The following is a 58,402-nucleotide window of genomic DNA, read 5'->3' as shown; positions in this document are numbered from 1 at the left end:
CCTGTATTTGTTCAAACTCAACAAAGTACGCAACAGATGAAAGAAAAGTAACAACTGTTTACTGGCGTTGTTTTCCAAGGCCTGGTCTTGACCTTATCTCCTGACAGGAACATTTCATATAAAAATAGATTGTTCCCTTTACGCTGCATTCAAAATACTGGGCGGGGACGGAGGGTGGAGAACATCAGGGGTTGAATGTTTCTTGGGTAGTAAAGAGGGGATATGAATGGTTCGCACTTGGTGTGGGAGGATCCGAAAATATTTTGGTTCCTTGTTTTATACATTTCCAATGTTAATAGTTTTGTAGGTAATTCAATTAAAACCATTATGTCATCCGATGGCTCCAATGTTAAAAATAATAAAACAAATTTTGGACTCATTTTAGAGAATCCTTCAATAACATTTTTTTTGGAAAAATCTATGCCACTAAATTTAAATTGGAAAAACAACCACAAATAGACCGAGCAACAGAGGACAGAAACTGCAACTGTTGATATTTTTTCTACCTCATCATGTACATTTTCTTGTTCCACTACTTATTATAGTATGTATTGAAACACCAATTATTCAATTGCAATATCAATACAAGCTGTATATTTTAATTTAAATCACTGAATTACAGTCAAGGCTGAAGCTAACTATATATAATACAAATACGGATAGTTTTCAATCGGATTCGAACCCACAACATACGGCATCAGTCGCCTAGCTGAGAGGCCTGAGACAGAACCAGTCGGCTAAATCTCCACTCCCAAAAAAGAGTGGTTCAATAGCCGGCTAAGTTGTTACATTTTCTGACTGAGACCTTTCAACACGTTGTAGAGTTCGTGAAGCACTCACGCACGCATGCTCACTATCATACATCGCACATACACACTTTATCGAAGCGAAGAAAACGAATTTCATCGCTTAAACGGGCGAACGATAACCTCGGGGACAAACTGTTAACAAGCAAAATACTTGTTTTTTGGGAAGAAAATAAGATCCTGGTGACACACACAATAGATATATAGTGCCCCTTCCACATGTCACCAATGAAATATACAGTGGTTATCAGGTCTCGGTCTCAGAACTCAGAGTATGAGGCTGACACTTTGCATGTACAAAACAAACGATTAGTTTGGGTCTCACAACGTGGTTTAAAGTCACCGACTCAATGATTAATTACCGTAGCTCTGTCTAGACTGAGAAATGAACAGTTGATTACATGTGATCTACAATGTAAATATTTTATAATTTAAGCTGAGACTTGAAGAGCTGTAGAGGTTTTCTCAGCTGAAATTAAATAAAAAACACTTTTTCTTGTTTTAGCTTTAAACTGAAATGGTAAAAACAGCTACGTTGCAGATAAAGTGAACTGCCCCATGCTGGGTTTACTATAATTCATCAATGTGTGATGCCCAAGCTAACCGTTTGTTTTGTACATGCAATATGTCCGTCTCACTCTCAATTAAACCAATCGTAAACATCTTGCACAGGCTGTGTTCGTAAGAGTGAATACATAGGCATTTTAGCACGATTTGTGAGTAAAATAATCGCAATCATACCAATCCATAATCTAATAACACTAGGTTAAAATTTGTAAGACAATAGTTGTAAACATAGACACAAAACATAGACACAAAACAGCACAGAACTGACAGTAAATAGAAAGAAAGATATATGGACCTCTGGCCAAAAGACCAAGAAGTGATGTCAGGTGTTTCGAAAATAGTAAGCGTATCCTGCCCCACATGTGGCACCCGCCATATATCAATCTGTAAGTCAGATAGGTAGTGGTTACTAACTAAGGCCCCATGTCACCGATGCCATCAGTGATCATTTGTCGAAGAGAGATATTGTATTTATCTACTAGCTTGCGATACCTGCCAAAAAGCGTTTGAATGTAGAGACAAGTCTTGCTCTGGTGTAACCTTGATTTAAAAGTTTGTAAGAGAGATGGCCATGTCTCTCTACAAAATCACCATATGAACTGCATGCTCTTGCATATCGAATAAGCTGGGAAATGTATACCCCATAAGCAGGTGAGATTGGAATATTACTGATGAGGTGTGGAAAATTGATTATACTAAAGTTGAAATCATCTCTCTTGTCATATAGCCTAGTAGAAAGGTGACCATCAGAGTCAAATTCAAGTAAAATGTCCAGATATGAAGCAGAAGAGGCCGTTTCTGTAGTTTCTTTAATCTCCAATTCTGGAGGATAAATCATAGCGAGATATTTACTGAATTCAGAGTTATTCAATGAAATAACATCGTCTGTGTATCTAAATGTAAGGTTGAAAGTACGAGCTACAGAGACTTTTTCTGCTTGATAATGCTCTGGATAAATTCTGCCTCGTATGAGAACAGAAATAAGTCGGCAAGTAAGGGAGCACAGTTTGTGCCCATGGGAATTCCTATACACTGTTGGAAAATGTGTCCTCCAAATTCAACAAATATGTTGTCAATGAGGAAATCAAGCATACTGATAATGTCTTTCTCGGTATAAATATTCTTGAGAGAACATGTGACTGTCAATAAGGAGTATACATTTTTTGAATGACCATTTCTATTGAACCTGGTGGCTTTTCTCGGCATCTTTATTGTGTGTATCAACTTACCTTGTAATGGTGTTATTGCAATACTTGTACTGACACTCCAATTTATGGTTGACCGAAATGCAGCTGCCAACAACTGTCTATATAACCTGTATGGCGGCTGCCGACTACTGAATATTACAACATATGAAAGAACAAACGTTGCAGTTGACACGATTAGCCTAAATACTGAAATCAAGGATAAAAAAGGTCAATTAGTTGGCCTTGTAAATATTCGGCAATATAATATTGTAGGATTTAAATGATTTTGATAATATAGAGGGCTATTTTAGGATAATGGGATTATAATAAGGGTAATGAGTGGGGATCTAAAATGAGTTAAGCGTTCAATTGTGATTTCTGCACACACCTCTAGTATTTGCTTGATGTGTGTATGCAGTCTTCGACAAGTTTTAGGGTATTTCCCGCACAGCAGATTACGCACAGTTACTTGCGAGGTAGAAGGACAACCAATTACGGTAAGCATTCCAGCAACGCCAGCTTAGAATGAAGCAAATGTGCTGAAATTAACGCTACGTCGTAAGATATTGTCTGCTACAGTAATTACCACCGTTTCCCAGCATCAATTAACACGGCCATTACTCTGATTTACCGCACTATTCATTCTGTTAATACAAATAAGCTTACTTACGTTTTACCACCGATAAAGACACCTCATTCGCATGTACAGCTGACAGGATAGTGAAGCAAGTTGTCTCGGTACAACTGGCTGTACAGCTATATGAATACGTAGGTCTGACGCTGTGACCTACTTGGTGACCCAGGTCAGCCTATGTACCTTTGTTCTGCTTGTCACATGAATACGAATAGTATGTTGTGGAAACGCAGCTATCTGTGGCTTGGTGGGCTGCTCTATGCAGGTCATCAAAAGGTCAACTCTGACGCGGATGTACGGGTTGACCTTATGATGGTCGGCAATTAACGCAGCGTACCCCGCCACTAGAGCTCCGTTTCCACAGCTAACAAATAGCAAGCTATTGACTTACGTTTCATTTCGCTCCGTTCAATTTTTATGGTAAAAATACCTTTACAGCTCATGATCCCTAGACTCACGTGTTCGCCAGGACATTTTTTCCACAGATTTTACAATTAGGTGTACGAATTATGCAAAATTGAACTTTTTCACCTAATATTAAAGATGAGCAGTTAACGTTTTGCAAATAAAGGGTAGAGCAAAGTGAAACCCGACTCGACAGCAAAACATCATTCACATGTTAGTTCTTTTAAGGGGAATGCAAAGTTTCCTATTTACGTATGGAAGTATGCTTCTAACATCTCCGATGAAAGACACTGAGCAGGAGGTAAATTTGAAGTAAAATCTTTGCTCAAGTTATTTGTTTATCGTCTGTATGTTAGGATTGTTCCCTTTAACATTACAAATTTAATGATGAAGAAATGTAGCTTATTTGGTGACGCGGTCGAATTAAGATATATTAGACAAACACGCGGTCCCCAAGGACGGTAATATAAAGCAATCTCATTCGTCGTTGTTAATGATATTTTGAAATGTCGTTTACACGAAGGTATGATATTAAACATAGGATGATGATCTTGACCCTTTTGCCTCATTAGAAACGCTTTTTATCATACCAAAGTAAACAAATGAGTTGTCGAAGAGTACAGGGAACAAAGCATGATGCATTTTAGCTCACGTGTTCACAAATGTGAGCTAATGTCGTAGCGATGTCTGTCAGCGTGTGTGTCCACCACAATTGCACAGTAAGTGACCTTACCAACAATTCTCTTTGATCTGCACATACAGAGATCGCTCATTGAACTGAAGCAAATGTCTTCTGTACACGGAACAGCTTGGTCCATACTTCAAAATTCTGATATCATTTTTTGATAATCATAATTTTCTTAATTCCCTCTGTGAATAATGAGAAGATCAATCCCTTTTTCTTGGAGGAGACGGAACGTTTGTAATTTTGCCAACAGATATTTTTTAAAGCCTTACACAATATTTTCAAGCAAATTAAGGAAATAGGTTGTATCTTTGTTGGAAAAAAGTTATTGATATTCTTGAATGCTCATAACAAAGGAAATTTGCGTGTCTAACAGGTGGGATGATGAGACCATCTCAGTTACTGATAATTGGTGGTGTTGTTGAAATATTTCCAAGCAATATGTGATTTGGAGATTTCCTTTCAACCAACTAGCGTCTAATCACAGGCGGCCTAGACACTGTTAATAAGCTTTTCTAACCGTTTTCTCTATCAGTTGCTCATCACAGTCCCTCTATGGATAAAGGGACTGTGTCTTCATGCTTTGACTGATTGGAGTAAATAAAATAAATGGTTATATAACCTAACTTAGCTTCTTGACTCTTTATTTATTTTACATCCCATTACAAGGACGTTTACCTCTCATACACACATTAATTAGTCGACACAACTAATTATGGTAATCCGTGGATTTATCAGGGATTTTATGGACTGGTCAACATCGCGAAAGATAGGAAAGGTTACTAAAACGGGAAGGTAAGAAGCTCTCCTGAAATGTGTCCAGAAATTACAAAATTGCGGCCAGTCATGACTATTTAGGTTATATAGTTAGGCTAAACAGTCATTTATTTTATTTACTACGATCAGTCAGAGCATAAAGAAAAGGAGAGGAACTGATACAGAAAACTGAGACAAACTCAATAATAAGCTTATTAATAGTGTCTGGGCCGCCTGTGGTCTAATATCTAATTGTGGATCCCATAATTCCAAGGGTAATGTAAAAACGTCTAGTGTGAAACTAGAATAGGTGATTTGCGTCAGACATTCACGACTTGCATATTTTAATTAGAAAATCTGAAGTAATAATACATTCTGTGAAAACTCAATACTGAAAACTACCTTTTCTCTAGTCCTTCACAAGCTTGACTCCATGTCTCTTGTTGTATATTTTGTGTTTGATGATTTTTGTTTGTTAGCTTGATTATGTGTTTCTGTGTTGACACGTTATTAAACTCTTATAAATGGCTGTTTTGTCGTAACTTTACGATATAATGACGGTTAAAATACTGCATTGAGCTACACAAATTGGTTGCACTCAGCCTGGTTTCAGAAAATCAAGCATGTAAATGGTAATAATTTATCATCGTTCGATCCACACTGCTAAGCTATGCTCCTAAGCATGGTACAGTCACTCTAACTGAGCATGTGTTAACAAGTAACACAAAGACAAACAGATAAACGAAGGGACAAACGACATACGGGCGAAAGATACGTCAGAAGAGACAATAAGACGACCAACGAGTAGGCAAGCAAAGAAACACAAACAAACAAATTGACTGCAAAATCTATAATGTGACAAATATTTGTAGCAGAGCAATTGTAAGACTTCCAATCAAGGTAGACAATCACCCTACTCCAGAATGGCCCCTTTCTTTTATTTCTGTATTTGGAAAGCAGGACAATGCTATAGAAGAGTGATTACGTGTGTTGTTGCTAAAGATGAGCTGTTTTGTCATTTTCGCGGTATTGAATATTTCTGTAAGCTACCGGTGATTCAAAGTGAGTAAGATAATTTGGGGTTTCACTATACCGCAAGTGTTGCCTTTGTCGTGATGGCATAGAATCTCCTTTCTATTAGATCAAGCTGACTTTTGAAGGTGAATGCATGAGCCAGACTTGTTAATGATATACAGGATATAATATTTACATTACGGATACGTGCTGGACCCAATAGTGTGGTTGCTAGTCAGATTAGAGGAACGAACCCGAATCTGCGAAATCACTTTTACTATCTATGTTCAAGTCAGCATCGGATTTTGTGGGCAATGTCATTGCCCATGTCAATCACCAAATTGAAACTGTTGTCGGCTGGTTTATCATAGCGCATTGAATATTAGAAACATGGTTTGAAACGAATTTGGGAGAAATAGCGCTTTGCGAGAAAAAATCACACTGGTCTTGTAGGGTACTAATACCTGCTACCGCTAATTAAATGAACTAGGAAGGGTTACAGTTCTATATATTTTGCAAATAAAAATAATTGTGACATTATATCAGGAAAACATTGCGTTGTTTCATGAGTTATATTTACTGATTCAGAATGCACGCATTTATCATTTCCGATTTCATTCGGCGATGGATGATGTTGTTGACTCTCATCTAACGAATCAAGTTGTCTCAGAATACGCCAATTCAAGCCTGCGAGTCAGTCTGCCCAGAAATGCGCTCTTTGGCGACAACTTCATAAGGGATACATCTGGTGACAAGATTTGTAAATATCGGGTCCAGGCTTGGCTTCCCTTTTCCTCTGACCGGTGATAAAGTAAACTGCTGAAACAAACAGGTGAGTATCAGAAACATATTATTCCTCGCCAAAACCTCTCCTATGCACACACGGCGCCCAGCGGAAAAAGGGAGGTAACTCTCTTGTCTTTTCTGAACATTGCCTTCATAGTCTAAGAATCGTTCTGTAGGGAGAAAAATAAAAATGTCTGTACATTCTTTACGCAGTTCTCATGATGTTGGTGTCAAGGTATAGTCTGCCCTAAACAAATGAACTAAAGAGTACGATATTATTGGTTTGCCATGGAATGTCATTGGAAAGTGATCAAGTTGTAAGTGAATGCTGTCTTAACCATATTAGCATATGCAAATGACCATGACTTTAGCTACGGTATACTTTGACGTTTAACTTACGTTATCAGTAATTTTGTGTCATATCCAGTCAAACTTTATAAAACAGTTTATATTTCTAAAAGGTACAAAACGTTCATTTAAGTGCTACATTACTTATGTTGTTGTTTTTTATTTGGTAGGCAGAAAGACACATTAATTATCGATCCATATTTGCTACGCAATTACCTTGTCAAAAACACTGCTATTTAGAAATTTTTGATTCTCAGATTCAACATACCTGGGCAAAATTTCTCAGGCTCCTTCCAGTACTCCTTATCCATGTGCAGATTCCATAAGTTTGTCCATATTTGGGTCCCTTTCGGTATGTTATAGCCACCTATTGGATTGGATATAGAAATATTCAGGCATCCAGAAAATCAAATATTCTGCGAAACTATGCAGACAAATTGTTAAAATAATTTTTATCCCCTCTCATCAAATATTAAGTGCCTGAAATAATGGTAATTCTTGTATTAAATGAAAATGACTGTAATTTTCAAAGTTAAAGAAACTACTCCTGTTAAAAGGAAAGCAAGGGCTCATTAGTATGTACAACCTCCGATAGGCGAAACGTCAATAGAAACAGTTCTATTTACTCTTCCAAATTATCATACAATATATGTACTTGCTTCGAATGTTTACAAGAAGATGAAAAGAAGACCTACCAATAACAGTGTTCTCCGTAGTTTCATGTGGTAGGTTAAGCGCTGAAATAGTTCTGATTCTCATTACTTCGAGGATGACAGCTTCGCAGTATGGTAATTTAGTCTTGTCGGATAACAGTGGTAATCGATCTTTTCCGATGACATCATCAATTTCTTTGTGTACTTTTGCCTGAACATCGGGATAGTTTATCAAGTACGCCAAACACCAAATCATGGTTTGAGTTGTTGTATCGATCCCGGCTGGTATGAAATTATAATTATATTGAAATGTCTGAGTAAAGACAACTACAGACGACAATATACAACATTTACTGTTGCTAACAGGTGTTTGTTTGTCAGTAGACTGCACAACAGTTCAAGTTCAAATTATTTCTTTGTTCATCATGACCAGTAAATATAAAATAACAATGTCTTTCCCATTTCACTACTAATGCTAAATACGGTAAGTTTCGATCGATGTTAAAACTCGCAACATACGTCAGCCAGTGACCAAGCGGAGAAGCCACAGACAGAACCTCTCGGCCAAATACCCACTGTCAAAACAGAGTTGTTCAATAATCGAGCCAAGTTATTACAATTTTGTCTGACTGTGACCCTCCACACGCTATAGAGTTAGCACTTATACTGCATCAAAAACGCAATAAAACAGATAAATTCACACTAACAAGTTTTCTGTATTATAGAATACTACACGTGAATTCACATGAATGAATACAGGCTTGCTGAATACAAGCAACGGATTTTTGACTGTATTCATCTGTAGATGCACACTTCAGCTTAAATACAGGCAATAATCCATGCAAATACAGTAAGTATTTTTGGGTTTTCATGCAGTGTTACGCTCGTACACTCACTATCACACATAGCACAAAACTTTATCAAAGCACTGAATACACTATACGAATTCATACGATTTAGCACGAATAACAAAATGTGTATCGATGCAGCATGCTAGAAATCTTTACTACATTTCAAATATCACAATTAAAATAATTTGGTACAAGACCACTTTTTAATTTCCTCTAAGCCAAGGTAGTATCAATAGCTTTAAGCAAATTTTTCTTATTTTAAAACATTCAGCGGCACGAAGCCTTTTGGCAGGTGTAAGATCAATATCTTCTTAACTACTGATAAATGTTTTTTGTGGCTGGCAACAGATATTTGATTTAGTATGAAAATAGCGCCACAGTGGCACTTTTGAGGAAATTCATGCTCACTTGCTATGATCTCCATTACTATAACTTCCTATATTATCCATAATACTACAACCATCTTTCACAAAAGGCGACATTTTGAATCAAGCAGACAATTCCTTACAAAAATACTTTAAATAAAAATGCAAACCAAGCAAGCACCAATGCAGATATCAAAACTCAGAGGTCCACACTATTTTGCACCTTAACTATCTTCATGACAAGTGATCAAGAAGTTACTCGAAGTGTTTTGAAACGAGAAGGAAAATCAACTCCATGAGTTTGAATCTTTAGCCAAAACAAAAGTATGAAAGGTCTATTTTATTAAGTACTGGATGATTCAACTAATCTAACGATCGTACATCGTAGGAATAATTTTGAACAAAAACGACAATACGTACCCTAAAACACAATTAAAACATTAAAACACAAAACACTACTACAACTCGGAAAAAATATGATCCCCCAAAAAATCAAATGTGTAACCACATCCAGTTTCACTGTGAAAAAAGAAATCAGAATTGAGTCGACCGTGATGGAGCTAGATAAAAGTGGGCATCATCTACGCAAAAATGCTCGGAAAAAAGAAAAGGCACGTTGGAAAAAACAAATAAAAGGGGATATCCCATAGAAAAAAACAACTTGCAAAATTACTTAATTGAATACGTCATTGTTCACGTACGTATTGTTCTTTAATAATGAATCCCTTACGGCATGCTTCAATGGAACGCGATCATGTTACTCAGGTTTTGGACAAGAAATTTGGAATGTTTGAGCGATAACTTTCTTTTTTAGTCTTCATGGAAGTCTAGGTTAACAAGAAGTGCCATTCTTCAACTTACAAGTCAGCAAGCACCCATGGTGGTGCGCTGGTAGTCGGTGGTTCTTTCACTGTAAAGGGCCGCCTCGCCCAAGCTGCACAATGATGCTAACGGGCATAGGTTTTGCCCAACACAACCATGCCTAGCCGGCGTTTCTCATGCATAGTCCGGCGTGAGCCCTATGCTAGCGTTTTCTGGGGCACATAATTAATTTAGCTATAGAATAAACACACATCCCACAATTGCATGGAGAATTTCCTCAAATATCCTCTAAAACAATCTATCATGATAAAACAAGTCATAGTTGATGACGCAGTCCCCACGTCTTATGCATACTTTGATACCAGGTTCTCAGAGAGAATAGAGTCCTGTCCAAAAGTGGGTCTCTGATTAAAAGTTCTGCGTTATAGATGGGGCTTAATGGCCGAGAATGAATTCCGTGGCGGTGAAAACGTTAAACCAATCTGGACTCTCACTTTAACTGAAAAGGTCATTCAATGAGTCAGTCAGTATTTAATCGATAGGACGTTGTCAAACGTTTTTGCATCCTATTATAACACTGACAGATATCACATATACCACATTTCAGAAAATATGATGGAATACTTCTAGAAATTTACCCTAAAAATTCACTATATATGCAAATGAGCGATTATTTTAAAGGATACCGCAAAGTGCCATTGAATTGTCTTACAGCACTGTTAGGTCTTTACCAAGTTTCATCAACTTTGATGTAGTATTTCTGGACATATCACATCTAACTATGAAAGTTCATTAAATATGCAAAGTAAAATTTAATTAATTTGACACTGATTAACCTCTTTATTCACGGTTGAAGCAATGTGAATTCAACATTTGTATCACGTTACGTGAAATTTGATGAAATATTTTGACACATAGGCCAAATTACAAAAAAAAAATCATTAAATATGCAAATCAGCAGTTAATTGACATGATACTGCTACATATCTTTGCACGCCATCACAGTACTGAAAAATCAAAATCTGGAACAAGTCTCATCAAATTTGCAGGATATCAAGACATATCACAATATCACCATAATTATAAAAATTCACCATATTTGTAAATTAGTAATTAATTGACTCAATACTGACATATGTCACTCTGTGCTTTTAGAACTCTGTGTGACCGACATCTATACAAAGTTTAATCAAATTCAACGCAGTTGCTCAAGAAAGCGAACTCTTTTTCCAAAAACTAATTGTCGATGACATAGTCCCCATTTGGTTAATGAATTTAGAACCAAAATGGCTGTCACGCGGCCATATTGGCTCGTATCACAAAACAAATTGACATGCATATGTATGAAATAGGATACTATTCTTATTCCACGTTTTAATGAAAACTCTCCGGGCATATCTTAGAATTTCGCTTGAACGGACGGACGCACTCACGCACAAACGCACGCACGCACAGACATGACCAAACCTATAAGTCCCCCTGGAAGTTGTCCGAGGAGACTAATAAATAATAGTATCAAGCTTTCAAAATGGAGGTACAAGCAGGAACTTCTTATAGTTTTGAAGATGTCACTGGTAGGTGAGGACTTTCATCATTAACACTCATTAAAACGCATCAGACAAATTAAACACTAATATCATAACCATGAACAAGCAGCTGCGATAGTCTGGATGCCCTTTGGCAAGCACATTACTTTTCGACAATGGACATCACGATATTGGCATATTGAAGTCGCGTTGGAAGATAGGGATAAGACCGCCTTTGTTTCATACAACGGACTCAGCGAAGAAAATGTTACGCCCATTTGTTTGTGTAACATGCCAAGCATCTTTCAATACTTGTTGGCATTGTTACTTATACCTGATTTATCTGGATGACTCGCCCCCTGGTCGTTGACCTTCAAGAATATTACTTTTAAATTCAGCACTGCCCATCCAGTAAATGCTGATGGACTTTCAAGACGACTTGATAATGGTGATGAAGACAGGAGATACTTTATTATTGCAGCGAAAGACACCTCTTTACTTCCATTAGACCAGGTTAGAGGATTGCAACAATGTGATTTGACTTTACAAGCGCTAATATCGTATTTGACTGGGGATGAACTTCTCGTCGAAACAAAGATAGCTACGAAAGTTGTTTTAAACGGTTATCAATATGTTATTGAAGATGGTGTACTGTATCGTCTTTGAATGCACGCCTAAGAATGACAGTTGGGAGACGTGCATAAACAGCTTGTCAATCTTCATACCCTACAGGACAAAGTCATGACGTTGTGCCATAATGAAATTGCTTAAGGTCATCTAGGGTTCCACAAGATGTACAGTAAAATACAGAACACGTCTATTGTTCTATTTATGGTTTGGAATGTAAAGAGATATCGAAGTCATAAGTCATGTGTTGACTGTCTTCATAGAAAAATCCACAGAATCTTCCAGTTGCCCAGTTGCGGCTTATACCCGTAGACGGTCCCTTTGATTGTGTGGCTGTTGACGTATTAGGACCGCTTCCGAATCCAGAACAAGGTAACCACTTTATGTGTATTTGGACTATTTTACACCTTGGCCCGAAGTTTTTGCCATTGAAAGACAACTGCGGATGTTGTCGCTCGACTGACAGTCTATGAGAATATTGCTCATCATTCTGCACCTCGAACATTCTTATCTAATCGTGGTAGAAACTTTCTGTCAACTTTGGTGAAAAAGCCACATAAAATAATCAAATGTAGGAAAGTAAATGTGACTTCCTATTATAACAAATCGATGGACTTGTTGAAATTTTCAGCGGAACACTCTTTACGATATTATTAATGTAAGTCAGTCACAATCAGACTGACTGTAATCTATGTTTTCCGATTGCATCGTTTTCGTTTCCGTCATATACACAAGACTTGACTGAGGAGTCGCCTTTCTATACATTGAACGAACAAGAACCAAGATTTCTGACTAATGTGATCCTTACTAAACTGGCGACAACGTTCACCGACCATAAGGAATATAGTTAAATAGTGGTTCAATGACTGAATGAGATTCAGCCACTTGTCCACGATAGTATTCAGTTAGCACAACAAAAGGAGAAAACCAGTAAGACGAGCGTGCTAAGGACATTGAGTATGACATTGGAGATAACAAGGATTATCAACCAAGTTGCTACAGCCATGGCATTGATGCTACCATGTCATTGAGAAAGTGACACCTGTGAACTCTTAGAAAACTCGGCCTAAACAACAAGTTGTACACGTTAATCGAATTAAAACATACACGGATTTCAACGATCTTCCCATGGATTACCCGATGATGGCGATGGAAATACCAATACTGATTGAAATTGACCCAACAGATATGATTAGCACTTAAATGGACACAAATGAGATGGTTGACCATGATAATGTTAACGAGAATCCCATACTGGATACTATCGGAAGTAATGGTGATGGCAACATGCAATGATAATAATTACCAGGCCTTGAGAATGGTCGACCACCAAACTATTACTAGTTCTGATGGTCAGCATGAAAACCGCTATTGTGTCCAATGGAAAGGTAGCAGCGCTGAAGGTGACACGTTTGAACTGCCTTAAAATATTGGACAAAGGACTGATTACTGATTATTAATCTCGGAAATGAACGAAATCTAGACTAGTGAACCTAGCATTTGCATTATTTTGCATAGACCATTTACATTGATATTTATTTTAGTTCTTTTATTTTCATTGATTATTGATTTGCACATTGAGTCAGGACGCCTTTCAATCTCGATTTAGAGGTATGATATAGCCCATGGGTTGCTTAGAATTTTAGCTTTTGAATTTACTCAGAAAGACTGAAAATTACTCTGGCCAACAATAACCCTATACGTGATGCATCATGAGAATGATCCCCAATTGTTACTTTCCACACCTTAGAAGTAATCGTTCATCCTCATTTAGAGAACGTATTGATTTAACCACGGCTTAATTCATTGGCATTGAGCAGACCTTAATGCTCAATGGTTCACATTGTAATTTTTTGTTATGGTTTTTCCCTGACTGTTAGTAGTGCTTTTTGAAACATTTTCTTATTGGTTTTTGTGTAAGTAACATAGCTTTTTAATATATTTATTTATTTGTTGTAATATTAACACTCATTGCACTTTTACGGGAACAATTATACGCGTATGTAGGTCAATAATATGGGTGTGCCACTTTTCCAAATCATTTGTTGCAAACTGTTTGTTCCCTTATTACAATTTGAAGAATGTTTTCCATTTAAGTATGGAATGTCATTTCTGTCTTTTTTTTGGAATTATACTTTTCTTATTATTTCCTTGATTGAACCAAATTTTTATTATTGTTTAGAGAGTTTATTTTTACACTGTAAAGATAAATATTTTGAAACACTTGGCACGCCGAAGTCAAACTAACAAGCAGATTACTATTGATGCGATGTATCATTGTTTCAAATATATCATTTGCGTTACCAGTTTAAGACAAAGACCATACGATATAAAGCCAAATGCAGTATGTTTAAAAGGGTTATCTGTATAAAATTGGAGAGATTAAAAATTATACTACAGATACGAGTACAGTGACCGGAAAACAATAATGTATACGGATCCCATATAATTATGAATTCTATATGACGTAACTGTTAGCAAGCAAGATAGGACATGAGTTTTGTATTATTTTAGAGTATGTAAGACAATCACTATACATCTACAAGAGTTTCGTTTATCATCAAACGATAATAGGAATTAATTACCTCCAAAAATATCAGCTACTATTTGTCGTACATGAACGTCTGTCAACGCATCCGCTTGGTCTCTACCTTTCATTTCTGCATGGAACTTCAAAACATCATGAATAGCATCCGAAACGCTACCTGTCAAAGAAGAAAGTTGAAGTGACCATAAATCACGAGCTACGAACGACTACGAACGTTATCATTCTTAGTTCTGATAGTGTTTGTTGGAGTAAAAGATTGTCCAACTAAGCAATTCTAAAAAAGGTGTTCATCCTGAGAAAATCATGAGGAGGAAGAGCATAATGGCAGTGACATTGTTGATGATGCTTGTTTTTGTATTTGTTGCTAAAATTACTAAAACCTTTTTATCAATGCAATGTTAAAATTAGATATTATTTTTCTATGATGAAACGAAGACTTCAGTGTGAATCATTACGGATATAAAATTATGTCAAGAGGAGGCTTAGAAAGAGAGGATCCTATTGACTACATTGACGAGAGTTCAGAATCTCCATGATATTTAAACATGATGGCTACTCACTTTGTGCGAACGAGAGCATATTAGTGGAAATACTTGTCACATATGATTCTTGACTATGCAATCATTTCAAACATTTCAACGTATAGTTATTTATACAATACCTTCTTGTATATTCATCCTATGATCATCGACCTTTGACTGGATAAATGTTAACCAAGTATTGGTAACTTTCTTCATCTGACGAATGGCATTGGTTGGTATATACTTAAATACTGGCTCAAAGTCAGCCAGCGTGCCATTTCCAAAGACATCATCCATATCTTTAGTGATCTGCATGATGTTTTTGAATTCAGTGTCATCAAAGTCATAGCTGAAACAAGACGTGATAAATGTCTAGATGACGCAGACGTGAGACATGCCACAGTTATCCAATGATAAATGTCAAAAGAATGTCACGGGACTTAAAAGAGGATGAGTCCCTATCAATTTTAAGTGATAATGGTGCTACGATACTAATCACCAGGATTTCTATAAGACCATTAGAGAATATTCTTTAGTAAGCTTTCAAATTAACTTATAAATAAGGTATCCTAGGGGTAAAATAGGTTTCAATTCTCCAATAGTATCTAATAGTCTGAAACGTTCGTGTTGCAATACGTACATGAATAGCAGACACTTGTGCCTTCACGAAACATCATAATAATATAGTGTCTCTATGGTCTTAATGACACAAAGAAAGACTTTCAAACATAGGTATTTGATTCCACGTCATCAGCAGAGCAAATCAGCTCTAACCTTGCTCTCAAGATTACATGTACATTAACACTGTACAGCAAAAAAGAAGCTCTCAACGGTGAATATAGGTAATATCATTCGATGTCATTCTATGCTGTTTTGGCCAGAAAAATGCATTTATCTCAGAATCAGCATTATTACCGACTGCTGAGTTGAGAAAAGACAGATTTCAAAAAAAATCATTGGCTTCAAAACTCCCCTGACAGAACTCGAGCCCTCGCGAGGTTGTAGTCTGTTTTCAACGAAATCATATAAACTATTTTTAGAAATTTCAAGTGATATCCCATGGAAGAACATTTGTTAATCAGTGGTGAGTAGTGATATAAACACAGCAAAGGTGACTTTCAACTATTAAAATAGCTTCGCATAAATGTCAGAATGCTGAGGGAATTATACTGTTATTCCTTCTTTTTAATGTCAATAATGTAAGGATGTTAGCGCCGCGTAGAGCGTTGAAAAACACTCTCCATTCGCAAACTTCGTGGCATTTGCGCCCTACCACATCATTGAATCATATATTCGTGACTAGGGCATCCAATTGGTTAAGTTGCGACCATTACCATGACCACGACAAATTTTCCTGCAATTTCCAACGTCCGTATAGGGCGCGATCTTGTGTGCGCTGAAAGTCTGAGCAAATATATGTTCAGAGTCTCCAACTTATCCTGGCCACTACCCTGAAGTCCCATGGAAATGTCTTGGTTAATCATCCGATGTTATCGCGAAAACATAGTTATTTGCGATGGCAAATATATATATATATATATATATATATATAATATATATAATATATATATATATATATATATATATATATATATATATATATATATAATATATAATTGATATGTTCGAAGGTTTTAGGTCACCAACATGTCCAACAAAATGAAACGGTAACAAACGTTGGCCTCATACTGTCCCAAAGCCTGTGCAAGCTTTCATAAAAAGAGTCTGTAAATTTTCCAGCATTCCTTTTTTCACAGACAAACGGCTCGAAAAATGTCGCCCATCTCATTGGAAATCCAGTTCTTGCTTAAATAGGCCGCGAAAGTTTGAGGTTTCTCTGAGTAGTTCAGATCAGCTACTACCCTTGATATGGTTAATTAATAGTGTATTGAGGCTACAACATTGTCTCAACTTTATCATAAATGCATAATTAACATTGTTCCTTGTAGGTAGAAATCCTATGTTTGAAAATCAAATTCGATAATTATTTATAGCTTTGAAATATATGGCTTCGAATACGATAGATATGCAATCTTCGCTATATGAATTTTACGACAAAACATCAAACTGCTGGCTTTGAAACAACAACTTTATGAGACTACATCCAACACTAACTTGGTCATGGATGAGTGAATTTAAATAGGTAAGCAAACTTACTTGTGACCGAAGGATATATTTGACATCACATTACAAACACACAACTTCAGTATTGGTTCCGGATCGAATGGTTCTCCATTCTTGTCAACAATGGCTTTCTTTAGATGAGGAAACGCCTCCTGTGTCACAATTTTGTCCAATGTGTATCCGCTGGTGAAATTCCTAAAACAATACAAAAGCTGTAGTTAAATAAATATATTTACTTTGATGTGCCTATTTTTGTTTCCTCCGCATGAGAAATGAAATCTTCATCCACTATTTAATTTGATATGCCTGTTTTGAAATTTGTCCCCTATACAGGGCGTGTAAGTAGTATGTCAATCCTGATTTATTTCAAAATTTTTCAGATTTTCATCCCAACCTTATTCGTATAATTTGCTCTCACCTCGACGATACGAAATATGATTCTGTGTGCAAGTTTTAGTCAAGCATAAATGGAAAATTTACGGGGAGCCAAGAAATTTACCTCATTCGCTTAAAGTTAAATTTACAACATACTGTGATAAACGTTTTGTAACAACAGTTTTCTAATTAACTCAACGTAAGCTAGATTGTAAATGTACCGTGTGCGACACTTTTCAGTAGGTTATTTAATGAATAAATAAATACGGTCTATGTGAGTCCTTTAACATAAAGAGCAGGGTTTCACAAGTCGCAAGCCGTTTAGATATTGGTGTTAACGTTGTGGGTTCTTTAATTTCTATAACGCTTTGTACAATGGACTAATTACCATGATAGCTTTCCTGAAATCAATAAAATTCTAAATGGTGACAATCCTCCCAAAGTACCATAACATGTAACTTTTTAACCTTTATACCAAGACAAATTAATAAGTGAAAATGAAAGAAGTAAGCCGTTATTATCATGATCTACTGAGTGTGAAGCCAATTTAATTTGCTGACTGGTGTGATTAATACAGTATTCCTGTGGTAAATATATGATGTCACGAATAGTGAGTAGAAGCTATTGGTGAAACAAAACTAGATGTAAAACGCAACGACGAGAAATTTCAAACAAAGAATTTTAATGCTGAAATCACTTTATTCTTTCATGACCTGTTCAATAACGAGCAATACTTCAAGTGTTGAAAGTAAAAGTATTTCAAGCAGGTGACTGTCTACCTGGCGACCTCAGCTATCCTGACTTCCTTAAATTGAGCTTACCTGACGGCTTGGGATCCAATTTTACGCAAAGCCTTCCACTTCTTACCAAAAGAACCATTTGTAATATTTTGTCCTCCCTCGCTCAATACGTCCACTATAAAATATATACACAGCGATTAAAACATTCACCATAACCTTTCCAATGATCTTTTGGTGTAATCAAACGTTTTAGGATAAAATATGTGTTAATTTCAAGTTTAATTATCAGCAACGATAAGCTGGATTAGTTTTATGCTTAGACGATGGCAATGTTGATGTCATTTTTGATAGCAAAACGACCGCGTCCACGTTCATATATGTAAAGCCAAAGATACTCCAGAAACAATATGGGATGTTTCGGCAACATTTAACAACATTAAATCTACTGTCAGCCAATGTGAACAGTCTCACCCATTAAACGACTGTGCATGTGTACATCTATGGATACTTTATATGTACAACCGTACTAATGAGATGTACCTGCTGGGAATTAAGTATCTCAAAGTGCACTACTTTCAAAAGGGGTTCGCAGTGTGATGAAGACTTTAAAGCTGCGATATCGAATCGCTACCAGGTGTGCTATATGAATTTTTTGGGCAGAGCTATAACGTTGCCTTTGCCGGTTAAGTCGTGCTCTTATTAGTGTCATACAATGAGAGCAGCCAAATTTTAAAGCAAGAATTATAGTGAATATATCAATTAAGGTTAACCCTGTCACAGAATAACTAATTTTTAGCTCACAGCTATATATCCAGGGTCTTCCAGCAAATTCATCCTGTTTTTCCACGAGGGCTTCTCGCACAAGCTCTAGGTTATTCAGCACAACAATCCACTGCATTCCGATTTTCAGGGTAAAAATATCACCATATGTCTTAGCGAAGTCTGATATTGTCCATACAGGATTCGGGGCTAGATCTGAAACGAAATGGATGACAAAAGTTGACACTTTCCCGTAACATGTTTTTATGGATTTCATTTTGATGAAGGAAGTTAGACGAGTTTCCAGCCTTTTTTATGAATAGGTCATTGGGCAACAACATGTGATCGGTAAAACCTAACCAACAGCTGGGTAGAACTAGCCCAGTGAAACTAAGAAAGTGAACATGACATCCTTCCAGATGTGGACCGGCTTGTTGTAATATCGACTCTTTTTGTAAGAAGACAGATTATGATATCTGCAATGTCTGTTAATAGCGGTAAATCATTTGTCAGTGTCAATATTACATCCAGAGTTTCTATGCTTCTTTCCTATAATCCAAGCTCTCACTCGACATAATTGACACAACTTATACAAAAGCATGCTCCGCAAAATTTAGCAAATCCAGTGATTGACCGTTACATGTTCCAATAATAATTATTCTGCATCTGTCAATACTTTGAGAAATAGTTGTAGAAATTCAAATTAGATTGAAGACCAAGTGAGGTTTTTTTAAAAATTATACGAAAAAAAAAGAATGTTGGGAAACTGGCAAGTAACCTGTAATATATGCTTTTTTCCAATTTCACTCACTAAAAGTTGCTGTTGGTTAAAGTGACAGAACATTTAGTCATATCTTGGTTGAAGATGCACGAGTTTGAATGACCTCTTATGTCTTTGCATAGTCACTAACTCATTTATTATACTGGGTTGTCTAGTATTTTGCTAGTTGAGACACAGTAGGACAAAGTTCGTTTTAATTACATGACCTCTGTAGTTCTACAGCCCGAATAGGATCTATTTTTACGGAGACTCTAATCTGTCTTCTGCTTTACATGAATTACATTTGCCTGTTGCATTTTCTAAAGCAAGACCATACGATGAAACTTACCGCCTATGCTTCCAATAAACGGCAAACCTCTTGGGCCTGGGGGAAAACCAGCAGGTCTACGCATACTCCATAACGAAGCTACCAGAACAAAGGCTACCAGGACCATAAAAACATTGACTGGATTGCTGAGAAAGGTCAGGATCGTTCCCGCTGTTACATAAACCATTCTGACAAGTAGCTCAATAGTCTGTGAAAACGCACAGAAGAATTGCATCACTCTGTGGCTTGCCCCGTCGCTGGAGGCCCAGTCGGTGAAATTCGCAGAGGAAGGTTGCTTCAACACAAAGATTGATTTTTATAAAAGAGGTATCATGTATTTGACTAGCCTGTAGGGCGAGAACCAATAGGTCTACAATTTGCATGTCACTTGCATACGATCTTTCAACTTATGTGTTTTACAAGAACGTGTCTATAATTAGAATATCTCATCTAAACTTATGATTGATGAATTAACGTAAACTAGCATGGCGAAGCTCTGTCTAGACTGAAAAATGAACAGTTGGTTACACTTGATCTAAAATGTAACTTTTTGTTTACAATTTCAGCTGAGAGTTTAAGAGCTGTAGAGATTTTCTCAGCAACTCAATAAAAACCCCATTTTCTTGTTTTAGCTTTGTTCTGATGTTCTGACACTATGTAGATACAGTGAGCTGCCCATGCTGGGTTTACCATATTTCATCAATGTGTGATACCCAAGCTAATCCAAGCTAATCGTTTGTTTGTACATGTAATGTATTCATCTGACACTGAATTTTAAAGTTATACAGCCACTGTCATTTAAATATGCCCATATATGATCAAAGGGGCGTTCCTTGGTATTCAAAATGCCAATTTGAGGGCGCTGTCTTTAAAAAGCGGCCACCAGCTTAAAATCTGTGATTGGTTAGATTTTCTCTTTCCATGGTAACTGTGGCAAAATTGGAACAGGTGACAGTATACCTTTAAACCCATTGTAAACATCTTGCACAGGCTGTGTTCGACAGGTGAATACATTGGCATTTTAGCATGGTTTGTGAGTAAATAATTTTAGTAATTGTCCATATAGAGTAGACATTATGTAAATGATCGTTGATATTAATCTTGATGGTTTTTCTCGGGATCTTTTTTCTGTGTGTCAACATTAATTTGTGTACTTAATATTCTAATCATGTTGAAATGCTTTAAGGTCATTAACACAGCCTGAGTATGAATCTGTTATAGTGTTATTGCAATACTGATATTCCAATTTATGGTTGACCGAAATGCAGCTGCCAACAAAAGTCTACATAACCCGTATGGCCGCTGTCGAATATTACAACATTTGAAAAAACAAAAGGTGCAGTTGACACGATAAGCAAAAATACTGAAAACAAAGATAAAAAATAGGTCAATTAGTCGCCAATACAACATTTGGGGAGTTAGATATTTTTGATCATATAGAGGGGTATTTGAAATGCATTTAAGAGTAATGAGTGGGGGTTCTAAAATAAGTTAGGATTTCAAATGTGATTTTCCACACACCCTTCAATGCTCGTGTAATACAGTCTTAGGCAAGTTTGAAGATATTTTCGCCGCGCACAGTCGCTTGAGCTGTAGAAGGACAACTACGTACGGTAAATTCCCAAGCTATGCCAGTTTAGAATGAAATATATGTGCTGAAATTAACGCTACGTCATATGATATTATCTGTTACATTGAGTAATAACCATGATGATAGATTTTCCTGTTGGTCCATTAAACAAGCAGTTTACCAAATGATCGTAAGACCAGCAGTATAAAAGTAGAAACAACAATTACACAGCATTACTTAAATTTACTGAACTATTCCTTCTCTTAATACAAATACTTACTGTTTCCAACAGATAAAGACACCTGATTTGCCTGTAAAGATACAGAACAGTGAAGCAAGTTGTCTTGTTAAAACGAGGGTTGTACAGCTGATTACGTTGGTCGAACGCATTGACCCTATTTGGCGATCCAGGTCATGTACCTTAGTACTGCCTGTCACTGAATCCAGCCATCTATAACGGGGTAGGCTGCATCTATGCGGGTCATCAAAAGGTAAACCCCGCCGCATGTCCGGGTTGACCCATTGATAAACCGCAAAAACGCAGCCTGCCTCGTCCTAGATAACTGCGTTTACACAGCTAACAAATAGCGGTCTAGGCCTACTGACTTACATTTCATTTCGCTCCGTTTTGCATTTGTTGTGAAATGTGTTGACAGTTCATGATTAACTCACTTGTCGCTACAGATAGGGTAATGTTTTCACAGATTTTACAATTTGGTTTGCAAATTATGCAAAATTGAACTTTTTTCACCGAATATTCAAGATGAGGAGCGGATGCTTGGAGATAAAGGGTAGAGCAAAGAGCAATCTGATTAACATCAGATGTAGAGTACGGCCACGTCTATACTTACGCGTTATTCTCTTGCTGTTGCCTAGTGAGAGGGAGACGGCAAAAAAAAGTTATAGACGTCGCCGTGCTCTACATCTGATTTTAATCAGATTCAGCAAATTGCACCAAACTTAACTCGACGGCGATATGTTACATCGACTAAGAGACTGGTCAGTTTCTACGGCCTAGTCCGTGGATTCATTTGGGGGAGTGTCACCCTGATTTTTAACTCTGAGGATGGGGAGTCTCGATGTTTTTGAAATGCCCAATGGGGTCAGTGTGTTTTGAATTTCGACACGGGCTCATACTTGCCTACAAGGCATCGTGCCAGCCACAATTTTATCATTCAGTTGCATTTTTGGCACGCCCTTTGGATTTAATAATCAGATATATTTTACAAGGTCCCTTCGGGCATGTGACTTCAGTATACCAGACATATATATATATAAGATATATCTGTATGTTTGTATTTTTCGGCGCGCCGTTGGGGCGCGTTACTTTAAAATAGAAGACATATTTTTCAGCACAGCATTCGCCGCAAGCCTTTCATATATCAGACATAATCTCAGATATATGCAGATGTTTAATTTTTTTCGGCGCGGTTTTAGGACGCAGTACTTTAATATATTAGAGATAAGTGTCAGACATACATTTATGTTGATGTACTCATATTGGAAGTCTGTTTTGCAAAGTGTTGTAAAATAATGAAATCTGCTCTTCCTGATACTTTTCTGTTTTTTCTATGAAAATTCAGTATAGGAAAGCAACATGCACTAATATTATAAATAGATTGGAATCAGTGACATACTTTAGAAAGAAAATGACAAGATATATTTCATTCTCATTGATTCCACTATTTTCCTTTGTGTCACAGGTTTTCTGTAAAAGGTGCTTTTTTCATGACTAAAATAATAGTTAACAGGGCAGTTTTTGTCATTATTAGCTGTGCTTTCATGGTTTCAATATTGAAAGAAAAGATACTCTTATACACTGGACTGAGTACATCAGATTCGGCTACGACTTATAAAAGGACTCACCCGTAGATACATCCTAATTTTACTTGATGGAGACTCTGTTTTGAGTGTTGTCTGAGTCAACCTTCGAAGTACATCGGATTCCACAGCGCTGTACTGCATATACAGCTCAACAGCTGATGTCTTTGCTTCAGCCTAACGCCGCTACAGGTTTGATTCCGAGCGAGAATTTACGGAATTTTTGTATGATAAAGGACATTTATCGTTTTTAGTCGAATTATTTTATGCTTGTGCCTCATATGTCGTTTTACCGAAGATTATACCCTATTCATTTATTTAGTTGAACCTCCGTTGAGGTGTAGATTTCAGGTTTATCGCTAACCGGGGTCGTCAGGTATGACGTCCACATTGAGCCTTACGACTTGACTCGACTGGCCTGCAACGTTACTAAGCTAAGCCATTAAAATAAGGGAGCGTTCAGTTATTATGGCCGGGATGGGCCGGCAAATTCTTCCTGCGCATCAGTCAAAATAAGTGAACCCCCTACCCATTGCACCAAAAAATTGATGACCCCCTTTAAGATGACAAAAATTTTAAAACCCCTCCTCCCACATTGCTTGAGTAAAGTTGCACTCAAATACACCTCTGGAGGGAGGGGGTATATTCTCAAAAACAAGATTCTAAGATTTTTTCAAATGACCTTCCTTAAAAACTCACAAGGTGTTAATGTTAAACTTTCTCTTTCTGACTTGCTATAATTTTGAAATTACCCCTCAAAGGGATTGGACAGAAATAACACGTGGATCGCAATATTTTTGCAGAAGCGTGTGTATACAAAATTTTGATATATGGATTTAATTGACAATCAGCTGTTGATGTTGATTCACCATAATGGTAGTCTATGAGAAAACTATATAATACTTTATTAATGCAAAACTATATCTATGCATTTATAGATGTTTGATATTTGACATAAAATTACTTAATTTGGAATAATGTTATTACAACTGGTATGTGGACAAAAAATTGACTTGAGAATTTCACCTAAAATGTTCATCAACTGGACATGGGAGTCTATGATAAAATTGTGAATAATTTTGCTATACTTGTGCATGTACAGACGTTGAATAATTAACATAATTGTACTTGATTAGAATATGATGGTTAAAGGTGTACACTATATAAATGGATATGTGTGCAAGAAATTGGATTTTGGAATTTCACCAAAATGTTAATTCACAATACATTGGAGTCTATGAGAAACTATGTCTTTTTTTACAATGCTAGACTAAATTAATTTGTGCTTTTATAGTTGTTTGATAATTGATACAAATGTATTGATTCAAATAGGGTATTTGAAAGTTCAGATGTTGACAGCAATTATGATATTGGAATTTCACCTAAAATTATAATTTCACTTTTCATGGTACTAGTAGTCTACAGGTAACTGTTAAATAATTTCCCTGACAAAACTTGCTATATCTCTAATATATAAGTAATAGGAATTGTTCATTGCCCATAGTGAGCTCAATTTACGATAAACAAGCCTCAAAGTTCCTAGTCAAGATGTTCATTTGACAGATAATTATACTTTTCTTCACATTACAGTTAATGACTTCAGAGAATGAAATCATGCAGCGAATCATTTTTATCTCCCAGAATATTTCTGAACACTGAAACTGCTTTTTGACGGGATGGATACTTATGAAAATTACGTGACCCTCCCTCTGAGCTGAGTTTGGAAAATACATGACCCCCATGCAGTTTTCAAATTTAAGGTGACCCTCCCCGGATATTGCCGGCCCACCCCAAGCCGTAATATCTGAATCCTCCCTAAAACGATCGGCGGTATCCCCATCCGATTCTCGGGAACAGCTATAGTTTTAGCGACTCGAAATTTCGCTGGACATGCCTTCTATGCTTCCACGTGTGGATTTATCGGGTCACCGTTTTTGTAGAAATGTCGTGACAGCACGTCATCGATCACGACAAATCGGTCTATTTTTACGTCGCGACCCGCTTGTATGAACAGTACCATACAAGAAAAAAGTTCCGGTTGATGACGTACAACAGGCGTAATTCGGCTTTCTTATTCGTCCTGTTCTACGTCACACAGGTGGGAATTCGGGCCAGTTCATGTGATTATATATATATATATATATATATATATATATATATATATATATATATATATATATATATATATATATAATATATATATATATATATATATATATATATATATATATATATATATACCTTTGTCACGTGCAGGGGTCACCCTGTTTTTCGGAAGTTGGTATAGGGGGACACCCTATTTTTGAATGTTGGAATGGGGTTAGCCACTTTTTGACGCCGGCAAAAATAATCCACCTCACCAGGAATGCAAGGTTCCCTATTTACGTATTGAAGCATACTTCTAACACCTCTGATGAAAGGCACTGAGCAGGAGATAATTTGGTGTAAAATCGATGCGCAAGTTATTTGTATAACGTCGGTAATTTAGGATTGTTCCCTTTAACATTACAAATTTAATGATGATTGAATGTAGCTTATTTGGCGAAGCGGTCGACTTAACATATATTAGACAAAGACGTGGTCCCCAAGGACGGCAATTTAAAGCAATCTCATTTGTCGTTTCAATAATATTTTCAATGTCGTTTACATGAAAACAATTCAAAGGTAACGTTCTTGATACGTTCATGCAGTTCATATTGTGATTTTTAGAGAGACAAAGCAATCTCTCACAAAATATTAAATCAAGGTTATACAAGAGAAAGACTTGTCTCTAAATTCAAACGCTGATTTTGCAGGTATAACAATCTGGTAGATAAATACATATCTCTCTTCAAAAAATGATCGCTGATGGCATCAGTGACACTTGGCCTTAGGGACCCGTCATTGTTTACGGCCTGGGGGGGGGGGGTCGGAGGAATTGCTTTACAAACTCCAAAATTTCGAGTAACCCCCCTCTCTGCTACAGAAATTTTGAGTGAGCCCCCAAAGAAAAAATTGGGAAAGTTAAATATGTTGTATATATAGAGTAAAATGGATTGCTGCTGTGATTGACCCTGTACAGACCTTTATTAAACCCTGTGGTACAGGTCTGCAGTGTCAGAAGAGGTTCCATTGCCGTGACAGGGGCTGATGTACAGGTCTGTATCCAGTGGTCTGATGACACGCAGTGTTCTCTGTAGGATTTTTTTACAAGGGGGGGGGGGCGAAAATGTGGTGAAAAAGCACCACAAGGGACTGCACAGCGGGGGGAGGTCAGGAGCTTTTGAAAAATAGAGATTAAAATGGTGTTATTTGGTGGCACTTGGGGAGTATTTTTTTTTCAGATTTTTTTGTATAAAAAACTCAAAGGAACAGAAATCTGAGACAGTATTCCAAAACTTATATTCCAGTTCACTGATTTCAATGAAGATTACATTTTGAAAACGAAAAAATAGCGACAGACATACATTTATTCACATTTATTATTTATTATTATTTTCCTGCAATAAAAGATGGGTTTGTTATCAAGGCATTCCACTGGTTTTAAACCTTATAGAATTAGAATTAGCTTGCTTTACACATTTTCCCCTATCGGTAACCTATACAATGTAGAATATAGAAAGCAGACGTTTCTCATGAATGATCAGGCAAGTATATCAATCTTTAATCAGGAAATACTGAAATATGTACTCAGTACTAGCCTCTAACATAAGGCTTGCCACGTCGAATAGCTGATCATTCTCGTCTGAAGATCACAATAACGTGAAACACATAGTGTAATGAGATTTCAGTTTCTACTTGAAACCACCTGTATTATGATATATATATATATATATATATATAATATATATATATATATATATATATCTATATATATATATATATATATATATATATATATATATATATATATATATATATATATATATTATATATATATATATTATATATATATATATATAATATATATAGTGTTTGTGTGTGTGTGTACATATACAGGGTATGGACATACATATTTCAAGCATATATATTGCTGTTCTTTACTATTATTGTTCTATTAATTCATAGCTTCACTAAATGCTTCAGTACATATCAACAAAATTGAGTTGCCCCCCCTTCTTGTTCTCCACTTTTGAGCACCCCCCTTGTAGCTTTCATTTTTTGAGTGACCCCCCTCAGGTTCCTCCGACCCCCAGGCCATTAATAATGACGGCTCCCTTAGTTGTTGATCGCCAACTATTTGACTTACAGATTGATATATGGCGAGCTGACATCACATCTTGGTCTTTTGGCCAGAGTCTATATATCTTTCATTGATATATCTTTATATCATCCATATATCTTTCATCTTGGTCTTTTGGCCAGAGATCGATATATCTTTCATTCATGAATTTGACTTTGCTGTGTATATAGTGCTTTACTGTCTGTTCTGTGCTGTTTTTAATAACTATTGTATCACGAATTTTGACCTGGTGTTATCGGATAATGGTATGATTGCAATTATATTAAGCATAGGGTGAGGATCTTGACCCTTTTACCTCATAGAAACACTTCTCTATCGTATCCAAGGAAAGAGTAAACAAATGAGTTGTATAAGAGTACAGGGTACAAGGCATGTAGCATTATATGCTGGTTACAGTAAGACTTATATGTGTACTTCAATTCAATTTACTTGGATTTTAATATCAATGTGACGGTGTTAAGTTTTGGACATGTTGTTCTTTCATCTAAAATGTACCATACCAAACTCTCTGTCAGTGTGTGTTGAGTAATAAAAGATTGATTGATTGACTGATTGATTGATTATGCATTTTCAGCTCACGTGTTCACAGATGTGAGTGATAAAAGATTGATTGATTATGCATTTTTAGTTCACGTGTTCACAGATGTTAGCGAATGTTGTAGCGATGTCTGTGTGTGTGTGTGTTTGTGAGAGAGAGAGAGAGGAGAGAGAGAGAGAGAGAGGAGAGAGAGAGAGAGAGAGAGAGAGAGAGAGAGAGAGAGAGAGTGTGTGTGTGTCTGTGTGTCTGTGTGTCTGTCCACTCCACTGCACAATTCCCAATGATCTGTACACACAGAGATCATTGAACTGAAGAAAATTTCTTTTGTACATAAACAGCTCGGTCCATACTTAAAAATTCTGACATTATTTTTTGATAATCGTTATTTTCTTATTTCCCACTCTGAATAATGAAAAGATCAACCTTTTTCCTTTTAGAGACAGCACTTTGTATTTTACCAACAGATATTTTTGAAAGCCATACACAGTTTTTTCAAAAAAACTAAGGGAAGAAGTTGCATCTGTGTTGGGAAAAAAAGGGCTATCGATTTTCTTGAATGCTCACGACAAAAGAAATTTCCATGTTAGCATGTGGAATGATGAGACCATGTCAGCTGCTGGTACTTGTAACTTTTCATGGACAAGCGTACAATTTTAGCGCACTAAAAACATCCACTTCTTATTCAATTTAGTCTTGAATTGAAAACTAAGTCATAATTTTGGAACACATTTTACAAAATATACCTTGAATTTAACTTCTTAGTTTCATATTTGTCATTGAATTGACCTTTCGCAAAAATGTTCGAGTGCACAAGTCAAGGGGGATTTGTTGGTAACCTCGTTTAATGTGACCGGTTGATGTATCCCCAATGAAATATTTTAGTCTTTACTCTAGGAAGGGACATGATTGAGAAACTGGCATACCCCGGTTAAAGTGAAGCAAGCCACAAAGGGACACATCGCTGATGTTGGATGGTAGACTTACAAATAACACTTCAGTGAAGATGGCTTTTTCTACAATAAACAGAGAGCAAAAGCAGTCTGAGCTTCATTTGTCATTCCAGATGAATTTAAATGGTAGAGCTTATTTCGCTCTTCAAGATTCTCCATGTGACAAGTATATTACACAATCCATGAACTTTCAACCATTGACAGGTAAAAAGTTATCTATTTATTTACACTTTTATTAGCGGCGACATTACTTGCAAAGCAACTTCTGCATGTTTTACATCGTACATGATAGTTCACCATAAAGAAACTGTATTACGAAGTAGATAGAAAGTAATCTTCGAGTCGTGCATCGTCATGCCCTACTGTCAGCAAAATCGTGTCCCTGTCCAGTAAACCTGGATTGCCTGCAAACAAGGTAGCAATGCTGTCCCAATTTATTGCAACTTTTATACTTTTCTCTTTATAGATTTCAGAGGAGGAATAGAATACTTACAGCTTTTTGGTTCGGGTTCCAAAAATCAGAGTCTGGAACATTTCTTAGACTCTTTGCTGAAGTTCTACAAAGAAATGCATGAAAAAAGGTAAATATGATTCAAATCCTAATTGTAATTTTTTTCGAAAGGCTGAAAAACAGATTTTTGGAAGGTTCACAACAAAACATTTGTCACGTGGCCATTATACAAATAATAAGTGTATACTGTGCACGGTGGGATTTCCCTATATCACGGCTTTCAGAAATAAATACTTTATTGTGGACTTCTTCAAACGAGGAAAAAAATCTGAAGGTGTCTATTTTTTATGTAAACATCTTAAACAAAAAAATAGGGGTCTGAACGAACTTTAGGATAGCCGTATAGACAGGCGCCTTATAACTGGGCCTTTGGCGTGAGCTCAGCCATACTGAAGTCCAACAGTTGAACGAATCGAAGATGCAGCGGCATGTCCATTTGAACGGTGTCCAGTTTTGGACATGTTGTTCTTTCATCTGAAATGTACCATCCAAACTCTCTGTCAGTGTGTGTTGAGTAATAAAAGATTGATTGATTGATTGATTGATTGATTGATTATGCATTTTTATCTCACGTGTTCACAGATGTGAGTGATAAAAGATTGATTAATTGATTATGCATTTTTAGTTCACGTGTTCACAGATGTGAGCTAATGTTGTAGCGATGTCTGTGAGAGAGAGAGAGAGAGAGAGAGAGAGAGAGAGAGAGAGAGAGAGAGAGAGAGAGGGTGTGTGTGTGTGTGTATGTCCACCACACTTGCACAGTAAGTAACCTACCCACAATTCCCAATGATCTGTACACACAGAGATCATTGAACTGAAGAAAATTTCTTTTGTACACGACCTTTGGCGTGAGCGCAGCCATACTGAAGTCCAACAGTTGAACGAATCAAAGATGCAGCGGCATATCAATTTGACGGTGTTCAGTTTTTGACATGTTGTTCTTTCATCTGAAATGTACCATACCAAACTATCTGTCAGTGACAGCGGCACCACTGCAACAACGGGCACAAGACGCAACCTGAAAGGTGGTACATCAACCCGCTGCATGCAGCAACTTGTAAAAAACCGTACACACCACTTCAACATGGCGCGATGCAGACCAGACGTCGTGTAAATAAATATGTCCCAAAGCGACTTTGTAATAAGCAATTTACTTAAATGCCTCCACAGACAAGCGTTTGCATTGACAGCCGTTCCATGGAATGTTTATCCTCCACGAAGAACTAATAACCTGATTCGCTCTGCAGACCCTAACACAAATCTGGTCCTTTAATACTGAGATGTTCGACTTCAGTTCAAAGACTTCAAAGGCTTGAATAACAAGCAAAGAGACTGGCTTGTTTGAGTGGAATGACAGCGAGACACTTGATGTTTATCGTTTATAAACTGTACGTAAATATAACCAAAGAAGAATACCATGATGGAAATGAGTTTTTTTATCACCTTATGACAAGTGTATTTGTTCTGTCGGAAACATAATCTTTTGTGTTTTACTAGCGTTGGCGAAGAGGACTGAGCAAAATGTGAGCATTTGTCTAAAATCTTTCAAAGAAAAAAGGTTTATGGTTAATGGGTGTCAGACGCAGTCGATTAGGTCACCAGAAACACTTGTAGTTCCCCTTACCCTGAGAGATAGATCACAGCCTATAGTTGCACATTTTTTATTATTGGTACCACCTTGAACAAATGATAAGACACTATAAGGTATTGTCACAGTATCATATCCAAATAGGTAAACGGGCGTGCAATACCATTTAAGGCATTGGCTTGACATTGAATCTTGATGTATCATGTCACGTCATAACCGTGTAGAAATTATGAAGAAATGGTATGTTAGAACTGACATCAAGCAGTAACACAGCTAGTGCTTCCATTTGTGCGGTTGGATCATATTTTCTTTCATTTGAAGACAGTGTTTCGCAAGAAAGAGGATACAATACTTTTTTAAAGAAGACACACTCACCTGTCATGATCACTATGCAATAATTAAAGTGCACATTACACAGAATATAACATTTCATTTACTCTTGGTCATTATATATCTACCGTATTCCTCCGATTATAAGACCCTCCCCACTTTTAGAAGATTTTAAAAATGCTGTACATCCGTGTATAAGACCCCTCCCTACCCTATTAGTTCAAAAAGCCAACAAATCACAACTCAAAAATTGATGATAGTATGACTTCAACGATCACTAGTACGAAGTTGTTGCTGACTGGCCATCTAATGATTTAGAAGAGCCTTAACGTGCATATTTACAAACGATGGCTGATGTTGCTGATTACCCATTGACACTTTCAAGGTCGTTTGGCTTGGTTTGAGCCTATTGAAGAGGCTGTAATGGGAGATACTATTTGTTAGGTCAGGGTGTGTACGCATGGGCCATAGTGTTGTAAATTATCTAGTGGTTTAAAATTACCTTTAAGACCTAGAAAAATCATAAAGATGCAACATGATGTAACATTGAAATTTGTTTACTAGTAACTTGGAGCAAAACATAAATGTTGTCTTATACTTTTCTTTCTGTATCAGTCCGGCCATTTTTTCTATTTTTTCATGTACAGAGCCATGTGTCAGGCATATCTCAACCGATTTTATTCAACTTGTACAAGGACATTAACCTATGTCATACATATACACTTCAATTGTTTTGTGATACGATCCAATATGGCATTTTTTTTCATGTACAGAGCCATAACTCAGGCATGTTTCGACCGATTTTATTCAAATTTGGTACAAGGACATTGACCAACGTCCATAGCTATGCACATCAATGCGAGCCAATATTGCCGCCGTGCAGCCATTTTGTTACAATATTTTCATGTACAGAGCCATAACTCTCAACCGATTTGTACTCAAAGTTGGTACAAGGAGAATTGACCTATGTCATACATATGCACATTGATTGTTTGTGATAAGATCCAAGGGCCACCGTGTGGCCATTTTATTACGATTTTTTTCATGTCCTGAACCATAACTCAGACATTTATCAAGCGAATTATTCAAAAGTATTTTTATCACAGACCTAATGAAGAGGACTCTATCCTCACTGAGGACCTGTAACCAAAGTACCCATGACAAGTGGGGACTGTGTCATAAACGATGACTTGTTTCCATTATATTATCAACGACCTACAGAACTGTAAAAATTTATCAAAATTTCTAACGCGAAAGAGAGCGGGCCCCAGAACTTTTGTAACACAAATGTTGTATCTACTGAACAGTGTAGTACAATAAGGGCTCACTGTCACATTCGCTTAAAACTTTTGCAAATCCGGAGATTTTTTTGTGAGAAAAGGGTCTAAAATTGGCCCACAAGTGCTCCATTTTATTCTGTGACTGAGTATGACCTTTGTACAAATCATAATTTACGTTTTAGCTGTAAAGTTACGATGCTTAGGATCTTGTGAGTGTTAATATTACTATTCATGCCTACGGGCATGTAAACAAATGATTACTGTGTATTATATTACCATGCCCTGGCTGTCGCATTTTGATTGGTCTAGCTGAACCACATGACTGACCACAAATACACAGTAATGGGCTGTTTACATGCCCGTGAATATGAAAATAAGATTAACAACTCAAAGTAATCGTAACTTCACAGCTCAAACGTAATCATAATCAATCACAAAATAAATGGAGCACTTGTGGTGCCAAGTTGAGGTATTTTTTTCTGAAAACATTTGCGGATTTGCCAATTTTTACAGCGCGTGACATTGTGTCGCGTATTACTCAGTTCTGGAGCCCAGTTGTCGTTCGCTCCGGAAATTTTCGCAAATTATGACGGTTTTCTTCGGTTCGTTGATAATATAATGAAAATAACAGCTCCGCTTTGACCATTAGCATTTATTTATGGGCGCGGGCTCGATGAAAGCCAAATTAACTGCCTCGGCAAGCCTCGCCGGTTAATTTTGGCTTTCCTCTCGCCCTTGCCATAAATAAACGTTAATGGTCATCGCGTCGCCCGTTATGTCTATATTTGTGATCAGTAACATGTTTCAACTCGACCGATTGAAATGCGACAGAAATATATAAGTTGATATCAACTCTGCCATTATTAAATAATACCTACTCTTGTTACCTTTCGCCTAGTGACTAATATAGCTAGAAATCATAAACAAAAAAAAATAATGAGAATGATATTGACGTAGCAGCGTCTCGATACCCGGATACTCCACCATATATTACTGCGCACCATCTCCCTTCGGCGAATAGCTAGCGAGAGGACGTTGGAATGCTGAAACAGAGTAAACTCTGTAAAGTTCGTGAAGCACTCACGCTCGTACGCTCACTATCGCACATCGCACACAAACTTTCATTACTTCCATCTCATGTCAAGGTACTGGCATTCCAGGAGGGTTACTAGATTGAATCATTGTCGTTTTTTAATCCTGTAGGTCATTGTAAGCAAAACTTTTGTCCAATCTCCTAACAACACACTCGAAAACTACATGTTCCTGTGCATATTATTTTTGTCGATCCTTGACCGCCTTTTAAAAATCATAATTCTAAATGGCTGGTGAAAGTAAGAAGCATATGAGATTTATGAAAAGTGATGGTAAGCAACACCCAATAACAGATTAGTATTTGCAGCATACTTTCTTCATTTTAAATATTTTACGAGGAGTTTTAGAATTCTTGCATTATTGGTTCCTTGGTTGTTATATTTCATTTTCTCTCTTAAGACACCATCGATAATACTCTCTCTGTTAACGTAATTGCATAACTGAGTACATATCTGACATAAAATAGAAATTAAATTGATAAAAATGTGAGGTTATTGTAGATTAGGCAGAAAGATAATCGTATGCAATCACCTCTGTTAAAAGGACAGTTTGACCTGTATACTTTCTCGTATTCTTCAATATATTCTTCTTTACTGCTATATGTTTTGTAAATTCCATTCAGAAAATCAATGATGTAAGCTATGCCTGTAAGCATGGCACAGTCGCCCTAACTGAGCAAGTGTCAACAAGTAACATAAAAACAAACAGATAACGAAGGGACAAACGACATACTGAGAAAAGATAGTCAAAAGAGACAATAAGACGACCAACGAGTGTGAAAGCAAAGAAACAAACGAACAAATTGACTGCAAAACCTACAATGTGACAAATATTTGTAGTAGAGCAAGTGTAAGACTTCTAATCAAGGTATACATTTACCTACTCAAAATGGCACCCCTCTCTTTTATTTCTGTATTTGGAAAGCAGGACAATGCTATAGAAGAGTGATTACATGTTTTGTTGCTAAAGATGAGCTGCTTTGTCATTTTCGCGGTATTGAATGTTTCTGTAAGCTACCGGTGATTCAAAGTGAGTAAGATAATTTGGGGTTTCACTATACCGCAAGTGTTGCCTTTGTCGTGATGGCATAGAATCTCCTTTCTATTAGATCAAGCTTACTTTTGAAGGTGAATGCATGTGTCAGACTTGTTAATGATATATAGGATATAATATTTACTTCCCAGATAAGTGCTTGACCCCATGTTGTGGTTGCTAGTCAGATTAGAGGAACGGACCCGAAGCTGCGAAATCACTTTTACTATCTATGTTCAAGTCAGCATCGGATTTTGTGGGCAATGTCATTGCCCATGTCAATCACCAAATTGAAACTGTTGTCGACTGGTTTATCATAGAGCATTGAATATTAGAAACATGGTTTTAAATGAATTGGGGAGAAATAGCGCTTTGCGAGAAAAGAATCACACTGGTCTTTGAGGGTACTAATACCTGCTACCCCACATTAAATGAACTAGGAAGGGTTACAGTTTTATATATTTTGCAAATAAAAATACTTGTGATATAATATCAGGAAAACATTGCCTTTTTTCATGAGTGATATATACTGATTTAGAATGCACGCATTTATCTTTTCCAATTTCATTCGGCGGAGGATAATTTTGTTGACTCTCATCTAACGAATCAAGTTGTGTCAGAATACGCCAATTCAAGCCTGCGAGTCAGTTTGCCCAGAAATGCGTTCCTTTGCGACAACTTCATAAGGGATACATCTGGTGACAAGATTTTTAAATATCGGGCCCAGGCTTGGCTTCCCTTTTCCTTTGATCGGTGATAAAGTAAACTGCTGAAACAAACAGGTGAATATCAGAAACATACTATTCCTTGCCAAAACCTCTCCTATGCACATACGGCGTCCAGCGGAAAAAGGGAGGTAACTCTCTTGTCTTTTCTGAACATTGCCTTCGTCGTCTAAGAATCGCTCTGTAGGGAGAAAAATAAAAATGTATGTACCTTTCTTTATGTCAGTTGTTTCTCATGATTGTGTGTGTCAAGGTATTGTTTGCCCTAAACAAATGAACCAAAGGGTAACATATAATTGTTATGCCACCGAATGTTATTGGAAAGTGATCAAGTGTATAAGTGAATGTTGTGTTAGCCATATAAGCATTTTATGCAAATGACCATGACCTTCGCTACGGAATTCTTTGACCTTTAACTTACGTTACCAGTAGTTTTGTGTCATATCAAGTCAACTTGATATAACAGTTTATATTTCTAAAAGGTAGAAACGTTCATTTAAGTGCTATATTAGTTATGTTGCTGTTTTTATTTGATAGGCAGAAAGACACAATTATTATAAATCAATATTTGCTACGCAATGACCTTGTCAAAAACACTGCTATTTAGAATTTTTGATTCAACACACCTGGACAAAATTTCTCAGGCTCCTTCCAGTACTCCTCATCCATGTGTAGATTCCATAAGTTTGTCCATATTTGGGTCCCTTTCGGTATGTTATAGCCACCTATCGGATTGGATATAGAAATATTCAGGTATCTAGGAAATCAAATAGTCCTTGGAAACTATGCAGACAAATTGTTCAAATAATTTGTATCCCCTCTCATTAAATAGTAAATGCCTGAAATGATGGTAATACTTGTGATAAATGAAAATGGCTGCACTTTTCAAAGTTTAAGAAACCACTCCTACTGTTAAATTGAAAGCATGAGCTCATTAGTGTGTACAACCCTCAACAGGTGAAACGTTAGGAGAAACCATTATGTTTACTCTTCCATATTAGTATGCATTAGATGTACTTGCTTCGAATGTTTACAAGAAGGTGAAAAGAAGACCCACCAATAGAAGTGTTCTCCGTAGTTTCATGTGGTAGGCTAAGCGCTGAAATAATCCTGATTCTCATTACTTCGAGGATGACAGCTTCGCAGTACGGTAATTTAGCCTTGTCGGACAACAATAGTAAACAATCTTTTCCGATGACATCATCTATTTCTTTGTGTACTTTTGCCTGAACATCGGGATGGCTCACAGAGTACGCCAAACACCAAATCATGGTTTGAGTTGTCGTATCGATCCCGCCTGATTTGAGAGTATAATATTAAAATGTCTGAGTACAGACAACTACAGACAACAATCTACAACAGTTGCAAAGGTGTTTGTTTGTCAGTAGACTACACAACAGTTCAAGTTCAAATTATTTCTTTGCTAATCATGACCAGGAACTGTAAAATAACAATGTCTTTCCCATTCCATTACTACTGGTAAATACGGTAAGATTTCGATCAGACTCAAATTCACAACATACGGCAGCCATTCACTCAGCGGAACAGCCACAGACAGAACCGCTCGGAAAAATCCCATTCTTAAAACAGAGTGGTTCGGAAAAATCCCATTCTTAAAACAGAGTGGTTCAATAACCGAGCCAAGTTATTACAACTTTTCAGACTGTGACATCTCCACACGCTAAAAAGTTAGCACTTACGCTCGTACACTCACATCACACATTGCACACAAACTTAATCAAAGCAATGAATACCATGTACGAATTCATACGAAATATTCATACAAAATGTGCATCGATGCAGCATGCTCGAAATGTTTATTAAATTTTAAATATCACAGTTAAATTAATTTGTTACAAGACCACTTTCTAATATCATCTGAGCCAAGGTAGTATCAGTAGCGTTAAGCTATTTTTTTATTTTAAAACACTGAGCGGCACGAAGCCTTTTGGCAGGTATAAGATCTATGTCTGCTTGATTACTGACAAATGGTTGTGTGGGCAAGCCATTTTTCACAAAGGGCGACATTTCGAATCAAGCAGACAATTCCTTACAAAGATACTTCAAATTAAAATTCAAACCCAGCAAGCACCAATGCAGATATCAAAGGAGGCATCATGGGCCAGTGGCTAGAGCAGTGGACTCACGATCAAAGGATGGTGAGTTGGAGCCCCGGCATGGCCATGGTGTTGCGTCCTTGAGCAAAACACTTTATTCCTCATTGCTTCTCCCCAGCCAAGAGTGATGGGTACCTGGTAGGTTGTAATGTGTGCGTTTAGCTCTGCTGCGTTTATTGGCTGCACATGTGAGCTGTTGTTTGCTCCCCAGAGAGTTGAGTGGTATCATATTAGGACCAGTGACCAGGGGTAATAATAATTGTAAAGCGCCTTGATCACATGAACTTTGTAGATATGAGCGCTATATAAGAACCCATTATTATTATTATTATTATTATTATTATTATTAAAACTCAAAGGTCCACACTATGTTGCACCTTAACTATCTTCATAACAAGTGATTAAGTACTAACTCGAAGTGTTTTGAAACGAGAAGGGAAGTCAACTCCATGAGTTTGAATCTTTAACCAAAGAAAAGTGTGAAAGGTCTGTTTTATTAAGATATGGATGATTCAACTAATCTAACGATCGTACATCGTAAGGAAATAATTTTGAACAAAAACAACACTACGTACCCTAAAACACTATTAAAAATATTAAAAACATAAAACAATACTACCATTCGGAAAACAAAAACTATGATCCTCCCAAAAATCAAATGTGAAACCACATCCAGTTTCACTGTGAAAAAAGAAATTTGAATTGAGTCGACAGTGATGGCGCTACATAAGAGTGAGAATCATCTACGCAAAAAAGCACGGAAAAAAGAATAGGCTCGCCGAAAAAACAACAACAAACAATACGGAATATCCTATAGACAAAAACATCATGCAAAATATTTTAATTGAAGACGTCATTGTTCACGTACCTACTGTTCTTTCACAGTGAATCCCTTACTGCATGATCCCATGTAATGCGATCATCTTACTCTGGTGTTGGAAAAGACACTTGGAGTATTTTAGCGTTAACTTTCGTTCTTAGTTTTCATTGAAGTCTAAGTTAACGAGAAGTGCCATTCTTCGACTTAAAAGTAAGCACGCACCCATGGTGATGCGCTGGCGGTCGATGGTCGTTTCACTTTAAAGGGCCACCTCTCCCAACCTGCACAATGATGCTAATAGGCATAGGCTCTGCCCAACACAACCATGCCCAGCCGGCGCGCCTCACGCATAGTTCGACGTTGGTCAAATGCAAGAGTTCCACTCAACCATCTTGCAATCGCCGTTTTCTTAGATACATGGTTAATGTTGCTATGGAGTAAACACACATCCCACAAATGCATGGGGAATTTCCTCAAATATCCTCTAAAACACTATATCATGATAAAACAAGCTAGGGGACTTATCTATGTATTGCATATTGTGTCAGTTCGGAGAGATGGGCGCGAAGGGCGAAATTTGACTCCTTTTTCATGTCTGGTGATCAGGGGGCCTCTTCGCACCCGAGCCAGGCATCGGTATTTGCATATTGACCAACAGGTACAATTGACGTCATTTGTACCACGCTATTGTCACGAATGTGTATTTAGCGGTCCTTGCATAATTAGACCATAAACAGTGCTCGCAGACGCCCAGAAAACACTGGCAAGGAAGCCACACCGGCGGTCCAGCTGCAGGGACTTGTCAAGTTGTTTCCTGCGAGGACAGTGTTGACCAGAATTCAGAAAGTGATTTCGAGAGGAATTAGCTTGAAGGCGCATAGGCAACCCAAGGCATCCGGGATGAGTCGTTCCAAACCAGAGTCAGATTCTGACTCTGAAGAACAAAGCCCGAATGGACAAACCAATAGAATGTTCGGGACAGATTGGAAAGTACGATGAGGCTACGTTTCATTTCTTTGTATGAAATAAAACAGTACTAGTCTCAGTTTGAACTTTTCAAGATTGAATTTATTTTATAAAAAATAGAGTAATCCCGCGCCTGACTGTTACGATTCAATGCATTGCATGTTGTAGCTGCAGTACCGTACACTCAGTGTGACGGTTTTCGGACGACCTTAGTTTTTGGAAATTCAATCACATGCTGTTCGTCGGACTCACTTCGCTCCGTAATGATTGCGTTTTACAAGTTGTGTGACCTCATATTAAATGAAGTGATACTGCTGTCCCGTTTTGGATAGTTTTTCTTGTAGAAGCTATTTCGGGCTATACAAATTTGGCGAAGTTAGCCAGATCATACGATAAAAGGTGCCGAAAGCAACACACAGAGACAGCCCATATGTAGGTAAGCGCCAAACACGTCGAAATATGGTTGGATATCGACCTTTGACATAACTATCATTTCCTTGGGGCAAGAGACAAATCCTTGGGGCAAGAGACAAATGGTGCAATCGACCCATGTTCCCGTGTATTTTCAGAGCAAACTAATCCTGCAAAAAGTGATATGTTATGCCTATTATGTACATCTTTTGATGAAAACAAACAAAGAAAACTTGTCGCCGCATTGTCGGGTCGCCATTTTGAATCGCCGTCTTCAACGTTCACGATTCTGTAGATACGGGAAGCTTCCTGCCGCACAAATGTTTCCCGGTAAATGAGAATGTGACATCAACTGTCGTCCTTCTTGTTATGTTTATTTCCCATATTTGGCACGAAAGCATAGTACACCTAATCATATAGCCTGACAAGTCATTTTAACTTCAGTCATTTTAATTTACTCGATCGGCGAGGCCCTCGGCCATACGCAACATGTGACCGTTAGTGATCTCCTGAAAAGACAATGCCATGCCATGTCACTATAGCAAACTAAACACTAAGCTTACAATGTTCTCTCGTGCGTTGCGCGCTGGGTGTACGTTCTGAGCAAAGGAAGCCCTTGCCTCACACCCTTACGGACATGAGATTGCGAAGGTGTGAAAGACTTTTTGCCCGTATTAAGATAAGTCGTCGGCTCAACTTCGAAAAGCCGAAAAAAGTCGGACGAGTTGGTTTAGGGGTACACGCTCACCCGTAACTTTTACTTGCCTTTTAACTGGACAAAGGGGGCGATATGCAATGCAAGGCAGTGACGTAAGCTAACTGCAAGACCCGAAGAGTGAATTTAAGTGTGGTGTATGGGCATGTCATAGGCCCCTTAACATATAGGCCTAATAACAAAAAAATCATTAAATATGCAAAGCAGTAGTTAATTGACATGATACTGCTACCTTTCTTTGTAAGCGATCACAATACTGAAATATCAAAATCTGTACCAAGTCTCATCAAATTTGCAGGATGCCTAGACATATCACAGTATCACAGTACTTATAAATGTTCACCATATATGCAAATTAGCAATTGATTGACTCAATACTAATATTTGTCACTCTGTGGTTTTAGAACTCTGTGTGACCAATATCTGTACAAAGTTTAATCAAATTCAACGCGGTCGCTCAAGAAACATAGCTCTTTCAAAATGTCATTGTCAATGACATAGTCCCCAGTTGGTTAATGAATCTTTAAACAAAATGGCTGTTGAATCGTATCTCAAAACAAATTGACATGCATACATGAATGAAAACTCTCCTTGAATCTCTTAGAATTTTGCTTGAACGGACGGACGCACTCAAGCACAAATGCACGCACGCACAGACATGACCAAACCTATAAGTCCCCTTGAAAGTTGTCCGAGGAAACTAAAAAATACTAGTATCAAGTTTTGAAAATCTAAGCACAGGGGAGAACTCCATACAGTTTTCAAGATGTCACTGATGCGTGAGGGCTTTCATCATTAAAACGCATCAGACAAATTAAACACTAAGTATTATTTAACCATGAACAAGCAGCTGTGATTTCTCTGTTCTTCACTGCACAGATATGGTAGCCCTTGCGTGGAGATAAATGGGGGTCGACAAAAGACATCAAATCAGGTCCAATAATCGTTATCATTCAAAGGTAACTAAGAAATTTACCAGGTCCAAGGAACATATTGAAAATGACAAAGACAGTTGGGTCATCTTGAACCACAAAATAGTGGTGGTACCAGGTGTCCGGAATGGGTAAGCGTACCCTGCTAGCTAGCCGCAGCCGTCAAGATTGACCCAAAGCGACAAATCCATTGTTATTTGGTGAATTCACCAAATTACTTTTGTGAGTCCAATACGGATAGTTTTCAATCGGATTCGAACCCACAACATAGTCGCTGAGAGAAAATTTTTATGCTGTCACTCATCATTTGAGTAACAGACAGGTCATATTTTGATACAACATCTCCGTATCTACCGTAAACTTCTTAAATGATTTTACTAATCTACTTTCTGAGAATCCTTGCCTCACTAACTTTTGAGCTAATAGGCTGTGTCTAACTCGAAAGTCTTCATATGAATTGCATGCTCTACTGTATCTAAGGAGTTGTGAAATAACACGCCATAAGCTGGAGATGACGGTATATTGCTCGACAAAAAGGGAAAGTTTATGATTTCAAAATTGAAATCGTCTCTTTTGTCATACAGCTTGGTATATATGTATTTTGTCTAATTTCAAACAATACGTCTAGGTATGAAGCCCAGTCCACACTTTTAGTTGTTTCTTTTATTTCTAACATCTTGGTAGATGTGGTGTAGATAATTGTTTATACCACGATTGTTTAAACTGATGAGATCATCGATATATCTGTGGGTGTTGTTAAATCGCTTGGCAATCCTTTTACACCCAGATTTCTGAAGTGATTGTATGAACTCTGCTTCATACGAATACAAAATAAGTCTGCAAGAAGTGGGGCGCAGTTTGTGCCCATGGGAATGCCTATGGTTTGCCTGAATGTCATGCCAGCAAACTTGATAAATATGTTGTCAAGTAGGAAATATAGCATTTGAATCACCTCAACATCACTGTATTTGAGTTTGGCATTGCTGTTGTTGGTGAAATAGCCCAAGTTGCGCTTGATGGCAATGTATTCATACCTACGACTACCGTTCCTGTAAAAGAAGGCTTTCTTCACGAGAGATGATAGCCTGTCTTTAAGTTTGTTATGTGGGATGTTTGTTATGTGCTTAGGCAACGATCTGTGCTGGTCCAGAGGGACCATGGTGGCATTATATTGCATGTTTACAATGGCGTCGCTCATATGTCAGACATGGAAACTGACGGACATTCTTAAAAACTCGGCCAACTTATATAAAACCATACATTTTATCATGATTGCTGAGGTGATAACGACTATTGCGTCCAATGGAAATGTAGTGACCCTAAAGGTGACACGTTGGAACTGCCTTAAAATATACTGGACAAAGGAATGATTACTGATAATGAATTAGCACTTGCATGATTTTGCATAGAATTTTTACATTGATATTTTGTTTTAGTTGTTTGGTGTTCATTGATTTTTGATTTGCACATCGAGCAATGACGCCTTTCAATCTCAGTTTGGAGGTATATGGTACAGGCCTAGGATCGCTTAGAATTTTAGCCTCTGAATTTCCTCCGAACGACTAACAATGACTGTGACCAACAGTAACTCTACAAGTGACGCATCATGAGAATGATCTCCCATCGTTTACTTTCCAGACGTTAGAAGTAACCGTCATCCTCATTTAGTGAAAGTATTGTTTTAATTGCTGCTTAAGTCATTAGCATTGAACGGAACCCAATGCTCAATGGTTCACATTGTAATTTTTTGTCATGTGTCTTTTCCCGACTGGTAGTATTGCTTTTTCAAACATTTTCGTATTGGTTTTTGTGTACGTAACATCGCTTTTTAAAATATATTTACGTTTTTGTAACACTCATTGCACTTTTTACGGGAACAATTATACGTGTATGTAGGTCAGTAATACGTTGTACCACTTTTCCAAATCATTTGTAGCAAACTGTTTGTTATCTTATTACACTTTGAAGAAAATTTTCCATTGAAGTATAAAATGTCATTTTTGTCTTGTTTTTGGAATTATCCTTTTCTTATTTATTTCCTTCCATGATGCACTCACATTTTTATTTCAGTCTAGAAAGTTTATTTTGAAACTGTGACGATTAATATTTAGTTCCAGAGACCAGCTCTAGAACTGTTAGTTTTTGCTCACTTTCCTTCTTTCTTTCTTTATTTCTTTCTTTCTCTATTTCCGGTATTACTACCATAGAACATGCTATACACAAATTTTACCGTAATTACCCAGAATGCATTGCGACACGCTTATGACGTCATCGCTCAGCTCGGACGGGTTTTACGGGCATTTCTTGTTTGTTTATTTATTTATTTTTTTTTGGCATTGCTCAACTATCATATTGCGTTCAGTTATTAATAATTCTAGCTTTATTTCGCTTTGTTTTTTGTTGCTTTTTGATTTTATTTTTCTCTAAATACTCGCCGTACGTGGCGCTATACTGTTTCGCCCGAATGCTCATGAAACAACATGGCCGCGTATCGATCGCCTCGCTCGCACAGAGACAGAAAAGTAGCCTTTCCCTAAGTTTACAAGCGCGGCTGGGCACATCGTGTACCTAGGCGAGGTGGGTGTGCTCGAAAACGATGATCAATGCAAAATTTGGACTCAAAATCGGCTGTTTTGGCGGAGAAACTGCCCGCCGTATTTCGAGGAGCCACCAGCGGTTTTTCCTATATCAGTCTGCGGGGCTGTGGTGGGAGGCCGTTTAACGTCGGTAACACACAGCCCTGCCATGCAGAGCTAGGCATTCATAGTGAACGTACTGTCTGTCATGCAACGGCATGCGTTGGCTGCACGTAAAAGCAACTCAACTTTCCAAGATCAAATGGTCAGTATCTTGTGAAAACAGCGACATAGCAATGAAAATTGTTTTAGTCTGTGCTTTTAATCAAATGAAAATGCATGTGGCTCAATTTCAACGGCCTAGGTCCGATGTTTCCTCTCGTCTGATCATCGTCGTAAATGACACCCCTCTTTACGGCAACAACTCAGCGCTACCCGTCAAGCGATTGATTTTTGCGTAGGTCAGCGGAGCGAAAATTATTGCTCTGGCTCGCGAGAATGTCGTCTGATAAACATTTCCGTGCGTCGTCGCCCCGTATGTATCTGTTGCGTTTTTACGGTACATGTAGCATTTGTAATCTGTGTACTGTAATTCCCCGGACTGCCTTGCTTTTAGTTGCATTATGGTGTTTACTGCTATCAGCCCTGAATATTAGAATCCAAAGCACTCTTTCATTCTGCACCTATCTTTGTCACACATTCTCTTGTTTCTTCCGCTGCTCTGGTCTCTGGAACTTCGCTTTTGCTTGCAAATGCTCTCTAGTTTTGAAACATTTGGCACGCCATTGTCGCAATCACAAGTCGAGTACTATTGATGGTGTGTATCATTTTTCTAATATATTATCTGCGTTACTAGCATAAGACAAAGACCATACGATAAAAAGCAAAATGCAATATGTTTAATGGGTTAGCTGTATAAAATTAGAGAGATTAAAATTATACTACAGAAACGAGTACAGTGACCGGAAACAATGTATACGGATCGCATATAATTATGAATTCTATATGACGTTACTGTTAGCAAGCTAGATGGGACATGAGTTGTGTATTATTTTGGAGTATGTAAAACAATCACTATACTCTACAAGAGTTTCGTTTATCATCAAACAATAATAGGAATGAATTACCTCCAAAAATATCAGCTATTATTTGTCGTACATGAACGTCTGTCAACTCATCGGCCTGGTCTTTACATTTTAGTTCTGCTTGGAACTTCAAGGCGTCATGCACAGCATCAGAGACGCTACCTGTCAAAGATGAAAGTTGAAAATACCGCATATCACTGACAACGAACATTATCATTCTAAGTTCAGATAGTATTTGTTGGGGTAATAGATTGACAAAATGAGCAATTCTGAAAAAAAAGGGGTTCATCATGAGATAATCACGAGGAGGAGGAGCATAATGACAGTGATAATGTTGATGATGATTGTTTTTGTATTTGTTGCTAAATTTAATAAAATATTTTTATTAATGCAGTGTTATTAAGTTAGATATTATTTGTATATGATAAAACGAAGACTTCAGTGTGAATCATTACGAATATAAAATTGTGTCGAGAGGAAGCTTAGAAACAGAGGAACCTATTGACTACATTGACGAGACTTCAGAATCTCCATGATATTTAAACATAGCTACCCCCTTTGTGCAAACGAGAGCATATTAGTGCAAACTCCAGCTTATTCTACTTATCTAATACTTGTCAAATATGATTCTTGACTATGCGATCATTTCGATATTTCTACCGTTAGGTTATTTATTACATACCTTCTTGTATATTTATCCTATGATCGTCGATCTTTGATTGGATAAATCTTAACCAAGTATTGGTAACTTTCTTGATCTGACGAATGGCATTGGTTGGTATATACTTAAATATTGGCTCAAAGTCAGCCAGCGTGCCATTTCCGAAGGCATCATCCACATCTTTAGTGATCTGCATGATGTGTTTTGAATTCAGTGTCATCAAGGTCATAGCTGAAACAAGACGTGATAAATGTCTAGAAGACGAAGACATGGGGCATGCCAATGTTCTCCAATGATAAATGTCAAAAGAATGTCATGGCACTTCAAGGAGATGAGTACCTATCAATTTCAAGTAATAATGGTACTACAATACTAATCAAGATGATGTCTATCAAACCGTTAGAGAATATTCTTGAGTAACTTTAAAATTAACTTTTGAATAAGATATCCTAGCGCTAAAATTGGTTTCACTTCTCCAATAGCACCTAACAGTCTGAGATTTTCTGTTTTTGCAATACGCACATGAATAGCAGACAACTGTATCTTCATGAAACATCAATTGAATGAAGGGTCTAAAGAAAGACTTGCAAACATGTGTATTTGATTCAACGTCATCAGCAGAGCAAATCAGAATACGTCTTAAGCATGATACATACCAAATCGGTCATTTTTCTGTCGATTTTCAAATTCTCTGAGAATACGCCTTAAATAAGGCCTATCATTGAGATGTGTCGCTAGTTCAAGATAAGTAATGGTTTCCGTGTAATTCATGATTTTTAAAAATAAAAAATGCACGGGGCTATGCCATGTTGCATTTGCATCGCTATTTGCATAATCCATCTTGAGTTACACAACGTTGCATAATTTACATAGTACGTAACGTTGTTGGGCTTCTCCAAAAACCAGGATTACTCCCGCCACAACAATAAACTGCAACAATAATGTTTGTTGAAGCACAGTCCCAACAATAAACCGTAACAATAATGTTTGTTGAAGCACAGTACCTCCGATGTCAAGTCCAATAAGTCAGTTTTCGACGTACAAAACTGTTTCTGCTCAAAACGCATTGCGGCCAAAAACTGCGTGTTTTAACAGTATGTTTCACGTCTGTCCATTCCCGATAGAAGTACTGTAAGACAACCAAAACTGTTCTCCATCAAAATTAATATTACGACCGAAAACCCCCAAAATACGCCCACTTCTGGTATCATTTTACATGTGAGTCGACACGCAACAAAGTTCCACACTCAAATTTCTTCGATTCCGCTCCGAATGAAATTAAGGTCAAAATAACCCAAAACCACAACTTGTTCTGATATATAATGTCGGTCAATACAATGTCTGACATTCAAAAACTGTTCCCAGAATCCCAACATATGATGCTGAATATCAAATTATTATGTCCGTTTCTGATTATATTTTGTATACCTGATAAAGTCCGACACCAAAATTGTTCCTGCTCCAAACTAATTGGAACGAAAAAAAAAAAACAAAAAAACGAAACATCTTTTTTTCTTATGCATTGACTGTGTTTTGCACATCGGTCAAACTCGGTAAAGTTCGCGTGGTAAGCTTATTATGCACCGTCCTCAGTCCCTCTGAACATAATCACAGTGAATAAAGATTACGTCCAAGTACCTCAAAAAGGGTTTCAGTGCCGTTTTATTTTGGAAATGGTTGCGAAGTCATACACGAACTTGTATTTCCCTACGAACTTGTATTCCCCCGAAATTGGCGCGAAAAAATACGCCGACCTAGACCTCTCCTCGAACCGATCGGGAAACGTTGCCGGGTAACAAGCGTCGACTTTTGTACATAACGTTCGAATGACCTTGCTTTGGTTTGGAATCTCGACCGATTGACCGGAGCTAAGAGCAATTCAAAAACAAGACCACGGACCCTTTTGAGCAGACATTCGCGGCACATGGACGGAGCATGGAGCAAAGATCAAATGATGGGTCAAAGGCCATGTCGAATGTAAAGTATGCAATAATTTACAGTGCAAATTCGTGTCCATATGATCTTTTTATATATTTCAAATTTTTGTTTGACACAATTTTAAACTTTGGCAAGACTTTTGTAGGAACATAAACCAAAACAAAATACAAAATATTACGTTAACTCAAAAATTACATCATCGCCAAGCTTGCCATTTCGAGTCGACAACTGGTTTATCGCTTAGATGAACTCAACACGCTAGGAAGTGGTGCTGGCCTATCCACTGCTCTCCGCACATCAACGCAAAGCGGGCAGCTGCCACGAACGAAGGATGTCATTCCTGGTTTCAACATGTCAAGGAAGACGATATTTTAATGTTGAACCGAAGTACACGACCTGTATTTCATTTTTTGTAAAGAAATTGACGTTGTGGGTTTTTAAGAATAACGCATTCGGTTAATATCCCCATGGTCACGGACCAGAACACGTTTCCTTGTCAGAACAAGTGGCCGTTGTAACTCTCCGAGACCCGCGATCAAATTGTTGTTTGACCAAATGTGAAATGTCGGCGAATACATTGTCCGAGCCAAAAAAAGTCAGAAAAATAAATTTACGCGAGACAACACAACAAAATGGTTTTCATCATGCCGCTCCTGACAAGGCCACGGTCAGTGATCGTTGTCTGGCTCAGAACACACTTACAAAGCCAGAAAATCGGAAAGTAATCACTAACTCGTTTTGTAACGGCACCGTTAAGTTCAAACTGGTTGCTACAAAGTGGTTTAGAGATGTGATCCTTTAAAAATTGGGTCACAAGCTTTCCTTTGATGCGAAAGTGCGAAGAGATTTACATGCATGAATAAATGACACCTCTAGTGAGACAAATTTTTGGCCATCCTACAGCCTAGAGATTACATAGCTAAAAAGCTAGGTCGTGTGGCTGGGACAGTTATCGCTACATAATTTCTATATACATGTTAATGGGATTTATAATGAGCTGTTTGTTGAAGGCACGAATAAGTTGCTGCACTACTCGTCAAAATGCGAAAATATCAGTCGGTACCCTCCATAGTTCGTATGGAAACCCTAATTATACATGTAAGCTTATATCTTGAAACTACCCATACTTATGGTTGTGGTGGCAGGTTGAACTCGCCGTTTTGCAGGGCTTTACGTCTTTTTCGTTATTATGAGATTGCTTCTCACAACTTGTGAACCATAAACAATTAGTTCGATAGTATTAAGCGTATTTGGAATTTAGGACACGCCCGACATCAGTGATGACTGCTGACGTCATTGTTCTCGCCTGCTTAAGCCATTCGCTGTAGCGACGTGCCGAAACGAAGGCTCCTAAAATCGGTAGTTTTTCGTAATTTATTTTATTTTCCTCCGACGTTTTCTTTGACCAACTGTCATTCCCGATCGACATTATCTCCAAGTAACAAACTATGTCCGCGTTTAGGTTAATGCACGTTTAATTATCAATACCGTGGCGTCGAAGCAACAAAGCAGGTTTTTTTAGTTTTTCTCGAATTCAATGTCTGAATGACGTAGCCTTCTTTAGAACCTCGTCAATTCGCACTCTCAAACACTAGATGCTTGAAATTCACACTGTCCATTGGAAATATGATGAACTCAAAAAAGGTGTCTGGTATTTCCTTCATATGCTTTTGTTTCTTTGTTATGCGCTCTTGAAGGTGTTAGACGAAGGTATTTTTCAAGGAATTATAATTGTCAAACCATATAATTTGAATGGAGAAGCCGAGAAAAAATATCGCAGACACGGATTTGAAGGATATTTTCAAGGCTTGTCAATGAACCAATTTTAACCGGAAATCTAGCAGCGTGCTCGCTAAAGGTAGAAACCGTTTTTTGAACGTTCAGCAAAACGCTTGTCACGTGACTCTTATGCAAAAAATGACCGTGAACTGTGCTCGGTCAGATTTCTCTATATCAAGGCTTTCAGACAATATATACTTTATTGGGTTTTGGGACTTCCTCAATTGAGAAAAAAATCGGAAAGTGTCTAAACAGTAACTTTCATCCATAAAGCAACTCCATGCTCTTAATTATATGTACATTAGCACAGCAAAATAAGAAGCTCTCAACGGTGAATATAGTTAATATCATTCGATGTCACGCTATGCTGTTTTAGCCAGAATAATGCATTTATCTCATGATCAGAATTATTACCGACTGCTGAGTTGAGAAACACAGATTTCAAAAAAGTCATTGGCTTCAAAACTCCCCTGACAGAACTTGAGCTCTCGCGAACTCGTGACCTATTTTCAACGAAATGAAAAAAAAATAAGGTTTAGAATTTTTTTGTAATTTCGAAGGAAGGAACATTTGTTAATCAGCAGTGAGCAGTGATATAAACAAGGCAAAGCTGACTTTCAACTACTGAAACAGCTTCGCATATATGTCTGCATGCTGAGGGAAAATACCACCGGAGTCAAACAAAAACCTGCTTTAATGCACAGAATTGTATGCCGAGACATACTCAAACTGACATGTTCTTACCAATAATGCACATACTAAATTATTATACTGGCATTCCTCCTTTTTATGCCAATAATGTTTGGTACTGCAAAGTGTGCACAAGGACGTAAACGCCACGTATAGCGTTGGAAAATACTGCCCGTTCGCAAACTTCGCGGTATTTGCGCCATACCGTATCATAAACATCTTATAATCGTGACTCCGGTATCCAAGTGGTCGAGTTGTGACAATTACCATTACCTTGACAAATTTTCTTGCAATTTCCAACGCCCTATAGGGAGCGATCTAACGTGCGCTGAAAGTCTGTGCAATATTTGTTTAGAGCTTCTAACATATTCTGGCCTTAACCCTGTTGGTCGTCGATATTATCGCGAAAACATATTTGGAACTAATTTGGGATGATTGGATTTTCATATTTTTTAAATTTCTCAATTGTTAGGTGCCAGATAGTTGAATATTGAATATTACAATTACTCATAAAACCAAGTGTTAATGTAAAAAGAAAAGCAGATGAGATAACATTTGTAGATTAAATCGGCATTACTTCACTATCCAATTATCCCAAATTAGTTCCAATCGTGTTTATATATGTTGATTGTTGATATGTTCGAAGGTTTTAGGTCACCGAAATGTCCAACAAAAGATAACGGTAACAAACGTTGTCCTAAAGCCTGTGCAAGCTTTCATCAAAAGAGTTTGCAAATTTAGCCGGCATTCCTTTTTTCACACACGAATGGCCCTAAAAATGTCACCAATCTTATTGGAAATCCAGTTCTTGCTTAAATGAGCCACGAGATTTTGAGGTTTCTATGAGTAGTTGAGATCAGCTACGAGCTAAACTACCCTAGATATTGGTTATGTTATAGTGTATTGAGGCTACAACATTGTTTAAGCTTTATCGTAAATGCATAATTGGCATTGTTCCTTGTAGGTTAAAATCCTATGTTCGAAAATCAAATTGGATAATTATTTATAGTTTTGAAGTATGTGGCTTCGAATACGATAGATATGCAAGATATAGATAAGCAAAGAGTTTTTCAATTTTCGCTATATGAATTTTACGACAAAACATCAAATTGCTGGCTTTCAAACAAAAACTTAATGATACTCAATCCGACGCTAAGTTGGTCATTTTTTCATGGATGAGTGTATTTAAATAAGCAAGCAAACTTACTTGTGACCGAAGCACATATTTGACATAACATTAATAACACACAACTTCAGTATTGATTCTGGATCAAACGGTTCTCCATTCTTGTCAACAATAGCTTTCTTTAGACGAGGAAAAGTCTCCTTTGTCACAATTTTTTACAATGTATATCTGCTGACGAAATTCCTAAAACAATACAAAAGCTGTAGTTATTTAAATATATTTAATTTGATGTGCCTGTTTTTGTTTCCTCCGCATGAGAAATGGAATCGCCATCCGCCAACCAATGATTAGTAGAACTCAACTGAATTCATGCAGTAGCATAATGTGCTTGACTGCTTTGTAATGAACAAATTATACTATCGTTGCTTTCTGCTTTTAACAATTCAGGGCGTGTAAGCAGTATGTCAATCCCGATTGATGTCAAACTCTGTCAGATTTTGATCCCAACATTATTCGTATAATTTGCTCTCACCTCAACGATGTGAAATATGATTCTGTGTGCAAGTTTTAGTCAAGCATGAGTGTAAATTTACGCGGAGCCAAGAAATTTGCCTCATTCGTTTTAAGTTAAATTCAAAATATACTGTGGTAAACATTTCGTAACGACAGTTTTCTAACGACCTCAATTTAAGCCAGGTTGCGTTTATACCGTGTGCGACACTTTTCAGTAGATCATTTAATAAATAAATAAATACAGTCTACGCGAGTCCTTTAACATAAAGAGCAGGGTTTCACAAGTCGCAGAAACACCCGTTTAGATATTTAACTGGTGTTAACGTTGTGGGTTCTGTAATTTCTATAACGCTTTGTACAACGGGCTAATTATAACTTTCCTGAAATCAATAAAATTTTGAACGGTGACAATCTTCTCAAAGTACCGTAAAAGTATAATTCTTTAACCTTTAAACCAGACGAATAAATTACAGACAATGAAGAAGTAAGCCGTTAGTATCGTGATCGTTTCGATGTAAATTTAATTTGCTGACCGGTGTGATCAATACAGTATTCCTGTGGTAAATATATGATGTCACGAATAGTGAGTAAAAACTATTGATGAAACACAAAGCTAAATGAAAAACGCAACGACGAGAAATTTCAAACACAGAGTTTAAATTCTGAAATCACACGCGAGCCGAACGGGGTTCAATCATGACCTGTTCAATAACGAGCAATACTTCAAGTGTTGAATGTAAACATATTTGTAAACAGGTGACGGTCAACCTGGCGACCTCAGCTGTCCTGACTTTCTTAAACAGAGCTCACCTGACGGCTTGGGATCCAACCTTACGCAAAGTCTTCCACTTCTTACCAAAAGAACAATTTGTAATATTTTGTCCTCCCTCGCTCAATACGTCCACTATAAAATATATACACAGTGATAAAAACATTCGCCATAACCCTTTCAATAATCTTTTGGCTTATCCAAACGTTTTAGGATAAAATATGTGTTAATTTAAAGTTTTAATTATCAGAAACGATAAGCTGGATGAGTTTTATGATTAGACGATGGCAATGTTAATGTCATTTAAAACGACAGCGTCCATTCATACATGTAAGGTCAAAGATATTTCAGTGAGAACATAATATGAGATGTTTCGGCAACATTTAACAACATTACATCTACTTTCAGCCGACATGAACATTCCCGACCCGTTTAAACACTGTGCATGTGTACATCTAAGTATGTTTTCATATGTACAAACGTAATAATGGTTTGTACCAAGCGCACTACTTTCAAAAGGGGTTTGCAGTGTGATGAAGACTTTAAAGCTGCCATATCTAATCGCTACCAGGTGTGCTATATGATATTTATGGGCAGAGGTACAATGTTGCGTTTGACGGTAAAGTCGTGCTCTTATTAGTGTCATACAATGCGAGCAGCCAAATTTTAATGCAAGAATTATAGTGCATATATCAATTCAGGTTAACCCTGTCACAGAATAACTAATATTTAGCTTACAGCTATATATCCAGGGTCTTCCAGCACATCCTGTTTTTTCCACGAGCGCTTCTCGCACAAGATCGATTTTATTCAGCACAACAATGCACTGCATTCCGATTTTGAGGGTAAAAATATCGCCATATGTCTTAGCGAATTCATAAATTGTCCGTACAGGATTCGGGACTAGATCTGAAACGAAATGGATGACAAAAGTTGACACTGTTTCCCGTTACATGTTTTTATGGATTTCATTTTGATGAAGGAAGTTAGGTGAGTTTCCAGCCTTTTTTATGAACAGGTCATTGGACAACAACATATGATCTGTAAAACCTAATCAACAGCTGGATAGAACTATCCAAATGAAACTAAGAAAGTGAACACGAAATCCTTCGCAGATGTGGACCGGCTTGTTGTAACATCGACTCTTTTTGTTAGAAGACAGATTATGATATCTGCAATGTCCGTTAATACCGGTAAATCATTTGTCAGTGTCAGTATTACATTCAGAGTTTCTATGCTTCTCGCCGTCAATTAATTCCCTATAATCCAAGCTCTTACGCGACATAATTGAGACAACTCCGCAAAATATATCAAATTCTGTAGTGACTGACGGTTACATGTTCTAATAATTAATATTCTGCATCTGTCAATACTTTGAGAAATAGTTGTACAATTTAATTAAATTAGACTGAAAACCATGTGAGGTTTCTAAAAATTATACTAAACAAAGAATGTTGGGAAAGTGGCAAGAAACCAGTAAGATATGAGTTTTTTCTATTTTCAGTCACTAAAAGTTGCTGTGGGTTAAAGGGACAAAACGTTTAGTCATATCTTGGTTGAAGATGCACTAGTTTTAATGACCTCTTGTGCCTTTGCCCAGGCACTTACTCATTTATTGTACTGGGTTGCCTAGTATTTTGCTGGTTGAGATACAGTAGGACAAAGTTCGTTTTGATTACATGACCTCTGTAGTTCTACTGCCCGAATAGGATCTGTGTTGACGGAGACTTTAAGCTCTCTTCTGCTTTACATAAATTTCATTTACCTATTGCATTATCTAAAGCAAGATCATACGATTAAACTTACCGCCTATGCTTCCAATGAACGGCAAACCTCTTTGGCCTGGGGGAAGACCAGCAGGTCTACGCATACTGCATAAGGCAGCTATCAGTACGAAGGCTACTAGGACCATAAAGATATTGATTGGACTGCTGAGAAAGGTCTGGATCGTTCCCGCTGTTACATAAACCATTTTGACAGCTAGTTCAATAGTCTCTGAAAAGTTACAGAAGAATTGCATTACTCTGGCTTTGCCGTCGCTGGAGACCCAGTAGGTAAATTCGCAAGGGAAGGTGGCTTCGATACAAAGATTGATTTTGATAAAAGAGGTATCATGTATTCGACTAGCCTGTAGGGCAGGAACTACCGGGTCTACAATTTGCATAACTCATGCTGACGATCTTTGGACTTATGTGTTTCACCAGAACGAGTGTGTCTATTATTAACATACCTCATGTAGAGTTATGAGTGTCACTTAGCCTCACTAAGAGCAGTGGGGTTACCTTGGGGACTGCTTGGTGCCATCGCATTCCTGTAAAATACACTGCACTTTCACGTATTCTGAAGGAAATTGTAATATAATAAGGGATATGATGACGTATGCAATTGTTCAATGAACACAAATGACCTTTCATTAACACAAGCATTTGATATACACATATAAGAAATGGTTTCATTAACATAAACAAATTTTAGTACACAAACATGATATTTTAGAAAACAATCATGGTTTTGTGAACATAAAACATTTTTAGAACACAAGCATGAAATTTTAGATTACAGACATGAAATTTAGAACACATATTTTTTTGATTTTACAAAACTTTGCTTGACATACTTATGTACATCCACGTGTCTGTACAATCGCCGCCTTTGATTGTGATGACATACAAGGATAACAAGGTAGAGTGAAGATTTGGTGGTAGGCAAATTACAGCAAAGTATCTTGATCTACATGGGTGTTCTGTTGTTCTTAATCGATAGTGTATAGGCGTAAAATAATTTACATACAGTTGACATACACATGGCTTCACATTTTTGTCTTTGTTGCCCCTGGAGAGTTTACATCGTGATTTAGAAGCAATAATAGTCACACAAGAAATAGGATATCACAGTCACCGAAGGAAATTAGAGTTTCGCCAACTCTTAATTCAGAACAACAGAGAGTGATCATGATCTTATCTGCAGCATGAACTCAATTTTGCGGAGATCATTTATGCAAATGCGCACGGATGTTATGACGTGGGCAACTGCGTCCTTCCATGACCTGTGCTCGTTTAAATTCAACAAAGTATGCAGCATAGGAAAGAAGCGTAGCGACTGTTTACTGGCGTTGTTTCCAAGGCCTGCTTTTGACGTTATCGTCTGACAAGAATATTTCATATAAAATAGATTGTTCCCTTTACGCTGCATTCACAAATACTCAGTAGGGGCTGTAGGACTTCAAAGGGGTTGAAAATTTATGGAGTAAAAAAGGGGGATTTCAATGATTCCCTCTGGGTATGGGAGGATCCAAAATATTTGGGTCCTTGTTCTCACATTTTTGAAGTCATAGCTAGCTTGGTAATTCAATAAAAACCATTATGTCATCCAATGGTTCTTAAGAGTGGACATGTATATAGCCATTTACCAACTGTTGAAAATCCAAATACTTGTTTTAGGGAGGAATATAAGAAACTGGTGACACACACAATAGATATATAGTGCACCTTCCACATGTCCCCAGTGAAAAATACAGTTAGTTTCAGTTCGGTGTCACACTCTGCGTTTGAGATTGACACATCGCATTTACAAAGTAAGCGATTAGTCTGGGTCTTACAATATAGTTTAAAGTCATTGATTAATTAACGTTAACTGGAATTTGGCAAATCTGTCTAGACTGAGAAATGAATAGTTAGTTATACTTGATCTACAATGTAACTGTTTTTGCAATTTTAGCTGAAAGTTGAAGAATTGTAGAGGTTTTCTCAGAAACTAAAAAAAAACATTTTCTTGATTTAGCTTTGGTCTGAAACTGTAAAAAAGCAGCGTTATAGATACAGAGAGACAGTGAGCTGCCCAATGCTGGGTTTCCCATAATTCATCAATGTGTGATATCCAAGCTAATCGTTTGTTTTGTACATGCAATATATTCATCTCACACTGAATTTAAACCCATTGTAATATATCTTGCACAGGCTGTGTTCGACTAGGTGAATAACGGACATTTTAGCATGGTGTGTGAGTAAACTATTCTTAAAGAACACGCCATTGTCCACATACAGTAGACATTACATGAATGATCATTTATATTAATCTTGATGGTTTTCCTCGCATCTTTTTTCTGTTTATCAACATTAATTTGTATACTTAATGTCGTAATCCTGTTGAAATGCTCTAAGGTTATTAACACAGCATGAAAATGAATATATAATGTTGTTATTGCAATAATACTGGTATTCCAATTTACGGTTGACCGAAATGCAGCTGCCAACAAGTGTCTGCATAACCTGTAGGGCCGCTGCCGAATATTAGAACATTTAAAAAAACAAAAGGTTGCAGTTGCCAAGATGAGCAAAAATACTGAAAACAAAGATAAAAAAATAGGGCAATTGGTCGGCAATACAATATTTTGGGATTAATATATTTTTGATCATATAGAGTGGTATTTGAAACATATTTAAAAGTAATGAGTTTGGGATCCTAACTGAGTTAAGATTTCAAATTCGATTTCTCCAATACTTGTGTAATGCGGTATTAGGCAAGTTGGAGGGTACTGTAGTACTGAATGAAGACATTAAGCAGCATCATGTTAATTAATAGTTTATTTACATATTTAATTAACTTTTCTAATTAGAGTGATTTGTAAAGAAGCATGTCATGAAATTTGATTTAACTGTGTTCAGATATTGATGTAACAGTGCTGTAATACAATCCATTGATACGTTGTGGTATCACGTATGAAATGTGTAACACGTGGTAATCTGCCAGTGTTATAATAGAATGCAAAAATGTTTGGCAACATACTGGTGATTAATTACTAATTTACTCATTTAATGACCTTGTATAATTAGGGCGGCAGCCTGCATTGGTTTTACGTTGTCAAAACCGGGCAACTCATATTTAGTCACAGATCCACTTAATGAACGGGACTTTATCATCTACAAGTACCTGCTATTAATGTAACAAGTAGGGACTGTGTTATCAACGATTACTTGTTTCCATGACTAAAATAATAGTTAACAAGGCAGGCCCAACCATGTACATGGCATTGAAAAGATCATTCAAAGCCACTGTAATGACGGCTGGATACAGACATCTGAGAAACTAGATTTCCTACATAAATATACACAGGGATATCAGCATAAAATCGTCGAAGACCATCTACAACGATATGTAGACGACCCAGACGAGTCATATAGAGAGGCGTGGATAGAACTAGAAGATAGGTTCAGCTACCTGCAGTTCTCATCGCAGTAATCCTTGAAAGACTGAAGTCCTTCCCGAAAGTTAAACCAGACGAATGCATAAAGCTACTCTAACTATCGGACTTATGTTCTAACACAGAGGCACACATAACAAAACTTCCTGACCTTTCATCCCACAATACACCACAGATATACCAAGATTCGCCCTCAATAAGCGGAGAGGTAACGTGGCATCTTACTAACGACATCACAAAACATTTCCACCATTCAAG

General features: G+C 37.3%; 3 protein-coding genes across 3 annotated transcripts in view; all 3 read right to left on the bottom strand.

Moving 5' to 3' along the window:
• LOC139133634 (cytochrome P450 1A1-like) overlaps positions 1–3,438 on the bottom strand; it is a 122,002-nt gene extending 118,564 nt beyond the window's left edge. The window contains exons 1-2 of the mRNA XM_070700383.1: positions 3,231–3,438; positions 2,603–2,709 (exon numbers count right to left, since the gene is read on the bottom strand). The gene's annotated coding sequence lies outside the window, so the exon portion shown is untranslated. The remainder of the gene's footprint in view (positions 1–2,602; positions 2,710–3,230) is intronic.
• Positions 3,439–5,350: 1,912 nt separating this feature from the next.
• Positions 5,351–20,601, bottom strand: LOC139133459 (cytochrome P450 1A1-like). Its single transcript, XM_070700069.1, has 9 exons — positions 20,209–20,601; positions 19,142–19,315; positions 18,422–18,515; positions 17,259–17,420; positions 15,242–15,450; positions 14,618–14,737; positions 7,884–8,123; positions 7,457–7,555; positions 5,351–7,010 (listed from the first exon to the last, which is right to left on the bottom strand). The coding sequence occupies exons 1-9, from the start codon at positions 20,420–20,422 to the stop codon at positions 6,736–6,738; spliced, it is 1,587 nt and encodes a 528-aa protein (XP_070556170.1). The 5' UTR covers positions 20,423–20,601; the 3' UTR covers positions 5,351–6,735.
• Positions 20,602–34,989: 14,388 nt separating this feature from the next.
• On the bottom strand, positions 34,990–46,325 carry LOC139133633 (cytochrome P450 2U1-like). The gene is made up of 5 exons (XM_070700382.1): positions 46,151–46,325; positions 45,511–45,630; positions 36,904–37,143; positions 36,473–36,571; positions 34,990–36,027 (listed from the first exon to the last, which is right to left on the bottom strand). The coding sequence occupies exons 1-5, from the start codon at positions 46,323–46,325 to the stop codon at positions 35,753–35,755; spliced, it is 909 nt and encodes a 302-aa protein (XP_070556483.1). The 3' UTR covers positions 34,990–35,752.
• Between the last annotated feature and the right edge of the window lie 12,077 nt (positions 46,326–58,402).

The sequence above is a fragment of the Ptychodera flava genome, chromosome 5 (genome assembly GCF_041260155.1).
Source record: "Ptychodera flava strain L36383 chromosome 5, AS_Pfla_20210202, whole genome shotgun sequence".
Lineage (NCBI taxonomy): Eukaryota > Metazoa > Hemichordata > Enteropneusta > Ptychoderidae > Ptychodera > Ptychodera flava.
The sequence above is the reverse complement of the archived record's forward strand: the minus strand, read 5'-3'. Positions and strand labels throughout refer to the sequence as shown.

What these genes read in the sequence shown, in the direction of transcription:
- LOC139133459 (XM_070700069.1), bottom strand. Translation starts at nt 20,422, where the DNA reads ATGCAATTCTTCTGTGCGTTTTCACAGACTATTGAGCTACTTGTCAGA. An exon ending in ATTGGATCCCAAGCCGTCAG is followed by an intron (nt 17,421 to 18,421) that starts GTAAGCTCAATT and finishes GTATTGTTTTAG; the next exon opens with GAATTTCACCAGCGGATACA. An exon ending in AATATATCCTTCGGTCACAA is followed by an intron (nt 15,451 to 17,258) that starts GTAAGTTTGCTT and finishes GTCTTGTTTCAG; the next exon opens with CTATGACTTTGATGACACTG.
- LOC139133633 (XM_070700382.1), bottom strand. Translation starts at nt 46,325, where the DNA reads ATGCAGATCACTAAAGATGTGGATGATGCCTTCGGAAATGGCACGCTG. An exon ending in AATAGCTGATATTTTTGGAG is followed by an intron (nt 37,144 to 45,510) that starts GTAATTCATTCC and finishes CTCTCAAATCAG; the next exon opens with GCGGGATCGATACGACAACT. An exon ending in GCCTGAGAAATTTTGTCCAG is followed by an intron (nt 36,028 to 36,472) that starts GTGTGTTGAATC and finishes TTCTCCCTACAG; the next exon opens with AGCGATTCTTAGACGACGAA.